The sequence below is a fragment of the Trachurus japonicus genome, chromosome 16 (assembly GCF_045865225.1).
Source record: "Trachurus japonicus isolate A0001 chromosome 16, Traja_1.0".
NCBI lineage: Eukaryota > Metazoa > Chordata > Actinopteri > Carangiformes > Carangidae > Trachurus > Trachurus japonicus.
Window position 1 is genome coordinate 33173090 of NC_140922.1, and position 72089 is coordinate 33245178.

Genomic DNA, 72089 nt, shown 5'->3' on the forward strand with positions numbered 1-72089 from the left:
AGCAAAAGTCCACACTCTGTACAGCCTGTATCAGCGTTGGTCGATTTGGGCAGATCTGGCTGTGGGAGGCTCAATTTGGCAAACGCATTGTGGGGAGCTTTGCGACATGACAATTTGATGTACAATAAGCTGTTTGGTGAATTATCAACTGAGTTCCAGCTAAAGTAAGCTCTCTGTACAGCCTGTGTCAGCGTTGGTCGATTTGGGCAGATCTGGCCGAGAAACGCTCAGTTTGGCAAACGCAGCGTTGGACGCCCATGGGAGCTTGGATACATCACAATTTGAAGTAAAATAAGCTGTTTGGTGAATTTTCAACTGATTTCCAGCAAAAGTCCACACTCTGTACAGCCTGGGTCACCGTTGGTCGATTTGGGCAGATCTGGCCGTGGGAGGCTCAATTTGGCAAACGCAGCGTGGGGAGCTTGGAGACATGACAATTTGAAGTACAATGAGCTGTTTGGTGGATTTTCAACTGATTTCCAGCAAAAGTCCACACTTTGTACAGTCTGTGTCAGCGTTGGTCGATTTGGGCAGATCTGGCCGTGGGAGGCTCAATTTGGCAAACGCAGCGTGGGGAGCTTGGAGACATGACAATTTGTAGTACAACAAGCTGTTTGGTGAATTTTCAACTGATTTCCAGCAAAAGTCCACACTCTGTACAGCCTGTGTCAGCGTTGGTCAATTTGGGCAGATCTGGCCGAGAAACGCTCAGTTTGGCAAACGCAGCGTTGGGCGCCCATGGGAGCTTGGATACATCACAATTTGAAGTAAAATAAGCTGTTTGGTGAATTTTCAACTGATTTCCAGCAAAAGTCCACACTCTGTACAGCCTGTGTCAGCGTTTGTCGATTTGGGCAGATCTGGCCGAGAAACGCTCAGTTTGGAAAACGCAGCATTGGGCGCCCATGCGAGCTTGGATACATCACAATTTGAAGTAAAATAAGCTGTTTGGTGAATTTTCAACTTATTTCCAGCAAAAGTCCACACTTTGTACAGCCTGTGTCAGCGTTGGTCGATTTGGGCAGATCTGGCCGTGGGAGGCTCAATTTGGAAAACGCAGTGTGGGGAGCTTTGCGAAATGACAATTTGATGTACAATAAGCTGTTTGTTGAATTTTCAACTGATTTCCAGCAAAAGTCCACACTCTGTACAGCCTGTGTCAGCGTTGGTCAATTTGGGCAGATCTGGCCGAGAAACGCTCAGTTTGGCAAACGCAGCGTTGGGCGCCCATGGGAGCTTGGATACATCACAATTTGAAGTAAAATAAGCTGTTTGGTGAATTTTCAACTGATTTCCTGCAAAAGTCCACACTCTGTACAGCCTGTGTCAGCTTTGGTCGATTTGGGCAGATCTGGCCATGGGAGGCTCAATTTGGCAAACGCATTGTGGGGAGCTTTGCGACATGACAATTTGATGTACAATAAGCTGTTTGGTGAATTATCAACTGAGTTCCAGCTAAAGTAAGCTCTCTGTACAGCCTGTGTCAGCGTTGGTCGATTTGGGCAGATCTGGCCGAGAAACGCTCAGTTTGGCAAACGCAGCGTTGGACGCCCATGGGAGCTTGGATACATCACAATTTGAAGTAAAATAAGCTGTTTGGTGAATTTTCAACTGATTTCCTGCAAAAGTCCACACTCTGTACAGCCTGTGTCAGCTTTGGTCGATTTGGGCAGATCTGGCCATGGGAGGCTCAATTTGGCAAACGCATCGTGGGGAGCTTGGAGACATGACAATTTGTAGTACAACAAGCTGTTTGGAGAATTTTCAACTGATTTCCAGCAAAAGTTCACACTCTGTACAGCCTGTGTCAGCGTTGGTCGATTTGGGCAGATCTGGCCGAGAAACGCTCAGTTTGGCAAATGCAGCGTTGGGCGCCCATGGGAGCTTGGATACATCACAATTTGAAGTAAAATAAGCTGTTTGGTGAATTTTCAACTGATTTCCAGCAAAAGTCCACACTCTGTACAGCCTGTATCAGCGTTGGTTGATTTGGGCAGATCTGGCCGTGGGAGGCTCAATTTGGCAAACGCAGCATGGGGAGCTTTGCGACATGACAATTTGAAGTACAATAAGGTGGTTTGGTGAATTTTCAACTGATTTCCAGCAAAAGTCCACACTCTGTACAGCAGGGGTGTCAAACTCATTTTAGTTCAGGGGCCACAAACAGCGCAATCTGATCTCAAGTGGGCCAGACCAGTAAAATAATATCATGATACCATATAAATAAAAAGAACATTGAATTGTTCCCTTTGTTTTAGTGCATTATTAAGATGTTTACAGTTAATGAACTATTCTTTTACGAACTAACTTGACATTTCTTGATTAAATGTGCAATTTCAACAATATTATGCCTCTTACAGTATGTCTTCTATGTAATTTTCACACTTGGCAAATTCATCCTTAGGGCCGGATTGAACCCTCTGCCGGGCCGGTTTTGGCCCGCGGGCCGCATGTTTGACACCCCTGCTGTACAGCCTGTGTCAGCGTTGGTCAATTTGGGCAGATCTGGCCGGGAAACGCTCAGTTTGGCAAACGCAGCGTTGGGCGCCCATGGGAGCTTGGATACATCACAATTTGAAGTACAATAAGCTGTTTGGAGAATTTTCAACTGATTTCCAGCAAAAGTCCACACTCTGTACAGTCTGTGTCAGCGTTGGTCGATTTGGGCAGATCTGGCCAAGAAACGCTCAGTTTGGCAAACGCAGCGTTGGAAACCCATGGGAGCTTGGAGACATGACAATTTGAAGTACAACAAGCTGTTTGGTGAATTTTCAACTGATTTCCAGCAAAAGTCCACACTCTGTACAGCCTGTGTCAGCGTTGGGCGATTTGGGCAGATCTGGCCGAGAAACGCTCAGTTTGGCAAACGCAGCGTTGGACGCCCATGGGAGCTTGGATACATCACAATTTGAAGTAAAATAAGCTGTTTGGTGAATTTTCAACTGATTTCCAGCAAAAGTCCACACTCTGTACAGCCTGTATCAGCGTTGGTTGATTTGGGCAGATCTGGCCGTGGGAGGCTCAATTTGGCAAACGCAGCATGGGGAGCTTTGCGACATGACAATTTGAAGTACAATAAGGTGGTTTGGTGAATTTTCAACTGATTTCCAGCAAAAGTCCACACTCTGTACAGCCTGTGTCAGCGTTGGTCAATTTGGGCAGATCTGGCCGGGAAACGCTCAGTTTGGCAAACGCAGCGTTGGGCGCCCATGGGAGCTTGGATACATCACAATTTGAAGTAAAATAAGCTGTTTGGTGAATTTTCAACTGATTTCCAGCAAAAGTCCACACTCTGTACAGCCTGTGTCAGCGTTGGTCGGTTTGGGCAGATCTGGCCGAGAAACGCTCAGTTTGGCAAACGCAGCATTGGGCGCCCATGGGAGCTTGGAGACATGACAATTTGAAGTACAATAAGCTGTTTGGTGAATTTTCAACTGATTTCCAGCAAAAGTCCACACTCTGTACAGCCTGGGTCACCGTTGGTCGATTTGGGCAGATCTGGCCGTGGGAGGCTCAATTTGGCAAACGCAGCGTGGGGAGCTTGGAGACATGACAATTTGAAGTACAATGAGCTGTTTGGTGAATTTTCAACTGATTTCCAGCAAAAGTCCACACTCTGTACGGTCTGTGTCAGCGTTGGTCGATTTGGGCAGATCTGGCCGAGAAACGCTCAGTTTGGCAAACGCAGCGTTGGGCGCCCATGGGAGCTTGGATACATCACAATTTGAAGTACAATAAGCTGTTTGGTGAATTTTCAACTGATTTCCAGCAAAAGTCCACACTCTGTACAGCCTGTGTCAGCGTTGGTCGATTTGGGCAGATCTGGCCGTGGGAGGCTCAATTTGGCAAACGCAGCGTGGGGAGCTTGGAGACATGACAATTTGAAGTACAATGAGCTGTTTGGTGAATTTTCAACTGATTTCCAGCAAAAGTCCACACTCTGTACGGTCTGTGTCAGCGTTGGTCGATTTGGGCAGATCTGGCCGTGGAGGCTCAATTTGGCAAACGCAGCGTGGGGAGCTTGGAGACATGACAATTTGTAGTACAACAAGCTGTTTGGTGAATTTTCAACTGATTTCCAGCAAAAGTCCACACTCTGTACAGCCTGTGTCAGCGTTAGTCAATTTGGGCAGATCTGGCCGAGAAACGCTCAGTTTGGCAAACGCAGCGTTGGGCGCCCATGGGAGCTTGGATACATCACAATTTGAAGTAAAATAAGCTGTTTGGTGAATTTTCAACTGATTTCCAGCAAAAGTCCACACTCTGTACAGCCTGTGTCAGCGTTGGTCGATTTGGGCAGATCTGGCCGAGAAACGCTCAGTTTGGCAAACGCAGCATTGGGCGCCCATGGGAGCTTGGATACATCACAATTTGAAGTTAAATAAGCTGTTTGGTGAATTTTCAACTGATTTCCAGCAAAAGTCCACACTCTGTACAGCCTGTGTCAGCGTTGGTCGATTTGGGCAGATCTGGCCGAGAAACGCTCAGTTTGGAAAACGCAGCATTGGGCGCCCATGGGAGCTTGGATACATCACAATTTGAAGTAAAATAAGCTGTTTGGTGAATTTTCAACTCATTTCCAGCAAAAGTCCACACTTTGTACAGCCTGTGTCAGCGTTGGTCGATTTGGGCAGATCTGGCCGTGGGAGGCTCAATTTGGCAAACGCAGTGTGGGGAGCTTTGCGAAACGACAATTTGATGTACAATAAGCTGTTTGTTGAATTTTCAACTGATTTCCAGCAAAAGTCCACACTCTGTACAGTCTGTGTCAGCGTTGGTCGATTTGGGCAGATCTGGCCGTGGGAGGCTCAATTTTGCAAACGCAGCGTGGGGAGCTTGGAGACATGACAATTTGAAGTACAACTAGAAAATTTCCTCTCGGGAAATTTTGAATGGGCCACGGGAGCTACTGCGGGTTGTGCCATCTCTGTCAACATGGGAATCAAACCCACGATCTTAAGGTCAAGACAGAGCTGATCAGACAGACACATGATCATCTTTCTATAAGCACTGATATGGAGGAGCTGTAACCACATTAGGTTAACTGTGTTTGTGTGTGTGTGTGTGTGTTTGTTTGTGTGTGTGTGTGTGTGTGTGTGTGTGTGTGTGACTGTAATCACATGAAGCTGGCTCTAGAGTCTGTGTGTGTGTGTGTGTGACTGACTTGACACATAGTTAGTTAGTAGCTGCATCCTGTGTCAGTCTGTGTCTCTGTTTATAAACATTTAAACGAGCGCCAGGTGGATTGTTTATGAAGTTAACGAGCTCTGGCCTGTGGATCAAAGAGGTTACCACGGCGATAGGGGCCCCCGCAGGCTGAGACAGACAGAAACGTGGAGAAAAAGAGCCATTTTCTGTCTCTGCACCGGCCTCACATTTAGGCTTAGCATGACAAAACGGTAACTCCTATCAGAACAAAACACAGATCAACGTTGCTCTAAGGACTTACTGAAAATTTCGGTACGATTTGGTGTTTCTACAGTAAATATTTTGGCGACGCTGGCAGTTTTAAAACATCAGGCCGTTTTGCTTCTCTCAGAAAATATTTGTATTGGACTCGATGAGGAGCAGAGACAGACGTGGCCGCACTTAGAGGCTCAGAGTTTAAATTCTGTAAATCTCTCTGATATTTTGAGCAGATTAAGAGATCAAGGATGAGCTCGTCTACAACCGTGGCCGAAATTATGTGTCTAGAGTGTAAATTGTGGCCGTTTGGAGTTTGGATAGAGAAAAAATCTGGAGTTTTTCTGGCATCTCTCCCACTCTAACCGATGATGTCACCCACTCTGACACGAACATTCCGTCCAATACACACCCATTATAATCTCATAATTTCTCCAAAAATGATCATGGTCATTGAACAGGGATTGATCAAAAACTATATGACCTATCAAAACGTGGAGTAATACGACAATACACAAGACTTGTGTCTACTGTTTAAAGTTTAAATGGAGTCTCTAGGTGAAAGTATGCCTGAGCAGTAGACGTTTGTTAAACTCCAATGATTGGTCTTTTTCGGTCTTTTTTTTCCGCCCGTCCCATTGACTTACATGCAAAAATTTTGCATGTAAGTCAGGTGGGAGAGGTGTGTAGAGTGTAAATTGTGGCCGTTTGGAGTTTGGATAGAGAAAAAATCTGGAGTTTTTCTGGCATCTCTCCCACTCTAACCGATGATGTCACCCACTCTGACACGAACATTCCGTGCAATACACACCCAATATAATCTCATAATTTCTCCAAAAATGATCATGGTCATTGATCATGGATTGATCAAAAACTATATGACCTATCAAAACGTGGAGTAATACGCCAATACACAAGACTTGTGTCTACTGTTTAAAGTTTAAATGGAGTCTCTAGGTGAAAGTATGCCTGAGCAGTAGACGTTTGTTAAACTCCAATGATTGGTCTTTTTCGCTTTTTTTTTTTTTCGCCCGTCCCATTGACTTACATGCAAAATTTTGCGTAGTTTTTCGCGACTTGCGTCGCGAAAAATTCGTACACTGTTGAGAAAAGTAATAGCACACCGATCCCGATCAGGACACACATTTTGATATATAATTTGGCCTGCAACTCTTCGAGTTGCAGGACTAGTAGCGAACCGAAAGTTGGCCGGAAGTGGAAAAATAACTAGAAAAAGCATTTCCAAGAATGGAAATGGTGTGACTGCTGATAGCAACTGAACGCTGTTGCAGAATTAGCAAACAGTGCAAGCTGTGATCACCATACAAATGTTTGACCAAGGTCAGAATCGAACCCACACCCTCATAGTCATTAGACTTCCACTCCTGCCTCTAGGCCACAGTGCACACACAGTTGCAGAGACTGTTGTCTGTTAATGATCTGCACACTGTCAACATCAAGAAAGCTTGAGAGTCAAGCTTGAATGACTTAGAATGAAAATGTCTGTGAATTTCAGGCTGAGCACTAACCATATGGCCACAGAGAACCTGAGTTACAATGAGCTTTATACTATGAGGAATCAAAGACTGTCCAATGACAGCTGAATAATTGGAATCAAAAGTCAAGCAATGAAGTGAAAAGACTGAGGCAGGAATCGAACCCATGACCATATGATCACTAAACCTTTACTCTGCCACTCGGCTACAGAGAGCACACTGCTTTCAAGACTGTTGTCATTCATTGTAATGTGATGATGTGCTGCAAACTGGTATGAGTAATCAAGGAGATAACAAACACCTGTAACCAATTGAAGGCGGGGGAGGAGAGCAGAATTCAACATAACATAACAAGAGTTCTTCCCTTGGATTCGAACCAGTGACCTTAGGGTTGGCAGGCAGTTACCCTAACCCCTACACTACAGTGGAGTTGTGAAGAAGAGAGGTTGAGACTTTGATGAATGTGAGATTTTTTGTGAAAAAGTTAAATATTTGAAAAAGTATAAATAGTTAGAAAGAGAAAAGTAATGCCGATAAAGTTCAAAAAAAGCTGCACGTTTTGATATATGAATTGTTGAAATAGCACAAAGTATGAAGGACTAGAAGAAGACCGTAAAAAGGCGGAAGAAAATGGCCAAACAGAAGAACAATAGTGTGACTGCTTCAGCAGTCACACTAACTAGAAAAGGCATTTCCAAGAATGGAAATGGTGTGACTGCTGACAGCAGCTGAACGCTGTTGCAGAATTAGCAAATAGTGCAAGCAGTGATCACCATACAAATGTTTGACCAAGGTCGGACTCGAACCCACAACCTCATGGTCAATAGACTTCCACTCTGCCTCTAGGCCACAGTGCACACACAGTTGCAGAGACTGTTGTCTGTTGATGAGCTGCACTCTGTCTCACTCTGACATCAAGAAAGCTTGAGAGTCAAGCTTGAATGACTTAGAATGAAAATTTCTGTGAATAATTGTTATTGAGGCAAGATTTGAACCAGTAAACTTCAGGTCTCCAGCTCAGCAAGCTAACCACTAGGCTACAGGCAGAGACAGTATGTGACTGGAAAAGAAAACCTTTAATAAGAGGATCACTGGCTCCTGCTTAAAAAAAAAAGGTAAGGAAAGTGCAGAAATTAGCCACACCAAGTAAGACTTAGAATGAAAATTTCTGTGAATTTCAGGCTGAGAGCAGCAGTTTCAACATGAAGCAAGGTATCAGAAGTCAACAGAGGACGACTGGGAAAATAATTCACTATAATTGTTGATGAGGCAAGATTTGAACCAGTAATCGAACCCACAACCTCATGATCACTAAACCTTTACTCTGCCACTTCACCACAGAGAGCACAGACATAAGCATGTTGCCATTGTAATGTGATGATGTGCAGAGAGCTCCCTGGCTGCATTTAAAAAATATTTAAAATTATTATCTAAGTCTCTTTGCATTTTTGACCAGAATTTTAGCCAGAAGACAAGTGTGGCTACAAAACTGGAGAAAATAATTTGTCTAGAGTTTAATTTGCAGAAAAAGTTTAATATTTTAAAAAGTATAAATAGTTAAAAAGAGAAAAGTAACGCCGATAAAGTTCAAAAAAAGCTGCACGTTTTGATATATGAATTGTTGAAATAGCACAACACCTAACACACTAACCATATGGCCACAGAGAACCTGAGTTACAATGAGCTTTATACTATGAGGAATCAAAGACTATCCAATGACAGCTGAATAATTGGAATCAAAAGTCAAGCAATGATGTGAAATGACTGAGGCAGGAATCGAACCCGTGACCATATGATCACTAAACCTTTACTCTGCCACTCGGCTACAGAGAGCACATTGCTTTCAAGACTGTTGTCATTCATTGTAATGTGATGATGTGCTGCAAACTGGTACGAGAAATCAAGGAGATAACAAACACCTGCAACCAATTGAAGGCGGGGGAGGAGAGCAGAATTCAACATAACATAACAAGAGTTCTTCCCTTGGATTCGAACCAGTGACCTTAGGGTTGGCAAGCAGTTACCCTACCCCCAACACTACAGTGGAGTTGTGAAGAAGAGAGGTTGAGACTTTGATGAATGTGAGATTTTTCAATGATGCTTAAAATAAAAAGAAATTAATATAAATTAGCCACACCAAGTAAGAAGAGGACTTTTTTGTGACCTGTGACTATTTTTTGGTGAATTAAAATGAATTAAAAAGCACTTAACAGCAAGTTACAAAGTTGAGCTCCTTCTCCTGCTGATGTGAAAAAAATGCATTGAGCTGAATGAGAGCAGAGAGCTCCCTGGCTGCATTTAAAAAATATTTGAAATTATTATCTAAGTCTCTTTGCATTTTTGACCAGAATTTTAGCCAGAAGACAAGTGTGGCTACAAAACTGGAGAAAATAATTTGTCTAGAGTTTAATTTGTGGCCGTGCTGACAGTTTAGCCAGAAAAACTCTAGAATGTTTTTTTGCCTCTCTACACTCTAGCTCTGCTCGTTAGACGCAATACACACACATTATAAAGCTGAAAAAAATCAGAAAAAGTTAAATATTTGAAAAAGTATAAATAGTTAAAAAGAGAAAAGTAATGCCGATAAAGTTCAAAAGAAGCTGCACGTTTTGATATATGAATTGTTGAAATAGCACAAAGTATGAAGGACTAGAAGAAGACCGTAAAAAGGCGGAAGAAAATGGCCAAACAGAAGAACAATAGTGTGACTGCTTCAGCAGTCACACTAATAACTAGGAAAAAATCCACACAATAACAGTAGTACAGCCCGGGCACTGGTCCCTGCAGCTATTTCATAGCTGTTGGGACCAGTGCCCGGTGCGATTGCCCGTGGCCCTAATAATAACTAGGAAAAAATCCACACAATAACAGTAGTGCCCGGGCTTCGCCTGCAGCTATTTCATAGCTGTAGGGATCAGTGCCCGGTGCGATTGCCCGTGGCCCTAATAAGGTGTTTGGTGAATTTTCAACTGATTTCCAGCAAAAGTCCACACTCTGTACAGTCTGTGTCAGCGTTGGTCGATTTGGGCAGATCTGGCCGTGGGAGGCTCAATTTGGCAAACGCAGCGTGGGGAGCTTGGAGACATGACAATTTGAAGTACAATGAGCTGTTTGGTGAATTTTCAACTGATTTCCAGCAAAAGTCCACACTCTGTACAGTCTGTGTCAGCGTTGGTCGATTTGGGCAGATCTGGCCGTGGGAGGCTCAATTTGGCAAACGCAGCGTGGGGAGCTTGGAGACATGACAATTTGAAGTACAATGAGCTGTTTGGTGAATTTTCAACTGATTTCCAGCAAAAGTCCACACTCTGTACAGTCTGTGTCAGCGTTGGTCGATTTGGGCAGATCTGGCCGTGGGAGGCTCAATTTGGCAAACGCAGCGTGGGGAGCTTGGAGACATGACAATTTGTAGTACAACAAGCTGTTTGGTGAATTTTCAACTGATTTCCAGCAAAAGTCCACACTCTGTACAGCCTGTGTCAGCGTTGGTCGATTTGGGCAGATCTGGCCGAGAAACGCTCAGTTTGGCAAACGCAGCGTTGGGCGCCCATGGGAGCTTGGATACATGACAATTTGAAGTAAAATAAGCTGTTTGGTGAATTTTCAACTGATTTCCAGCAAAAGTCCACACTCTGTACAGTCTGTGTCAGCGTTGGTCGATTTGGGCAGATCTGGCCGAGAAACGCTCAGTTTGGCAAACGCAGCATTGGGCGCCCATGGGAGCTTGGATACATCACAATTTGAAGTAAAATAAGCTGTTTGGTGAATTTTCAACTGATTTCCAGCAAAAGTCCACACTCTGTACAGCCTGTGTCAGCGTTGGTCGATTTGGGCATATCTGGCTGTGGGAGGCTCAATTTGGCAAACGCAGTGTGGGGAGCTTTGCGACATGACAATTTGATGTACAAAAAGCTGTTTGGTGAATTTTCAACTGATTTCCAGCAAAAGTCCACACTCTGTACAGTCTGTGTCAGCGTTGGTCGATTTGGGCAGATCTGGCCGTGGGAGGCTCAATTTGGCAAACGCAGCGTGGGGAGCTTGGAGACATGACAATTTGAAGTACAATAAGCTGTTTGGTGAATTTTCAACTGATTTCCAGCAAAAGTCCGCTCTCTGTACAGCCTGTGTCAGCGATAGTCGATTTGGACAGATCTGGCCGTGGGAGGCTCAATTTGGCAAACGCAGCGTGGGGAGATTGGAGACATGACAATGTGAAGTACAATAAGCTGTTTGGTGAATTTTCAACTGATTTCCAGCAAAAGTCCACACTCTGTACAGCCTGTGTCAGCGTTGGTCGATTTGGGCAGATCTGGATGAGAAACGCTCAGTTTGGCAAACGCAGCGTTGGGCGCCCATGGGAGCTTGGATACATCACAATTTGAAGTAAAATAAGCTGTTTGGTGAATTTTCAACTGATTTCCAGCAGTTTCCAGCAATTTTTCAACTGATTTGTCAGCGTTGGTCGATTTGGGCAGATCTGGCCGTGGAAGGCTCAATTTGGCAAACGCAGCGTGGGGAGCTTGGAGACATGACAATTTGTAGTACAACAAGCTGTTTGGTGAATTTTCAACTGATTTCCAGCAAAAGTCCACACTCTGTACAGCCTGTGTCAGCGTTGGTCGATTTCGGCAGATCTGGCCGAGAAACGCTCAGTTTGGCAAACGCAGCGTTGGGCGCCCATGGGAGCTTGGATACATCACAATTTGAAGTAAAATAAGCTGTTTGGTGAATTTTCAACTGATTTCCAGCAAAAGTCCACACTCTGTACAGTCTGTGTCAGCGTTGGTCGATTTGGGCAGATCTGGCCGTGGGAGGTTCAATTTGGCAAACGCAGCGTGGGGAGCTTGGAGACATGACAATTTGTAGTACAACAAGCTGTTTGGTGAATTTTCAACTGATTTCCAGCAAAAGTCCACACTCTGTACAGCCTGTATCAGCGTTGGTCGATTTGGGCATATCTGGCCGTGGGAGGCTCAATTTGGCAAACGCAGTATGGGGAGCTTTGCGACATGACAATTTGATGTACAAAAAGCTGTTTGGTGAATTTTCAACTGATTTCCTGCAAAAGTCCACACTCTGTACAGCCTGTGTCATCGTTGGTCAATTTGGGCAGATCTGGCCGAGAAACGCTCAGTTTGGCAAACGCAGCGTTGGGCGCCCATGGGAGCTTGGATACATCACAATTTGAAGTAAAATAAGCTGTTTGGTGAATCTTCAACTGATTTCCAGCAAAAGTCCACACTCTGTACAGCCTGTGTCAGCGTTGGTCGATTTGGGCAGATCTGGCCGAGAAACGCTCAGTTTGGCAGACGCAGCGTTGGGCGCCCATGGGAGCTTGGAGACATCACAATTTGAAGTAAAATAAGCTGTTTGGTGAATTTTCAACTTATTTCCAGTAAAAGTCCACACTCTGTACAGCCTGTATCAGCGTTGGTCGATTTGGGCAGATCTGGCTGTGGGAGGCTCAATTTGGCAAACGCATTGTGGGGAGCTTTGCGACATGACAATTTGATGTACAATAAGCTGTTTGGTGAATTATCAACTGAGTTCCAGCAAAAGTAAGCTCTCTGTACAGCCTGTGTCAGCGTTGGTCGATTTGGGCAGATCTGGCCGAGAAACGCTCAGTTTGGCAAACGCAGCGTTGGGCGCCCATGGGAGCTTGGATACATCACAATTTGAAGTAAAATAAGCTGTTTGGTGAATTTTCAACTGATTTACTGCAAAAGTCCACACTCTGTACAGCCTGTGTCAGCGTTGGTCGATCTGGGCAGATCTGGCCGTGGGAGGCTCAATTTGGCAAACGCAGCGTGGGGAGCTTGGAGACATGACAATTTGTAGTACAACAAGCTCTTTGGTGAATTTTCAACTGATTTCCAGCAAAAGTCCACACTCTATACAGTCTGTGTCAGCGTTGGTCGATTTGGGCAGATCTGGCCGTGGGAGGCTCAATTTGGCAAACGCAGCGTGGGGAGCTTGGAGACATGACAATTTGAAGTAAAATAAGCTGTTTGGTGAATTTTCAACTGATTTCCAGCAAAAGTCCACACTCTGTACAGCCTGTGTCAGCGTTGGTCGATTTGGGCAGATCTGGCCGAGAAACGCTCAGTTTGGCAAACGCAGCGTTGGGCGCCCATGGGAACTTGGATACATCACAATTTGAAGTTAAATAAGCTGTTTGGTGAATTTTCAACTGATTTCCAGCAAAAGTCCACACTCTGTACAGCCTGTATCAGCGTTGGTCGATTTGGGCAGATCTGGCCGAGAAACGCTCAGTTTGGAAAACGCAGCATTGGGCGCCCATGGGAGCTTGGATACATCACAATTTGAAGTAAAATAAGCTGTTTGGTGAATTTTCAACTTATTTCCAGCAAAAGTCCACACTCTGTACAGCCTGTGTCAGCGTTGGTCGATTTGGGCAGATCTGGCCGAGAAACGCTCAGTTTGGCAAACGCAGCGTTGGGCGCCCATGGGAGCTTGGAGACATGACAATTTGAAGTACAATAAGCTGTTTGGTGAATTTTCAACTGATTTCCAGCAAAAGTCCACACTCTGTACAGCCTGGGTCACCGTTGGTCGATTTGGGCAGATCTGGCCGTGGGAGGCTCAATTTGGCAAACGCAGCGTGGGGAGCTTGGAGACATGACAATTTGAAGTACAATGAGCTGTTTGGTGAATTTTCAACTGATTTCCAGCAAAAGTCCACACTCTGTACAGTCTGTGTCAGCGTTGGTCGATTTGGGCAGATCTGGCCGTGGAGGCTCAATTTGGCAAACGCAGCGTGGGGAGCTTGGAGACATGACAATTTGTAGTACAACAAGCTGTTTGGTGAATTTTCAACTGATTTCCAGCAAAAGTCCACACTCTGTACAGCCTGTGTCAGCGTTGGTCAATTTGGGCAGATCTGGCCGGGAAACGCTCAGTTTGGCAAACGCAGCGTTGGGCGCCCATGGGAGCTTGGATACATCACAATTTGAAGTAAAATAAGCTGTTTGGTGAATTTTCAACTTATTTCCAGTAAAAGTCCACACTCTGTACAGCCTGTATCAGCGTTGGTCGATTTGGGCAGATCTGGCTGTGGGAGGCTCAATTTGGCAAACGCATTGTGGGGAGCTTTGCGACATGACAATTTGATGTACAATAAGCTGTTTGGTGAATTATCAACTGAGTTCCAGCAAAAGTAAGCTCTCTGTACAGTCTGTGTCAGCGTTGGTCGATTTGGGCAGATCTGGCCGTGGAGGCTCAATTTGGCAAACGCAGCGTGGGGAGCTTGGAGACATGACAATTTGTAGTACAACAAGCTGTTTGGTGAATTTTCAACTGATTTCCAGCAAAAGTCCAGACTCTGTACAGCCTGTGTCAGCGTTGGTCGATTTGGGCAGATCTGGCCGAGAAACGCTCAGTTTGGCAAACGCAGCATTGGGCGCCCATGGGAGCTTGGAGACATCACAATTTGAAGTAAAATAAGCTGTTTGGAGAATTTTCAACTTATTTCCAGTAAAAGTCCACACTCTGTACAGCCTGTATCAGCGTTGGTCGATTTGGGCAGATCTGGCTGTGGGAGGCTCAATTTGGCAAACGCATTGTGGGGAGCTTTGCGACATGACAATTTGATGTACAATAAGCTGTTTGGTGAATTATCAACTGAGTTCCAGCAAAAGTAAGCTCTCTGTACAGCCTGTGTCAGCGTTGGTCGATTTGGGCAGATCTGGCCGTGGGAGGCTCAATTTGGCAAACGCAGCGTGGGGAGCTTGGAGACATGACAATTTGTAGTACAACAAGCTCTTTGGTGAATTTTCAACTGATTTCCAGCAAAAGTCCACACTCTATACAGTCTGTGTCAGCGTTGGTCGATTTGGGCAGATCTGGCCGTGGGAGGCTCAATTTGGCAAACGCAGCGTGGGGAGCTTGGAGACATGACAATTTGAAGTAAAATAAGCTGTTTGGTGAATTTTCAACTGATTTCCAGCAAAAGTCCACACTCTGTACAGCCTGTGTCAGCGTTGGTCGATTTGGGCAGATCTGGCCGAGAAACGCTCAGTTTGGCAAACGCAGCGTTGGGCGCCCATGGGAACTTGGATACATCACAATTTGAAGTTAAATAAGCTGTTTGGTGAATTTTCAACTGATTTCCAGCAAAAGTCCACACTCTGTACAGCCTGTATCAGCGTTGGTCGATTTGGGCAGATCTGGCCGAGAAACGCTCAGTTTGGAAAACGCAGCATTGGGCGCCCATGGGAGCTTGGATACATCACAATTTGAAGTAAAATAAGCTGTTTGGTGAATTTTCAACTTATTTCCAGCAAAAGTCCACACTCTGTACAGCCTGTGTCAGCGTTGGTCGATTTGGGCAGATCTGGCCGAGAAACGCTCAGTTTGGCAAACGCAGCGTTGGGCGCCCATGGGAGCTTGGAGACATGACAATTTGAAGTACAATAAGCTGTTTGGTGAATTTTCAACTGATTTCCAGCAAAAGTCCACACTCTGTACAGCCTGGGTCACCGTTGGTCGATTTGGGCAGATCTGGCCGTGGGAGGCTCAATTTGGCAAACGCAGCGTGGGGAGCTTGGAGACATGACAATTTGAAGTACAATGAGCTGTTTGGTGAATTTTCAACTGATTTCCAGCAAAAGTCCACACTCTGTACAGTCTGTGTCAGCGTTGGTCGATTTGGGCAGATCTGGCCGTGGAGGCTCAATTTGGCAAACGCAGCGTGGGGAGCTTGGAGACATGACAATTTGTAGTACAACAAGCTGTTTGGTGAATTTTCAACTGATTTCCAGCAAAAGTCCACACTCTGTACAGCCTGTGTCAGCGTTGGTCAATTTGGGCAGATCTGGCCGGGAAACGCTCAGTTTGGCAAACGCAGCGTTGGGCGCCCATGGGAGCTTGGATACATCACAATTTGAAGTAAAATAAGCTGTTTGGTGAATTATCAACTGAGTTCCAGCAAAAGTAAGCTCTCTGTACAGTCTGTGTCAGCGTTGGTCGATTTGGGCAGATCTGGCCGTGGAGGCTCAATTTGGCAAACGCAGCGTGGGGAGCTTGGAGACATGACAATTTGTAGTACAACAAGCTGTTTGGTGAATTTTCAACTGATTTCCAGCAAAAGTCCAGACTCTGTACAGCCTGTGTCAGCGTTGGTCGATTTGGGCAGATCTGGCCGAGAAACGCTCAGTTTGGCAAACGCAGCATTGGGCGCCCATGGGAGCTTGGAGACATCACAATTTGAAGTAAAATAAGCTGTTTGGAGAATTTTCAACTTATTTCCAGTAAAAGTCCACACTCTGTACAGCCTGTATCAGCGTTGGTCGATTTGGGCAGATCTGGCTGTGGGAGGCTCAATTTGGCAAACGCATTGTGGGGAGCTTTGCGACATGACAATTTGATGTACAATAAGCTGTTTGGTGAATTATCAACTGAGTTCCAGCAAAAGTAAGCTCTCTGTACAGCCTGTGTCAGCGTTGGTCGATTTGGGCAGATCTGGCCGTGGGAGGCTCAATTTGGCAAACGCAGCGTGGGGAGCTTGGAGACATGACAATTTGTAGTACAACAAGCTCTTTGGTGAATTTTCAACTGATTTCCAGCAAAAGTCCACACTCTATACAGTCTGTGTCAGCGTTGGTCGATTTGGGCAGATCTGGCCGTGGGAGGCTCAATTTGGCAAACGCAGCGTGGAGAGCTTGGAGACATGACAATTTGAAGTACAATAAGCTGTTTGGAGAATTTTCAACTGATTTCCAGCAAAAGTCCACACTCTGTACAGCCTGTGTCAGCGTTGGTCGATTTGGGCAGATCTGGCCGAGAAACGCTCAGTTTGGCAAACGCAGGGTTGGGCGCCCATGGGAGCTTGGAGACATGACAATTTGAAGTACAATAAGCTGTTTGGTGAATTTTCAACTGATTTCCAGCAAAAGTCCACACTCTGTACAGCCTGGGTCACCGTTGGTCGATTTGGGCAGATCTGGCCGTGGGAGGCTCAATTTGGCAAACGCAGCGTGGGGAGCTTGGAGACATGACAATTTGAAGTACAATGAGCTGTTTGGTGAATTTTCAACTGATTTCCAGCAAAAGTCCACACTCTGTACAGTCTGTGTCAGCGTTGGTCGATTTGGGCAGATCTGGCCGTGGAGGCTCAATTTGGCAAACGCAGCGTGGGGAGCTTGGAGACATGACAATTTGTAGTACAACAAGCTGTTTGGTGAATTTTCAACTGATTTCCAGCAAAAGTCCACACTCTGTACAGCCTGTGTCAGCGTTGGTCAATTTGGGCAGATCTGGCCGAGAAACGCTCAGTTTGGCAAACGCAGCATTGGGCGCCCATGGGAGCTTGGAGACATCACAATTTGAAGTAAAATCAGCTGTTTGGAGAATTTTCAACTTATTTCCAGTAAAAGTCCACACTCTGTACAGCCTGTATCAGCGTTGGTCGATTTGGGCAGATCTGGCTGTGGGAGGCTCAATTTGGCAAACGCATTGTGGGGAGCTTTGCGACATGACAATTTGATGTACAATAAGCTGTTTGGTGAATTTTCAACTGAGTTCCAGCAAAAGTAAGCTCTCTGTACAGCCTGTGTCAGCGTTGGTCGATTTGGGCAGATCTGGCCGTGGGAGGCTCAATTTGGCAAACGCAGCGTGGGGAGCTTGGAGACATGACAATTTGTAGTACAACAAGCTCTTTGGTGAATTTTCAACTGATTTCCAGCAAAAGTCCACACTCTATACAGTCTGTGTCAGCGTTGGTCGATTTGGGCAGATCTGGCCGTGGGAGGCTCAATTTGGCAAACGCAGCGTGGGGAGCTTGGAGACATGACAATTTGAAGTACAATAAGCTGTTTGGAGAATTTTCAACTGATTTCCAGCAAAAGTCCACACTCTGTACAGCCTGTGTCAGCGTTGGTCGATTTGGGCAGATCTGGCCGAGAAACGCTCAGTTTGGCAAACGCAGGGTTGGGCGCCCATGGGAGCTTGGAGACATGACAATTTGAAGTACAATAAGCTGTTTGGTGAATTTTCAACTGATTTCCAGCAAAAGTCCACACTCTGTACAGCCTGGGTCACCGTTGGTCGATTTGGGCAGATCTGGCCGTGGGAGGCTCAATTTGGCAAACGCAGCGTGGGGAGCTTGGAGACATGACAATTTGAAGTACAATGAGCTGTTTGGTGAATTTTCAACTGATTTCCAGCAAAAGTCCACACTCTGTACAGTCTGTGTCAGCGTTGGTCGATTTGGGCAGATCTGGCCGTGGAGGCTCAATTTGGCAAACGCAGCGTGGGGAGCTTGGAGACATGACAATTTGTAGTACAACAAGCTGTTTGGTGAATTTTCAACTGATTTCCAGCAAAAGTCCACACTCTGTACAGCCTGTGTCAGCGTTGGTCAATTTGGGCAGATCTGGCCGAGAAACGCTCAGTTTGGCAAACGCAGCGTTGGGCGCCCATGGGAGCTTGGATACATCACAATTTGAAGTAAAATAAGCTGTTTGGTGAATTTTCAACTGATTTCCAGCAAAAGTCCACACTCTGTACAGCCTGTGTCAGCGTTGGTCGATTTGGGCAGATCTGGCCGAGAAACGCTCAGTTTGGCAAACGCAGCATTGGGCGCCCATGGGAGCTTGGATACATCACAATTTGAAGTTAAATAAGCTGTTTGGTGAATTTTCAACTGATTTCCAGCAAAAGTCCACACTCTGTACAGCCTGTGTCAGCGTTGGTCGATTTGGGCAGATCTGGCCGAGAAACGCTCAGTTTGGAAAACGCAGCATTGGGCGCCCATGGGAGCTTGGATACATCACAATTTGAAGTAAAATAAGCTGTTTGGTGAATTTTCAACTTATTTCCAGCAAAAGTCCACACTTTGTACAGCCTGTGTCAGCGTTGGTCGATTTGGGCAGATCTGGCCGTGGGAGGCTCAATTTGGCAAACGCAGTGTGGGGAGCTTTGCGAAACGACAATTTGATGTACAATAAGCTGTTTGTTGAATTTTCAGCTGATTTCCAGCAAAAGTCCACACTCTGTACAGTCTGTGTCAGCGTTGGTCGATTTGGGCAGATCTGGCCGTGGGAGGCTCAATTTGGCAAACGCAGCGTTGGGAGCTTGGAGACATGACAATTTGAAGTACAACTAGAAAATTTCCTCTCGGGAAATTTTGAATGGGCCACGGGAGCTACTGCGGGTTGTGCCATCTCTGTCAACATGGGAATCAAACCCACGATCTTAAGGTCAAGACAGAGCTGATCAGACAGACACATGATCATCTTTCTATAAGCACTGATATGGAGGAGCTGTAACCACATTAGGTTAACTGTGTTTGTGTGTGTGTGTGTGTGTGTGTTTGTTTGTGTGTGTGTGTGTGTGTGTGTGTGTGTGTGACTGTAATCACATGAAGCTGGCTCTAGAGTCTGTGTGTGTGTGTGTGTGTGTGTGTGTGTGTGTGTGTGTGTGTGTGTGTGTGTGTGTGACTGACTTGACACATAGTTAGTTAGTAGCTGCATCCTGTGTCAGTCTGTGTCTCTGTTTATAAACATTTAAACGAGCGCCAGGTGGATTGTTTATGAAGTTAACGAACTCTGGCCTGTGGATCAAAGAGGTTACCACGGCGATAGGGGCCCCCGCAGGCTGAGACAGACAGAAACGTGGAGAAAAAGAGCCATTTTCTGCCTCTGCACCGGTCTCACATTTAGGCTAATCACATGAAGTTACCTGTGTGTGTGTGTGTGTGTGTGTGTGTGTGTGTGTGTGTGTGTGTGTAACTGTAATCACATGAAGCTGGTTCTAGAGTCTGTGTGTGTGTGTGACTATGAGCTGCATCCTGTGTCAGTCTGATTTAGCTGTGTGTGTGTTTATAAACATTTAAACGAGCACCAGGTGAATTGTTTATGAAGTTAACGAGCCCTGGCCTGAGGATCAAAGAGGTTACCACGGCGATAGGGGCCCCCGCAGGCTGAGACAGACAGAAACGTGGAGAAAAAGAGCCATTTTCTGCCTCTGCACCGGTCTCACATTTAGGCTTAGGGTGAGAAAACGGTAACTCCTATCAGAACAAAACACAGATCACATTGCTCTAAGGACTTCCTGAAAATTTTGGTACGATTTGGTGTTTCTACAGTAAATATTTTGGCGACGCTGGCAGTTTTAAAACATCAGGCCGTTCTGCTTCTCTCAGAAAATATTTGTATTGGACTCAATGAGGAGCAGAGACAGACGTGGCCGCACTTAGAGGCTCAGAGTTTAAATTCTGTAAGTCTCTCTGATATTTTGAGCAGATTAAGAGATCAAGGATGAGCTCGTCTACAACCGTGGCCGAAATTATGTGTGTAGAGTGAAAATTGTGGCCGTTTGGAGTTTGGATAGAGAAAAAATCTGGAGTTTTTCTGGCATCTCTCCCACTCTAACCGATGATGTCACCCACTCTGACACGAACATTCCGTCCAATACACACCCATTATAATCTCATAATTTCTCCAAAAATGATCATGGTCATTGAACAGGGATTGATCAAAAACTATATGACCTATCAAAACGTGGAGTAATACGACAATACACAAGACTTGTGTCTACTGTTTAAAGTTTAAATGGAGTCTCTAGGTGAAAGTATGCCTGAGCAGTAGACGTTTGTTAAACTCCAATGATTGGTCTTTTTCGGTCTTTTTTTTCCGCCCGTCCCATTGACTTACATGCAAAAATTTTGCGCAGTTTTTCGCGACGTACGTTGCGAAAAATTCGTACACTGTTGAGAAAAGTAATAGCACACCGATCCCGATCAAGACGCACGTTTTGATATATAATATGTCGTAAGTAGCAAATCGAAAAAGCGTCCGGAAGATGAAAAATAACTAGAAAATTTCCTCTCGGGAAATTTTGAATGGGCCACGGTAGCTACTGCGGGTTGTGCCATTTCTGTCAACATGGGAATCAAACCCACGATCTTAAGGTCAAGACAGAGCTGATCAGACAGACACATGATCATCTTTCTATAAGCACTGATATGGAGGAGCTGTAACCACATCAGGTTGTGTGTGTGTGTGTGTGTGTGTGCGTGTGTGTGAGTGTGTGTGCGTGTGTGTGTGTGTGACTGTAATCACATGGTGTGTGTGTGACTGTAATCACATGGTGTGTGCGTGACTGTAATCACATGGTGTGTGTGTGTGTGTGTGTGTGTGACTGTAATCACATGGTGTGTGTGTGTGTGTGTGACTGTAATCACATGGTGTGTGTGTGTGTGTGACTGTAATCACATGGTGTGTGTGTGTGTGTCTGTAATCACATGGTGTGTGTGTGTGTGTGTGTGCGTGCGTGTGTGTGTGTGTGTGTGTGTGAGACTGTAATCACATGCTGTGTGTGTGTGTGTGTGTGTGTGTGAGACTGTAATCACATGGTGTGTGTGTGTGTGTGTGTGAGACTGTAATCACATGGTGTGTGTGTGTGTGTGTGTGTGTGTGTGTGTGTGTGTGTGTGTGTGTGTGTGAGACTGTAATCACATGGTGTGTGTGTGTGTGTGTGTGTGTGTGTGACTGTAATCACATGAAGCTGGCTCTAGAGTCTGTGTGTGTGTGTGTGTGACTGACTTGACACATAGTTAGTTAGTAGCTGCATCCTGTGTCAGTCTGATTTAGCTGTGTCTCTGTTTATAAACATTTAAACGAGCGCCAGGTGGATTGTTTATGAAGTTAACGAGCTCTGGCCTGAGGATCAAAGAGGTTACCACGGCGATAGGGGCCCCCGCAGGCTGAGACAGACAGAAACGTGGAGAAAAAGAGCCATTTTCTGTCTCTGCACCGGCCTCACATTTAGGCTTAGCATGACAAAACGGTAACTCCTATCAGAACAAAACACAGATCAACGTTGCTCTAAGGACTTACTGAAAATTTCGGTACGATTTGGTGTTTCTACAGTAAATATTTTGGCGACACTGGCAGTTTTAAAACATCAGGCCGTTTTGCTTCTCTCAGAAAATATTTGTATTGGACTCAATGAGGAGCAGAGACAGACGTGGCCGCACTTAGAGGCTCAGAGTTTAAATTCTGTAAGTCTCTCTGATATTTTGAGCAGATTAAGAGATCAAGGATGAGCTCGTCTACAACCGTGGCCGAAATTATGTGTCTAGAGTGTAAATTGTGGCCGTTTGGAGTTTGGATAGAGAAAAAATCTGGAGTTTTTCTGGCATCTCTCCCACTCTAACCGATGATGTCACCCACTCTGACACGAACATTCCGTGCAATACACACCCAATATAATCTCATAATTTCTCCAAAAATGATCATGGTCATTGATCATGGATTGATCAAAAACTATATGACCTATCAAAACGTGGAGTAATACGCCAATACACAAGACTTGTGTCTACTGTTTAAAGTTTAAATGGAGTCTCTAGGTGAAAGTATGCCTGAGCAGTAGACGTTTGTTAAACTCCAATGATTGGTCTTTTTCGCTCTTTTTTTTTCCGCCCGTCCCATTGACTTACATGCAAAATTTTGCGTAGTTTTTCGCGACTTACGTCGCGAAAAATTCGTACACTGTTGAGAAAAGTAATAGCACACCGATCCCGATCAGGACACACATTTTGATATATAATTTGGCCTGCAACTCTTCGAGTTGCAGGACTAGTAGCGAACCGAAAGTTGGCCGGAAGTGGAAAAATAACTAGAAAAAGCATTTCCAAGAATGGAAATGGTGTGACTGCTGACAGCAACTGAACGCTGTTGCAGAATTAGCAAATAGTGCAAGCTGTGATCACCATACAAACGTTTGACCAAGGTCAGAATCGAACCCACATCCTCATGGTCATTAGACTTCCACTCTGCCTCTAGGCCACAGTGCACACACAGTTGCAGAGACTGTTGTCTGTTAATGATCTGCACACTGTCAACATCAAGAAAGCTTGAGAGTCAAGCTTGAATGACTTAGAATGAAAATGTCTGTGAATTTCAGGCTGAGCACTAACCATATGGCCACAGAGAACCTGAGTTACAATGAGCTTTATACTATGAGGAATCAAAGACTGTCCAATGACAGCTGAATAATTGGAATCAAAAGTCAAGCAATGAAGTGAAAAGACTGAGGCAGGAATCGAACCCTTGACCATATGATCACTAAACCTTTACTCTGCCACTCGGCTACAGAGAGCACACTGCTTTCAAAACTGTTGTCATTCATTGTAATGTGATGATGTGCTGCAAACTGGTATGAGTAATCAAGGAGATAACAAACACCTGTAACCAATTGAAGGCGGGGGAGGAGAGCAGAATTCAACATAACATAACAAGAGTTCTTCCCTTGGATTCGAACCAGTGACCTTAGGGTTGGCAAACATCCACCCTAACCCCTACACTACAGTGGAGTTGTGAAGAAGAGAGGTTGAGACTTTGATGAATGTGAGATTTTTTGTGAAAAAGTTAAATATTTGAAAAAGTATAAATAGTTAAAAAGAGAAAAGTAATGCCGATAAAGTTCAAAAAAAGCTGCACGTTTTGATATATGAATTGTTGAAATAGCACAAAGTATGAAGGACTAGAAGAAGACCGTAAAAAGGCGGAAGAAAATGGCCAAACAGAAGAACAATAGTGTGACTGCTTCAGCAGTCACACTAACTAGAAAAAGCATTTCCAAGAATGGAAATGATGTGACTGCTGATAGCAACTGAACGCTGTTGCAGAATTAGCAAATAGTGCAAGCAGTGATCACCATACAAATGTTTGACCAAGGTCGGAATCGAACCCACAACCTCATGGTCATTAGACTTCCACTCTGCCTCTAGGCCACGGTGCACACACAGTTGCAGAGACTGTTGTCTGTTAATGATCTGCACACTGTCAACATCAAGAAAGCTTGAGAGTCAAGCTTGAATGACTTAGAATGAAAATTTCTGTGAATTTCAGGCTGAGAGCAGCAGTTTCAACATGAAGCAAGTTATCAGAAGTCAACAGAGGACGACTGGGAAAATAATTCACTATAATTGTTGTTGAGGCAAGATTTGAACCAGCAACCTTCAGGTCTCCACACCAGCAAGCTAACCACTAGGCTACAGACAGAGACAGTATGTGAGTGGCAAAGAAAACCTTTGATAAGAGGATCACTGGCTTCTGCTTAAAGAAAAAGGTAAGGAATCGAACCCAAGACCTCATGATCAATAAACCTTTACTCTGCCACTTCGCCACAGAGAGCACAGACATAAGCATGTTTCAGACAGAGTTGTGGAGAATTCTCAGCATTGGGCTGAATGAGAGCAGAGAGCTCCCTGGCTGCATTTAAAAAATATTTAAAATTATTATCTAAGTCTCTTTGCATTTTTTACCAGAATTTTAGCCAGAAGACAAGTGTGGCTACAAAACTGGAGAAAATAATTTGTCTAGAGTTTAATTTGCAGAAAAAGTTAAATATTTGAAAAAGTATAAATAGTTAAAAAGAGAAAAGTAATGCCGATAAAGTTCAAAAAAAGCTGCACGTTTTGATATATGAATTGTTGAAATAGCACAACACCTAACACACTAACCATATGGCCACAGAGAACCTGAGTTACAATGAGCTTTATACCATGAGGAATCAAAGACTGTCCAATGACAGCTGAATAATTGGAATCAAAAGTCAAGCAATGAAGTGAAAAGACTGAGGCAGGAATCGAACCCATGACCATATGATCACTAAACCTTTACTCTGCCACTCGGCTACAGAGAGCACACTGCTTTCAAGACTGTTGTCATTCATTGTAATGTGATGATGTGCTGCAAACTGGTATGAGTAATCAAGGAGATAACAAACACCTGTAACCAATTGAAGGCGGGGGAGGAGAGCAGAATTCAACATAACATAACAAGAATTCTTCCCTTGGATTCGAACCAGTGACCTTAGGGTTGGCAAGCAGTTACCCTAACCCCTACACTACAGTGGAGTTGTGAAGCAGAGAGGTTGAGACTTTGATGAATGTGAGATTTTTCAATGATGCTTAAAATAAAAATAAATGAGTATACATTAGCCACACCAAGTAAGGAGAGGACTTTTTTGTGACCTGTGACTATTTTTTGGTGAATTAAAATGAATTAAAAAGCACTTAACAGCAAGTTACAAAGTTGAGCTCCTTCTCCTGCTGATGTGAAAAAAATGCATTGAGCTGAATGGGAGCAGAGAGCTCCCTGGCTGCATTTAAAAAATATTTAAAATTATTATCTAAGTCTCTTTGCATTTTTGACCAGAATTTTAGCCAGAAGACAAGTGTGGCTACAAAACTGGAGAAAATAATTTGTCTAGAGTTTAATTTGTGGCCGTGCTGACAGTTTAGCCAGAAAAACTCTAGAATGTTTTTTTGCCTCTATCCACTCTGACACCACTCTGGCTCTGCTCGTTAGACGCAACACACACACATTATAAAGCTGAAAAAAATCAGAAAAGGTTAAATATTTGAAAAAGTATAAATAGTTAAAAAGAGAAAAGTAATGCCGATAAAGTTCAAAAAAAGCTGCACGTTTTGATAAATGAATTGTTGAAATAGCACAAAGTATGAAGGACTAGAAGAAGACCGTAAAAAGGCGGAAGAAAATGGCCAAACAGAAGAACAATAGTGTGACTGCTTCAGCAGTCACACTAACTAGAAAAAGCATTTCCAAGAATGGAAATGGTGTGACTGCTGATAGCAACTGAACGCTGTTGCAGAATTAGCAAATAGCGCAAGCAGTGATCACCATACAAATGTTTGACCAAGGTCGGAATCGAACCCACAACCTCATGGTCATTAGACTTCCACTCTGCCTCTAGGCCACAGTGTACACACAGTTGCAGAGACTGTTGTCTGTTAATGATCTTCACACTGTCAACATCAAGAAAGCTTGAGAGTCAAGCTTGAATGACTTAGAATGAAAATTTCTGTGAATTTCAGGCTGAGAGCAGCAGTTTCAACATGAAGCAAGTTATCAGAAGTCAACAGAGGACAACTGGGAAAATAATTCACTATAATTGTTGTTGAGGCAAGATTTGAACCAGCAACCTTCAGGTCTCCAGACCAGCAAGCTATCCACTAGGCTACAGACAGAGACAGTATGTGAGGGGTAAAGAAAACCTTTTATAAGAGGATCACTGGCTCCTGCTTAGAAAAAAAAGGTAAGGAAAGTGCAGAAATTAGCCACACCAAGTAAGACTTAGAATGAAAATTTCTGTGAATTTCAGGCTGAGAGCAGCAGTTTCAACATGAAGCAAGTTATCAGAAGTCAACAGAGGACGACTGGGAAAATAATTCACTATAATTGTTGATGAGGCAAGATTTGAACCAGTAATCGAACCCACAACCTCATGATCACTAAACCTTCACTCTGCCACTTCACCACAGAGAGCACAGACATAAGCATGTTGCCATTGTAATGTGATGATGTGCAGAGAGCTCCATGGCTGCATTTAAAAAATATTTAAAATTATTATCTAAGTCTCTTTGCATTTTTGACCAGAATTTTAGCCAGAAGACAAGTGTGGCTACAAAACTGGAGAAAATAATTTGTCTAGAGTTTAATTTGCAGAAAAAGTTTAATATTTTAAAAAGTATAAATAGTTAAAAAGAGAAAAGTAACGCCGATAAAGTTCAAAAAAAGCTGCACGTTTTGATATATGAATTGTTGAAATAGCACAACACCTAACACACTAACCATATGGCCACAGAGAACCTGAGTTACAATGAGCTTTATACTATGAGGAATCAAAGACTGTCCAATGACAGCTGAATAATTGGAATCAAAAGTCAAGCAATGATGTGAAATGACTGAGGCAGGAATCGAACCCGTGACCATATGATCACTAAGCCTTTACTCTGCCACTCGGCTACAGAGAGCACACTGCTTTCAAGACTGTTGTCATTCATTGTAATGTGATGATGTGCTGCAAACTGGTACGAGTAATCAAGGAGATAACAAACACCTGTAACCAATTGAAGGCGGGGGAGGAGAGCAGAATTCAACATAACATAACAAGAATTCTTCCCTTGGATTCGAACCAGTGACCTTGGGGTTGGCAAACAGTTACCCTACCCCCTACACTACAGTGGAGTTGTCAAGAATAGAGGTTGAGACTTTGATGAATGTGAGATTTTTCAATGATGCTTAAAACAAAAAGAAATTGGTATAGATTAGCCACACCAAGTAAGAAGAGGACTTTTTTGTGACCTGTGACTATTTTTTGGTGAATTAAAATGAATTAAAAAGCACTTAACAGCAAGTTACAAAGTTGAGCTCCTTCTCCTGCTGATGTGAAAAAAATGCATTGAGCTGAATGAGAGCAGAGAGCTCCCTGGCTGCATTTAAAAAATATTTAAAATTATTATCTAAGTCTCTTTGCATTTTTGACCAGAATTTTAGCCAGAAGACAAGTGTGGCTACAAAACTGGAGAAAATAATTTGTCTAGAGTTTAATTTGTGGCCGTGCTGACAGTTTAGCCAGAAAAACTCTAGAATGTTTTTTTGCCTCTCTACACTCTAGCTCTGCTCGTTAGACGCAATACACACACATTATAAAGCTGAAAAAAAATCAGAAAAAGTTAAATATTTGAAAAAGTATAAATAGTTAAAAAGAGAAAAGTAATGCCGATAAAGTTCAAAAGAAGCTGCACGTTTTGATATATGAATTGTTGAAATAGCACAAAGTATGAAGGACTAGAAGAAGACCGTAAAAAGGCGGAAGAAAATGGCCAAACAGAAGAACAATAGTGTGACTGCTTCAGCAGTCACTCTAATAACTAGGAAAAAATCCACACAATAACAGTAGTACAGCCCGGGCACTGGTCCCTGCAGCTATTTCATAGCTGTTGGGACCAGTGCCCGGTGCGATTGCCCGTGGCCCTAATAATAACTAGGAAAAAATCCACACAATAACAGTAGTGCCCGGGCTTCGCCTGCAGCTATTTCATAGCTGTAGGGATCAGTGCCCGGTGCGATTGCCCGTGGCCCTAATAAGGTGTTTGGTGAATTTTCAACTGATTTCCAGCAAAAGTCCACACTCTGTACAGTCTGTGTCAGAGTTGGTCGATTTGGGCAGATCTGGCCGTGGGAGGCTCAATTTGGCAAACGCAGCGTGGGGAGCTTGGAGACATGACAATTTGTAGTACAACAAGCTCTTTAGTGAATTTTCAACTGATTTCCAGCAAAAGTCCACACTCTGTACAGTCTGTGTCAGCGTTGGTGGATTTGGGCAGATCTGGGCGAGAAACGCTCAGTTTGGCAAACGCAGCGTTGGGCGCCCATGGGAGCTTGGAGACATGACAATTTGAAGTACAACTAGAAAAAGCATTTCCAAGAATGGAAATGGTGTGACTGCTGACAGCAACTGAACGCTGTTGCAGAATTAGCAAATAGTGCAAGCAGTGATCACCATACAAATGTTTGACCAAGGTCGGAATCGAACCCACAACCTCATAGTCATTAGACTTCCACTCTGCCTCTAGGCCACAGTGCACACACAGCTGCAGAGACTGTTGTCTGTTGATGATCTGCACACTGTCAACATCAAGAAAGCTTGAGAGTCAAGCTTGAATGACTTAGAATGAAAATTTCTGTGAATTTCAGGCTGAGAGCAGCAGTTTCAACATGAAGCAAGTTATCAGAAGTCAACAGAGGACAACTGGGAAAATAATTCACTATAATTGTTGTTGAGGCAAGATTTGAACCAGCAACCTTCAGGTCTCCAGACCAGCAAGCTAACCACTAGGCTACAGACAGAGACAGTATGTGAGGGGTAAAGAAAACCTTTGATAAGAGGATCACTGGCTTCTGCTTAAAAAAAAAAGTAAGGAATCGAACCCATGACCTCATGATCAATAAACCTTTACTCTGCCACTTCGCCACAGAGAGCACAGACATAAGCATGTTGCCATTGTAATGTGATGATGTGCTGCAAACGGTGGCAGAAGCAATTAATGCGTCTCTTAACAAACACCTGTAACCAACTGGACTACAGACAGAGTTGTGGAGAACTCTCAGCATTAGGCTGAATGAGAGCAGAGAGCTCCCTGGCTGCATTTAAAAAATATTTAAAATTATTATCTAAGTCTCTTTGCATTTTTGACCAGAATTTTAGCCAGAAGACAAGTGTGGCTACAAAACTGGAGAAAATAATTTGTCTAGAGTTTAATTTGCAGAAAAAGTTAAATATTTTAAAAAGTATAAATAGTTAAAAAGAGAAAAGTAATGCCGATAAAGTTCAAAAAAAGCTGCACGTTTTGATATATGAATTGTTGAAATAGCACAACACCTAACACACTAACCATATGGCCACAGAGAACCTGAGTTACAATGAGCTTTATACTATGAGGAATCAAAGACTGTCCAATGACAGCTGAATAATTGGAATCAAAAGTCAAGCAATGATATGAAATGACTGAGGCAGGAATCGAACCCATGACCATATGATCACTAAAGCTTTACTCTGCCACTCGGCTACAGAGAGCACACTGCTTTCAAGACTGTTGTCATTCATTGTAATGTGATGATGTGCTGCAAACTGGTACGAGTAATCAAGGAGATAACAAACACCTGTAACCAATTGAAGGCGGGGGAGGAGAGCAGAATTCAACATAACATAACAAGAGTTCTTCCCTTGGATTCGAACCAGTGACCTTAGGGTTGGCAAGCAGTTACCCTAACCCCTACACTACAGTGGAGTTGTGAAGAAGAGAGGTTGAGACTTTGATGAATGTGAGATTTTTCAATGATGTTTAAAATAAAGAGTAATTAGTATAAATTAGCCACACCAAGTAAGAAGAGGACTTTTTTGTGACCTGTGACTATTTTTTGGTGAATTAAAATGAATTAAAAAGCACTTAACGGCAAGTTACAAAGTTGAGCTCCTTCTCCTGCTGATGTGAAAAAAATGCATTGAGCTGAATGGGAGCAGAGAGCTCCCTGGCTGCATTTAAAAAATATTTTAAATTATTATCTAAGTCTCTTTGCATTTTTGACCAGAATTTTAGCCAGAAGACAAGTGTGGCTACAAAACTGGAGAAAATCATTTGTCTAGAGTTTAATTTGTGGCCGTGCTGACAGTTTAGCCAGAAAAACTCTAGAATGTTTTTTTGCCTCTCTCCACTCTGACACCACTCTGGCTCTGCTCGTTAGACGCAACACACACACACATTATAAAGCTGAAAAAAATCAGAAAAAGTTAAATATTTGAAAAAGTATAAATAGTTAAAAAGAGAAAAGTAATGCCGATAAAGTTCAAAAAAAGCTGCACGTTTTGATATATGAATTGTTGAAATAGCACAAAGTATGAAGGACTAGAAGAAGACCGTAAAAAGGCGGAAGAAAATGGCCAAACAGAAGAACAATAGTGTGACTGCTTCAGCAGTCACACTAATAAGCTGTTTGGTGAATTTTCAACTGATTTCCAGCAAAAGTCCACACTCTGTACAGCCTGTGTCACCGTTGGTCGATTTGGGCAGATCTGGCCGTGGGAGGCTCAATTTGGCAAACGCAGCGTGGGGAGCTTGGAGACATGACAATTTGAAGTACAATGAGCTGTTTGGTGAATTTTCAACTGATTTCCAGCAAAAGTCCACACTCTGTACAGTCTGTGTCAGCGTTGGTCGATTTGGGCAGATCTGGCCGTGGGAGGCTCAATTTGGCAAACGCAGCGTGGGGAGCTTGGAGACATGACAATTTGTAGTACAACAAGCTGTTTGGTGAATTTTCAACTGATTTCCAGCAAAAGTCCACACTCTGTACAGCCTGTGTCAGCGTTGGTCGATTTGGGCAGATCTGGCCGAGAAACGCTCAGTTTGGCAAACGCAGCGTTGGGCGCCCATGGGAGCTTGGATACATCCCAATTTGAAGTAAAATAAGCTGTTTGGTGAATTTTCAACTGATTTCCAGCAAAAGTCCACACTCTGTACAGTCTGTGTCAGCGTTGGTCGATTTGGGCAGATCTGGCCGTGGGAGGCTCAATTTGGCAAACGCAGCGTGGGGAGCTTGGAGACATGACAATTTGTAGTACAACAAGCTGTTTGGTGAATTTTCAACTGATTTCCAGCAAAAGTCCACACTCTGTACAGCCTGTGTCAGCGTTGGTCGATTTGGGCAGATCTGGCCGTGGGAGGCTCAATTTGGCAAACGCAGCGTGGGGAGCTTGGAGACATGACAATTTGTAGTACAACAAGCTGTTTGGTGAATTTTCAACTGATTTCCTGCAAAAGTCCACACTCTGTACAGCCTGTGTCAGCGCTGGTCAATTTGGGCAGATCTGGCCGGGAAACGCTCAGTTTGGCAAACGCAGCGTTGGGCGCCCATGGGAGCTTGGATACATCACAATTTGAAGTAAAATAAGCTGTTTGGTGAATTTTCAACTGATTTCCAGCAAAAGTCCACACTCTGTACAGCCTGTGTCAGCGTTGGTGGATTTGGGCAAATCTGGCCGTGGGAGGCTCAATTTGGCAAACGCAGTGTGGGGAGCTTTGCGACATGACAATTTGATGTACAATAAGCTGTTTGGTGAATTTTCAACTGATTTCCAGCAAAAGTCCGCTCTCTGTACAGCCTGTGTCAGCGTTGGTCAATTTGGACAGATCTGGCCGAGAAACGCTCAGTTTGGCAAAGGCAGCGTTGGGTGCCCATGGGAGCTTGGATACATCACAATTTGAAGTAAAATAAGCTGTTTGGCGAATTTTCAACTGATTTCCAGCAAAAGTCCACACTCTGTCCAGCCTGTGTCAGCGTTGGTCGATTTGGGCAGATCTGGCCGTGGGAGGCTCAATTTGGCAAACGCAGTGTGGGGAGCTTTGCGACATGACAATTTGATGTACAATAAGCTGTTTGGTGAATTTTCAACTGATTTCCAGCAAAAGTCCGCTCTCTGTACAGCCTGTGTCAGCGTTGGTCAATTTGGACAGATCTGGCCGAGAAACGCTCAGTTTGGAAAAGGCAGCGTTGGGTGCCCATGGGAGCTTGGATACATCACAATTTGAAGTAAAATAAGCTGTTTGGTGAATTTTCAACTGATTTCCAGCAAAAGTCCACGCTCTGTACAGCCTGTGTCAGCGTTGGTCGATTTGGGCAGATCTGGCCGTGGGAGGCTCAATTTGGCAAACGCACCGTGGGGAGATTGGAGACATGACCATTTGAAGTACACTAAGGTCTTTGGTGAATTTTCGATTTGGTCAGATGTGGCCGAGAAACGCTCAGTTTGGCAAACGCAGTGTTGGAAACCCATGGGAGCTTCGAGACATGACAATTTGTAGTACAACAAGCTGTTTGGTGAAATTTCAACTGATTTCCAGCAAAAGTCCACACTCTGTACAGCCTGTGTCAGCGTTGGTCGATTTGGGCAGATCTGGCCGAAAAACGCTCAGTTTGGCAAACGCAGCATTGGGCGCCCATGGGAGCTTGGATACATCACAATTTGAAGTAAAATAAGCTGTTTGGTGAATTTTCAACTGATTTCCAGCAAAAGTCCACACTCTGTACAGCCTGTGTCAGCGTTGGTCGATTTGGGCAGATCTGGCCGAGAAACGCTCAGTTTGGCAGACGCAGCGTTGGGCGCCCATGGGAGCTTGGAGACATGACAATTTGAAGTAAAATAAGCTGTTTGGTGAATTTTCAACTGATTTCCAGCAAAAGTCCACACTCTGTACAGTCTGTGTCAGAGTTGGTCGATTTGGGCAGATCTGGCCGAGAAACGCTCTGTTTGGCAAAGGCAGCGTTGGGAGCTTGGAGACATGACAATTTGAAGTACAACAAGCTGTTTGGTGAAATTTCAACTGATTTCCAGCAAAAGCCCACACTCTGTACAGCCTGTGTCAGCGTTGGTCGATTTGGGCAGATCTGGCCGTGGGAGGCTCAATTTGGCAAACGCAGCGTGGGGAGATTGGAGACATGACAATTTGAAGTACAATAAGCTGTTTGGAGAATTTTCAACTGATTTCCAGCAAAAGTCCACACTATGTACAGCCTGTGTCAGAGTTGGTCGATTTGGGCAGATCTGGCCGAAAAACGCTCAGTTTGGCAAACGCAGCATTGGGCGCCCATGGGAGCTTGGATACATCACAATTTGAAGTAAAATAAGCTGTTTGGTGAATTTTCAACTGATTTCCAGCAAAAGTCCACACTCTGTACAGCCTGTGTCAGCGTTGGTCGATTTGGGCAGATCTGGCCGAGAAACGCTCAGTTTGGCAAACGCAGCGTTGGGCGCCCATGGCAGCTTGGAGACATGACAATTTGAAGTAAAATAAGCTGTTTGGTGAATTTTCAACTGATTTCCAGCAAAAGTCCACACTCTGTACAGTCTGTGTCAGAGTTGGTCGATTTGGGCAGATCTGGCCGAGAAACGCTCAGTTTGGCAAAGGCAGCGTTGGCAGCTTGGAGACATGACAATTTGAAGTACAATAAGCTGTTTGGAGAATTTTCAACTGATTTCCAGCAAAAGTCCACACTCTGTACAGCCTCTGTCAGCGTTGGTCGATTTGGGCAGATATGGCCGAGAAACGCTCAGTTTGGCAAACGCAGCATTGGGCGCCCATGGGAGCTTGGATACATCACAATTTGAAGTAAAATAAGCTGTTTGGTGAATTTTCAACTTTTTTCCAGCAAAAGTCCACACTCTGTACAGCTTGTGTCAGCGTTGGTCGATTTGGGCAGATCAGGCCGTGGGAGGCTCAATTTGGCAAACGCAGCGTGGGGAGATTGGAGACATGAGAATTTCAAGTACAATAAGCTGTTTGGAGAATTTTCAACTGATTTCCAGCAAAAGTCCACACTATGTACAGCCTGTGTCAGAGTTGGTCGATTTAGGCAGATCTGGCCGAAAAACGCTCAGTTTGGCAAACGCAGCATTGGGCGCCCATGGGAGCTTGGAGACATGACAATTTGAAGTAAAATAAGCTGTTTGGTGAAAAGTCCACACTCTGTACAGCCTGTGTCAGCGTTGGTCGATTTGGGCAGATCAGGCCGTGAGAGGCTCAATTTGGCAAACGCAGTGTGGGGAGCTTTGCGACATGACAACTTGATGTACAATAAGCTGTTTGGTGAATTTTCAACTGATTTCCAGCAAAAGTCCGCTCTCTGTAAAGCCTGTGTCAGCGTTGTTCGATTTGGTCAGATCTGGCCGAGAAACGCTCAGTTTGGCAAACGCAGTGTTGGAAACCCATGGGAGCTTCGAGACATGACAATTTGTAGTACAACAAGCTGTTTGGTGAAATTTCAACTGATTTCCAGCAAAAGTCCACACTATGTACAGCCTGTGTCAGCGTTGGTCGATTTGGGCAGATCTGGCCGTGGGAGGCTTAATTTGGCAAACGCACCGTGGGGAGATTGGAGACATGACCATTTGAAGTACACTAAGGTCTTTGGTGAATTTTCAACTGATTTCCAGCAAAAGTCCGCTCTCTGTAAAGCCTGTGTCAGCGTTGTTCGATTTGGTCAGATGTGGCCGAGAAACGCTCAGTTTGGCAAACGCAGTGTTGGAAACCCATGGGAGCTTCGAGACACCACAATTTGAAGTAAAATAAGCTGTTTGGTGAATTTTCAACTGATTTCCAGCAAAAGTCCACACTCTGTACAGCCTGTGTCAGCGTTGGTCGATTTGGGCAGATCTGGCCGAGAAACGCTCAGTTTGGCAAACGCAGCGTTGGGCGCCCATGGGAGCTTTGCGACATGACAATTTGAAGTACAATAAGCTGTTTGGTGAATTGTGAACTGATTTCCAGCAAAAGTCCACACTCTGTACAGCCTGTGTCAGCGTTGGTCGATTTGGGCAGATCTGGCCGAGAAACGCTCAGTTTGGCAAACGCAGCATTGGGCGCCCATGGGAGCTTGGATACATCACAATTTGAAGTAAAATAAGCTGTTTGGTGAATTTTCAACTTATTTTCAGCAAAAGTCCACACTCTGTAAAGCCTGTGTCAGCGTTGGTCGATTTGGGCAGATCTGGCCGTGGGAGGCGCAATTTGGCAAACGCAGCGTGAGGAGCTTGGAGACATCGCAATTTGAAGTAAAATAAGCTGTTTGGTGAATTTTCAACTGATTTCCAGCAAAAGTCCACACTCTGTACAGTCTGTGTCAGCGTTGGTCGATTTGGGCAGATCTGGCCGTGGGATGCTCAATTTGGCAAACGCAGCGTGGGGAGCTTGGAGACATGACAATTTGAAGTACAATGAGCTGTTTGGTGAATTTTCAACTGATTTCCAGCAAAAGTCCACACTCTGTACAGTTTGTGTCAGAGTTGGTCGATTTGGGCAGATCTGGCCGAGAAACGCTCAGTTTGGCAAAGGCAGCGTTGGGAGCTTGGAGGCATGACAATTTGAAGTACAATAAGCTGTTTGGAGAATTTTCAACTGATTTCCAGCAAAAGTCCACACTCTGTACAGCCTGTGTCAGAGTTGGTCGATTTGGGCAGATCTGGCCGAGAAACGCTCAGTTTGGCAAAGGCAGCGTTGGGAGCTTGGAGGCATGACAATTTGAAGTACAATAAGCTGTTTGGAGAATTTTCAACTGATTTCCAGCAAAAGTCCACACTCTGTACAGCCTGTGTCAGCGTTGGTCGATTTGGGCAGATCTGGCCGAGAAACGCTCAGTTTGGCAAACGCAGCGTTGGGCGCCCATGGGAGCTTGGAGACATGACAATTTGAAGTACAATAAGCTGTTTGGTGAATTTTCAACTGATTTCCAGCAAAAGTCCACACTCTGTACAGCCTGTGTCAGCGTTGGTCGATTTGGGCAGATCTGGCCGAGAAACGCTCAGTTTGGCAAACGCAGCATTGGGCGCCCATGGGAGCTTGGATACATCACAATTTGAAGTAAAATAAGCTGTTTGGTGAATTTTCAACTTATTTCCAGCAAAAGTCCACACTTTGTACAGCCTGTGTCAGCGTTGGTCGATTTGGACAGATCTGGCCGAGAAACGCTCAATTTGGCAAAAGCAGCGTTGGGCGCCCATGGGAGCTTGGATACATCACAATTTGAAGTACAATAAGGTGTTTGGTGAATTTTCATCTGATTTCCAGCAAAAGTCCACACTCTGTACAGTTTGTGTCAGAGTTGGTCGATTTGGGCAGATCTGGCCGAGAAACGCTCAGTTTGGCAAAGGCAGCGTTGGGAGCTTGGAGGCATGACAATTTGAAGTACAATAAGCTGTTTGGAGAATTTTCAACTGATTTCCAGCAAAAGTCCACACTCTGTACAGCCTGTGTCAGCGTTGGTCGATTTGGGCAGATCTGGCCGAGAAACGCTCAGTTTGGCAAACGCAGCGTTGGGCGCCCATGGGAGCTTGGAGACATGACAATTTGAAGTACAATAAGCTGTTTGGTGAATTTTCAACTGATTTCCAGCAAAAGTCCACACTCTGTACAGCCTGTGTCAGCGTTGGTCGATTTGGGCAGATCTGGCAGAGAAACGCTCAGTTTGGCAAACGCAGCATTGGGCGCCCATGGGAGCTTGGATACATCACAATTTGAAGTAAAATAAGCTGTTTGGTGAATTTTCAACTTATTTCCAGCAAAAGTCCACACTTTGTACAGCCTGTGTCAGCGTTGGTCGATTTGGACAGATCTGGCCGAGAAACGCTCAATTTGGCAAAAGCAGCGTTGGGCGCCCATGGGAGCTTGGATACATCACAATTTGAAGTACAATAAGGTGTTTGGTGAATTTTCATCTGATTTCCAGCAAAAGTCCACACTCTGTACAGTCTGTGTCAGAGTTGGTCGATTTGGGCAGATCTGGCCGTGGGAGGCTCAATTTGGCAAACGCAGCGTGGGGAGCTTGGAGACATCACAATTTGAAGTAAAATAAGCTGTTTGGTGAATTTTCAACTGATTTCCAGCAAAAGTCCACACTCTGTACAGCCTGTGTCAGCGTTGGTCGATTTGGGCAGATCTGGCCGAGAAACGCTCAGTTTGGCAAACGCAGCGTTGGGCGCCCATGGGAGCTTTGCGACATGACAATTTGAAGTACAATAAGCTGTTTGGTGAATTGTGAACTTATTTCCAGCAAAAGTCCACACTCTGTACAGCCTGTGTCAGCGTTGGTCGATTTGGGCAGATCTGGCCGAGAAACGCTCAGTTTGGCAAACGCAGCATTGGGCGCCCATGGGAGCTTGGATACATCACAATTTGAAGTACAATAAGGTGTTTGGTGAATTTTCATCTGATTTCCAGCAAAAGTCCACACTCTGTACAGTCTGTGTCAGAGTTGGTCGATTTGGGCAGATCTGGCCGTGGGAGGCTCAATTTGGCAAACGCAGCGTGGGGAGCTTGGAGACATCACAATTTGAAGTAAAATAAGCTGTTTGGTGAATTTTCAACTGATTTCCAGCAAAAGTCCACACTCTGTACAGCCTGTGTCAGCGTTGGTCGATTTGGGCAGATCTGGCCGAGAAACGCTCAGTTTGGCAAACGCAGCGTTGGGCGCCCATGGGAGCTTTGCGACATGACAATTTGAAGTACAATAAGCTGTTTGGTGAATTTTCAACTGATTTCCAGCAAAAGTCCACACTCTGTACAGCCTGTGTCAGCGTTGGTCGATTTGGGCAGATCTGGCCGAGAAACGCTCAGTTTGGCAAACGCAGCATTGGGCGCCCATGGGAGCTTGGATACATCACAATTTGAAGTAAAATAAGCTGTTTGGTGAATTTTCAACTTATTTTCAGCAAAAGTCCACACTTTGTACAGCCTGTGTCAGCGTTGGTCGATTTGGGCAGATCTGGCCGTGGGAGGCTCAATTTGGCAAACGCAGTGTGGGGAGCTTTGCGACATGACAATTTGATGTACAATAAGCTGTTTGGTGAATTTTCAACTGATTTCCAGCAAAAGTCCACACTCTGTACAGCCTGTGTCAGCGTTGGTCGATTTGGGCAGATCTGGCCGAGAAACGCTCAGTTTGGCAAACGCAGCGTTGGGCGCCCATGGGAGCTTGGATACATCACAATTTGAAGGAAAATAAGCTGTTTGGTGAATTTTCAACTGATTTCCAGCAAAAGTCCGCTCTCTGTACAGTCTGTGTCAGCGTTGGTCGATTTGGGCAGATCTGGCCGTGGGAGGCTCAATTTGGCAAACGCAGCGTGGGGAGCTTGGAGACATCACAATTTGAAGTAAAATAAGCTGTTTGGTGAATTTTCAACTGATTTCCAGCAAAAGTCCACACTCTGTACAGCCTGTGTCAGCGTTGGTCGATTTGGGCAGATCTGGCCGAGAAACGCTCAGTTTGGCAAACGCAGCGTTGGCATCCCATGGGAGCTTGGAGACATGACAATTTGAAGTACAATAAGCTGTTTGGTGAATTTTCAACTGATTTCCAGCAAAAGTCCACACTCTGTACAGCCTGTGTCAGCGTTGGTCGATTTGGGCAGATCTGGCCGAGAAACGCTCAGTTTGGCAAACGCAGCGTTGGGCGCCCATGGGAGCTTGGAGACATGACAATTTGAAGTACAATAAGCTGTTTGGTGAATTTTCAACTGATTTCCAGCAAAAGTCCACACTCTGTACAGCCTGTGTCAGCGTTGGTCGATTTGGGCAGATCTGGCCGAGAAACGCTCAGTTTGGCAAACGCAGCATTGGGCGCCCATGGGAGCTTGGATACATCACAATTTGAAGTAAAATAAGCTGTTTGGTGAATTTTCAACTTATTTTCAGCAAAAGTCCACACTCTGTAAAGCCTGTGTCAGCGTTGGTCGATTTGGGCAGATCTGGCCGTGGGAGGCGCAATTTGGCAAACGCAGCGTGAGGAGCTTGGAGACATCGCAATTTGAAGTAAAATAAGCTGTTTGGTGAATTTTCAACTGATTTCCAGCAAAAGTCCACACTCTGTACAGTCTGTGTCAGCGTTGGTCGATTTGGGCAGATCTGGCCGTGGGATGCTCAATTTGGCAAACGCAGCGTGGGGAGCTTGGAGACATGACAATTTGAAGTACAATGAGCTGTTTGGTGAATTTTCAACTGATTTCCAGCAAAAGTCCACACTCTGTACAGTTTGTGTCAGAGTTGGTCGATTTGGGCAGATCTGGCCGAGAAACGCTCAGTTTGGCAAAGGCAGCGTTGGGAGCTTGGAGGCATGACAATTTGAAGTACAATAAGCTGTTTGGAGAATTTTCAACTGATTTCCAGCAAAAGTCCACACTCTGTACAGTTTGTGTCAGAGTTGGTCGATTTGGGCAGATCTGGCCGAGAAACGCTCAGTTTGGCAAAGGCAGCGTTGGGAGCTTGGAGACATGACAATTTGAAGTACAATAAGCTGTTTGGTGAATTTTCAACTGATTTCCAGCAAAAGTCCACACTCTGTACAGCCTGTGTCAGCGTTGGTCGATTTGGGCAGATCTGGCCGAGAAACGCTCAGTTTGGCAAACGCAGCGTTGGGCGCCCATGGGAGCTTGGAGACATGACAATTTGAAGTACAATAAGCTGTTTGGTGAATTTTCAACTGATTTCCAGCAAAAGTCCACACTCTGTACAGCCTGTGTCAGCGTTGGTCGATTTGGGCAGATCTGGCCGAGAAACGCTCAGTTTGGCAAACGCAGCATTGGGCGCCCATGGAGCTTGGATACATCACAATTTGAAGTAAAATAAGCTGTTTGGTGAATTTTCAACTTATTTCCAGCAAAAGTCCACACTTTGTACAGCCTGTGTCAGCGTTGGTCGATTTGGACAGATCTGGCCGAGAAACGCTCAGTTTGGCAAACGCAGCGTTGGGCGCCCATGACAATTTGAAGTACAACAAGCTGTTTGGTGAATTTTCAAATGATTTCCAGCAAAAGTCCACACTCTGTACAGTTTGTGTCAGCGTTGGTGGATTTGGGCAGATCTGGCCGAGAAACGCTCAATTTGGCAAACGCAGCGTGGGGAGCTTGGAGACATGACAATTTGAAGTACAATAAGCTGTTTGGTGAATTTTCAACTGATTTCCAGCAAAAGTCCACACTCTGTACAGCCTGTGTCAGCGTTGGTCGATTTGGGCAGATCTGGCCGAGAAACGCTCAGTTTGGCAAACGCAGCGTTGGGCGCCCATGGGAGCTTGGAGACATGACAATTTGAAGTACAATAAGCTGTTTGGTGAATTTTCAACTGATTTCCAGCAAAAGTCCACACTCTGTACAGCCTGTGTCAGCGTTGGTCGATTTGGGCAGATCTGGCCGAGAAACGCTCAGTTTGGCAAACGCAGCGTTGGGCGCCCATGGGAGCTTGGATACATCACAATTTGAAGTAAAATAAGCTGTTTGGTGAATTTTCAACTTATTTCCAGCAAAAGTCCACACTCTGTACAGCCTGTGTCAGCGTTGGTCGATTTGGGCAGATCTGGCCGAGAAACGCTCAATTTGGCAAAAGCAGCGTTGGGCGCCCATGGGAGCTTGGATACATCACAATTTGAAGTACAATAAGCTGTTTGGTGAATTTTCAACTGATTTCCAGCAAAAGTCCACACTCTGTACAGTCTGTGTCAGCGTTGGTCGATTTGGGCAGATCTGGCCGTGGGAGGCTCAATTTGGCAAACGCAGCGTGGGGAGCTTGGAGACATCACAATTTGAAGTACAATAAGCTGTTTGGTGAATTTTCAACTGATTTCCAGCAAAAGTCCACACTCTGTACAGCCTGTGTCAGCGTTGGTCGATTTGGGCAGATCTGGCCGAGAAACGCTCAGTTTGGCAAACGCAGCGTTGGGCGCCCATGGGAGCTTTGCGACATGACAATTTGAAGTACAATAAGCTGTTTGGTGAATTTTCAACTTATTTCCAGCAAAAGTCCACACTCTGTACAGCCTGTGTCAGCGTTGGTCGATTTGGGCAGATCTGGCCGAGAAACGCTCAGTTTGGCAAACGCAGCATTGGGCGCCCATGGGAGCTTGGATACATCACAATTTGAAGTACAATAAGCTGTTTGGTGAATTTTCAACTGATTTCCAGCAAAAGTCCACACTCTGTACAGCCTGTGTCAGCGTTGGTCGATTTGGGCAGATCTGGCCGTGGGAGGCTCAATTTGGCAAACGCAGCGTGGGGAGCTTGGAGACATCACAATTTGAAGTAAAATAAGCTGTTTGGTGAATTTTCAACTGATTTCCAGCAAAAGTCCACACTCTGTACAGCCTGTGTCAGCGTTGGTCGATTTGGGCAGATCTGGCCGAGAAACGCTCAATTTGGCAAACGCAGCGTTGGGCGCCCATGGGAGCTTGGAGACATGACAATTTGAAGTACAATAAGCTGTTTGGTGAATTTTCAACTGATTTCCAGCAAAAGTCCACACTCTGTACAGCCTGTGTCAGCGTTGGTCGATTTGGGCAGATCTGGCCGAGAAACGCTCAGTTTGGCAAACGCAGCGTTGGGCGCCCATGGGAGCTTGGATACATCACAATTTGAAGTAAAATAAGCTGTTTGGTGAATTTTCAACTTATTTCCAGCAAAAGTCCACACTTTGTACAGCCTGTGTCAGCGTTGGTCGATTTGGGCAGATCTGGCCGTGGGAGGCTCAATTTGGCAAACGCAGCGTGGGGAGCTTGGAGACATGACAATTTGAAGTACAATAAGCTGTTTGGAGAATTTTCAACTGATTTCCAGCAAAAGTCCACACTCTGTACAGCCTGTGTCAGCGTTGGTCGATTTGGGCAGATCTGGCCGAGAAACGCTCAGTTTGGCAAACGCAGCATTGGGCGCCCATGGGAGCTTGGATACATCACAATTTGAAGTAAAATAAGCTGTTTGGTGAATTTTCAACTGATTCCCAGCAAAAGTCCACACTCTGTACAGTCTGTGTCAGCGTTGGTCAATTTGGGCAGATCTGGCCGTGGGAGGCTCAATTTGGCAAACGCAGCGTGGGGAGCTTGGAGACATGACAGTTTGAAGTACAATAAGCTGTTTGGTGAATTTTCAACTGATTTCCAGCAAAAGTCCACACTCTGTACAGCCTGTGTCAGCGTTGGTCGATTTGGGCAGATCTGGCCGAGAAACGCTCAGTTTGGCAAACGCAGCGTTGGGCGCCCATGGGAGCTTGGAGACATGACAATTTGAAGTACAATAAGCTGTTTGGTGAATTTTCAACTGATTTCCAGCAAAAGTCCACACTCTGTACAGCCTGTGTCAGCGTTGGTCGATTTGGGCAGATCTGGCCGAGAAACGCTCAATTTGGCAAACGCAGCATTGGCGCCCATGGGAGCTTGGAGACATGACAATTTGAAGTACAATAAGCTGTTTGGTGAATTTTCAACTGATTTCCAGCAAAAGTCCACACTCTGTACAGCCTGTGTCAGCGTTGGTCGATTTGGGCAGATCTGGCCGAGAAACGCTCAGTTTGGCAAACGCAGCGTTGGGCGCCCATGGGAGCTTGGATACATCACAATTTGAAGTAAAATAAGCTGTTTGGTGAATTTTCAACTTATTTCCAGCAAAAGTCCACACTCTGTACAGCCTGTGTCAGCGTTGGTCGATTTGGGCAGATCTGGCCGAGAAACGCTCAATTTGGCAAACGCAGCGTTGGAAAGGGAGCTTCGAGACATGACAATTTGTAGTACAACAAGCTGTTTGGTGAAATTTCAACTGATTTCCAGCAAAAGTCCACACTCTGTACAGCCTGTGTCAGCGTTGGTCGATTTGGGCAGATCTGGCCGAGAAACGCTCAGTTTGGCAAACGCAGCGTTGGAAACCCATGGGAGCTTGGAGACATGACAATTTGAAGTACAACAAGCTGTTTGGTGAATTTTCAACTTATTTCCAGCAAAAGTCCACACTCTGTACAGCCTGTGTCAGCGTTGGTCGATTTGGGCAGATCTGGCCGTGGGAGGCTCAATTTGGCAAACGCAGCGTGGGGAGCTTGGAGACATGACAATTTGAAGTACAATAAGCTGTTTGGTGAATTTTCAACTGATTTCCAGCAAAAGTCCACACTCTGTACAGTCTGTGTCAGAGTTGGTCGATTTGGGCAGATCTGGCCGTGGGAGGCTCAATTTGGCAAACGCAGCGTGGGGAGCTTGGAGACATCACAATTTGAAGTAAAATAAGCTGTTTGGTGAATTTTCAACTGATTTCCAGCAAAAGTCCACACTCTGTACAGCCTGTGTCAGCGTTGGTCGATTTGGGCAGATCTGGCCGAGAAACGCTCAGTTTGGCAAACGCAGCGTTGGGCGCCCATGGGAGCTTGGAGACATGACAATTTGAAGTACAATAAGCTGTTTGGTGAATTTTCAACTGATTTCCAGCAAAAGTCCACACTCTGTACAGCCTGTGTCAGCGTTGGTCGATTTGGGCAGATCTGGCCGAGAAACGCTCAGTTTGGCAAACGCAGCATTGGCGCCCATGGGAGCTTGGATACATCACAATTTGAAGTAAAATAAGCTGTTTGGTGAATTTTCAACTTATTTCCAGCAAAAGTCCACACTCTGTACAGCCTGTGTCAGCGTTGGTCGATTTGGGCAGATCTGGCCGTGGGAGGCTCAATTTGGCAAACGCAGCGTGGGGAGCTTGGAGACATGACAATTTGAAGTACAATAAGCTGTTTGGTGAATTTTCAACTGATTTCCAGCAAAAGTCCACACTCTGTACAGCCTGTGTCAGCGTTGGTCGATTTGGGCAGATCTGGCCGAGAAACGCTCAGTTTGGCAAACGCAGCGTTGGGCGCCCATGGGAGCTTGGATACATCACAATTTGAAGTAAAATAAGCTGTTTGGTGAATTTTCAACTGATTTCCAGCAAAAGTCCACACTCTGTACAGCTTGTGTCAGCGTTGGTCGATTTGGGCAGATCTGGCCGTGGGAGGCTCAATTTGGCAAACGCAGCGTGGGGAGCTTGGAGACATGACAATTTGAAGTAAAATAAGCTGTTTGGTGAATTTTCAACTGATTTCCAGCAAAAGTCCACACTCTGTACAGCCTGTGTCAGCGTTGGTCGATTTGGGCAGATCTGGCCGAGAAACGCTCAGTTTGGCAAACGCAGCGTTGGGCGCCCATGGGAGCTTGGAGACATGACAATTTGAAGTACAATAAGCTGTTTGGTGAATTTTCAACTGATTTCCAGCAAAAGTCCACACTCTGTACAGCCTGTGTCAGCGTTGGTCGATTTGGGCAGATCTGGCCGTGGGAGGCTCAATTTGGCAAACGCAGCGTGGGGAGCTTGGAGACATGACAATTTGAAGTAAAATAAGCTGTTTGGTGAATTTTCAACTGATTTCCAGCAAAAGTCCACACTCTGTAAAGCCTGTGTCAGCGTTGGTCGATTTGGGCAGATCTGGCCGAGAAACGCTCAGTTTGGCAAACGCAGCGTTGGGCGCCCATGGGAGCTTGGATACATCACAATTTGAAGTAAAATAAGCTGTTTGGTGAATTTTCAACTAATTTCCAGCAAAAGTCCACACTCTGTACAGCCTGTGTCAGCGTTGGTCGATTTGGGCAGATCTGGCCGTGGGAGGCTCAATTTGGCAAACGCAGCGTGAGGAGCTTGGAGACATGACAATTTGTAGTACAACAAGCTGTTTGGTGAATTTTCAACTGATTTCCAGCAAAAGTCCACACTCTGTACAGCCTGTGTCAGCGTTGGTCGATTTGGGCAGATCTGGCCGAGAAACGCTCAGTTTGGCAAACGCAGCGTTGGAAACCCATGGGAGCTTGGAGACATGACAATTTGAAGTACAACAAGCTGTTTCGTGAAATTTCAATTTATTTCCAGCAAAAGTCCACACTCTGTACAGCCTGTGTCAGCGTTGGTCGATTTGGGCAGATCTGGCCGTGGGAGGCTCAATTTGGCAAACGCAGCGTGGGGAGCTTGGAGACATGACAATTTGAAGTACAATAAGCTGTTTGGTGAATTTTCAACTGATTTCCAGCAAAAGTCCACACTCTGTACAGCCTGTGTCAGCGTTGGTCGATTTGGGCAGATCTGGCCGAGGGAGGCTCAATTTGGCAAACGCAGCGTGGGGAGCTTGGAGACATGACAATTTGAAGTAAAATAAGCTGTTTGGTGAATTTTCAACTGATTTCCAGCAAAAGTCCACACTCTGTACAGCCTGTGTCAGCGTTGGTCGATTTGGGCAGATCTGGCCGAGAAACGCTCAGTTTGGCAAACGCAGCGTTGGGCGCCCCTTGGAGACATGACAATTTGAAGTACAATAAGCTGTTTGGTGAATTTTCAACTGATTTCCAGCAAAAGTCCACACTCTGTACAGCCTGTGTCAGCGTTGGTCGATTTGGGCAGATCTGGCAGAGAAACGCTCAGTTTGGCAAACGCAGCATTGGGCGCCCATGGGAGCTTGGATACATCACAATTTGAAGTAAAATAAGCTGTTTGGTGAATTTTCAACTTATTTCCAGCAAAAGTCCACACTCTGTACAGCCTGTGTCAGCGTTGGTCGATTTGGGCAGATCTGGCCGAGAAACGCTCAGTTTGGCAAACGCAGCGTTGGGCGCCCATGGGAGCTTGGATACATCACAATTTGAAGTACAATAAGCTGTTTGGTGAATTTTCAACTGATTTCCAGCAAAAGTCCACACTCTGTACAGTCTGTGTCAGCGTTGGTCGATTTGGGCAGATCTGGCCGTGGGAGGCTCAATTTGGCAAACGCAGCGTGGGGAGCTTGGAGACATCACAATTTGAAGTAAAATAAGCTGTTTGGTGAATTTTCAACTGATTTCCAGCAAAAGTCCACACTCTGTACAGCCTGTGTCAGCGTTGGTCGATTTGGGCAGATCTGGCCGAGAAACGCTCAGTTTGGCAAACGCAGCGTTTGGCGCCCATGGGAGCTTGGATACATCACAATTTGAAGTAAAATAAGCTGTTTGGTGAATTTTCAACTGATTTCCAGCAAAAGTCCACACTCTGTACAGCCTGTGTCAGCGTTGGTCGATTTGGGCAGATCTGGCCGAGAAACGCTCAGTTTGGCAAACGCAGCATTGGGCGCCCATGGGAGCTTGGATACATCACAATTTGAAGTAAAATAAGCTGTTTGGTGAATTTTCAACTGATTTCCAGCAAAAGTCCACACTCTGTACAGCCTGTGTCAGCGTTGGTCGATTTGGGCAGATCTGGCCGAGAAACGCTCAGTTTGGCAAACGCAGCGTTTGGCGCCCATGGGAGCTTGGAGACATGACAATTTGAAGTACAATAAGCTGTTTGGTGAATTTTCAACTGATTTCCAGCAAAAGTCCACACTCTGTACAGCCTGTGTCAGCGTTGGTCGATTTGGGCAGATCTGGCCGAGAAACGCTCAGTTTGGCAAACGCAGCGTTGGGCGCCCATGGGAGCTTGGATACATCACAATTTGAAGTAAAATAAGCTGTTTGGTGAATTTTCAACTGATTTCCAGCAAAAGTCCACACTCTGTACAGCCTGTGTCAGCGTTGGTCGATTTGGGCAGATCTGGCCGAGAAACGCTCAGTTTGGCAAACGCAGCGTTGGGGATACATCACAATTTGAAGTAAAATAAGCTGTTTGGTGAATTTTCAACTGATTTCCAGCAAAAGTCCACACTCTGTAAAGCCTGTGTCAGCGTTGGTCGATTTGGGCAGATCTGGCCGTGGGAGGCTCAATTTGGCAAACGCAGTGTGGGGAGCTTTGCGACATGACAATTTGATGTACAATAAGCTGTTTGGTGAATTTTCAACTGATTTCCAGCAAAAGTCCACACTCTGTACAGCCTGTGTCAGCGTTGGTCGATTTGGGCAGATCTGGCCGAGAAACGCTCAGTTTGGCAAACGCAGCGTTGGAAACCAATGGAGACATGACAATTTGAAGTACAACAAGCTGTTTGGTGAAATTTCAACTGATTTCCAGCAAAAGTCCACACTCTGTACAGCCTGTGTCAGCGTTGGTCGATTTGGGCAGATCTGGCCGAGAAACGCTCAGTTTGGCAAACGCAGTGATGGAAACCCATGGGAGCTTCGAGACATGACAATTTGAAGTACAACAAGCTGTTTCGTGAAATTTCAATTTATTTCCAGCAAAAGTCCACACTCTGTACAGCCTGTGTCAGCGTTGGTCGATTTGGGCAGATCTGGCCGTGGGAGGCTCAATTTGGCAAACGCAGCGTGGGGAGCTTGGAGACATGACAATTTGAAGTACAATAAGCTGTTTGGTGAATTTTCAACTGATTTCCAGCAAAAGTCCACACTCTGTACAGCCTGTGTCAGCGTTGGTCGATTTGGGCAGATCTGGCCGAGAAACCCTCAATTTGGCAAAAGCAGCGTTGGGCGCCCATGGGAGCTTGGATACATCACAATTTGAAGTACAATAAGCTGTTTGGTGAATTTTCAACTGATTTCCAGCAAAAGTCCACACTCTGTACAGTCTGTGTCAGCGTTGGTCGATTTGGGCAGATCTGGCCGTGGGAGGCTCAATTTGGCAAACGCAGCGTGGGGAGCTTGGAGACATGACAATTTGAAGTACAATAAGCTGTTTGGTGAATTTTCAACTGATTTCCAGCAAAAGTCCACACTCTGTACAGCCTGTGTCAGCGTTGGTCGATTTGGGCAGATCTGGCCGAGAAACGCTCAGTTTGGCAAACGCAGCGTTGGGCGCCCATGGGAGCTTTGCGACATGACAATTTGAAGTAAAATAAGCTGTTTGGTGAATTTTCAACTGATTTCCAGCAAAAGTCCACACTCTGTACAGCCTGTGTCAGCGTTGGTCGATTTGGGCAGATCTGGCCGAGAAACGCTCAGTTTGGCAAACGCAGCGTTGGGCGCCCATGGGAGCTTGGATACATCACAATTTGAAGTACAATAAGCTGTTTGGTGAATTTTCAACTGATTTCCAGCAAAAGTCCACACTCTGTACAGCCTGTGTCAGCGTTGGTCGATTTGGGCAGATCTGGCCGTGGGAGGCTCAATTTGGCAAACGCAGCGTGGAGCTTGGAGACATCACAATTTGAAGTAAAATAAGCTGTTTGGTGAATTTTCAACTGATTTCCAGCAAAAGTCCACACTCTGTACAGCCTGTGTCAGCGTTGGTCGATTTGGGCAGATCTGGCCGTGGGATGCTCAATTTGGCAAACGCAGCGTTGGGCGCCCATGGGAGCTTGGAGACATGACAATTTGAAGTACAATAAGCTGTTTGGTGAATTTTCAACTGATTTCCAGCAAAAGTCCACACTCTGTACAGCCTGTGTCAGCGTTGGTCGATTTGGGCAGATCTGGCCGAGAAACGCTCAGTTTGGCAAACGCAGCGTTGGGCGCCCATGGGAGCTTGGATACATCACAATTTGAAGTAAAATAAGCTGTTTGGTGAATTTTCAACTTATTTCCAGCAAAAGTCCACACTTTGTACAGCCTGTGTCAGCGTTGGTCGATTTGGGCAGATCTGGCCGTGGGAGGCTCAATTTGGCAAACGCAGCGTGGGGAGCTTGGAGACATGACAATTTGAAGTACAATAAGCTGTTTGGTGAATTTTCAACTGATTTCCAGCAAAAGTCCACACTCTGTACAGCCTGTGTCAGCGTTGGTCGATTTGGGCAGATCTGGCCGAGAAACGCTCAGTTTGGCAAACGCAGCGTTGGAAACCCATGGGAGCTTGGATACATCACAATTTGAAGTAAAATAAGCTGTTTGGTGAATTTTCAACTGATTTCCAGCAAAAGTCCACACTCTGTACAGTCTGTGTCAGAGTTGGTCGATTTGGGCAGATCTGGCCGTGGGAGGCTCAATTTGGCAAACGCAGCGTGGGGAGCTTGGAGACATGACAATTTGAAGTAAAATAAGCTGTTTGGTGAATTTTCAACTGATTTCCAGCAAAAGTCCACACTCTGTACAGCCTGTGTCAGCGTTGGTCGATTTGGGCAGATCTGGCCGAGAAACGCTCAGTTTGGCAAACGCAGCGTTGGGCGCCCATGGGAGCTTGGAGACATGACAATTTGAAGTACAATAAGCTGTTTGGTGAATTTTCAACTGATTTCCAGCAAAAGTCCACACTCTGTACAGCCTGTGTCAGCGTTGGTCGATTTGGGCAGATCTGGCCGAGAAACGCTCAGTTTGGCAAACGCAGCATTGGGCGCCCATGGGAGCTTGGATACATCACAATTTGAAGTAAAATAAGCTGTTTGGCGAATTTTCAACTGATTTCCAGCAAAAGTCCACACTCTGTAAAGCCTGTGTCAGCGTTGGTCGATTTGGGCAGATCTGGCCGAGAAACGCTCAGTTTGGCAAACGCAGCGTTGGGCGCCCATGGGAGCTTGGATACATCACAATTTGAAGTAAAATAAGCTGTTTGGTGAATTTTCAACTAATTTCCAGCAAAAGTCCACACTCTGTAAAGCCTGTGTCAGCGTTGTTCGATTTGGTCAGATCTGGCCGAGAAACGCTCAGTTTGGCAAACGCAGTGTGGGAGCTTCGAGACATGACAATTTGTAGTACAACAAGCTGTTTGGTGAAATTTCAACTGATTTCCAGCAAAAGTCCACACTCTGTACAGCCTGTGTCAGCGTTGGTCGATTTGGGCAGATCTGGCCGTGGGAGGCTCAATTTGGCAAACGCAGCGTGGGGAGCTTGGAGACATGACAATTTGAAGTACAATAAGCTGTTTGGTGAATTTTCAACTGATTTCCAGCAAAAGTCCACACTCTGTACAGTCTGTGTCAGCGTTGGTCGATTTGGGCAGATCTGGCCGTGGGAGGCTCAATTTGGCAAACGCAGCGTGGGGAGCTTGGAGACATCACAATTTGAAGTAAAATAAGCTGTTTGGTGAATTTTCAACTGATTTCCAGCAAAAGTCCACACTCTGTACAGCCTGTGTCAGCGTTGGTCGATTTGGGCAGATCTGGCCGAGAAACGCTCAGTTTGGCAAACGCAGCGTTGGGCGCCCATGGGAGCTTGGAGACATGACAATTTGAAGTACAATAAGCTGTTTGGTGAATTTTCAACTGATTTCCAGCAAAAGTCCACACTCTGTACAGCCTGTGTCAGCGTTGGTCGATTTGGGCAGATCTGGCCGTGAAACGCTCAGTTTGGCAAACGCAGCGTTGGGCGCCCATGGGAGCTTGGATACATCACAATTTGAAGTAAAATAAGCTGTTTGGTGAATTTTCAACTTATTTCCAGCAAAAGTCCACACTTTGTACAGCCTGTGTCAGCGTTGGTCGATTTGGGCAGATCTGGCCGAGAAACGCTCAGTTTGGCAAACGCAGCGTTGGGCGCCCATGGGAGCTTGGATACATCACAATTTGAAGTACAATAAGCTGTTTGGTGAATTTTCAACTGATTTCCAGCAAAAGTCCACACTCTGTACAGTCTGTGTCAGCGTTGGTCGATTTGGGCAGATCTGGCCGTGGGAGGCTCAATTTGGCAAACGCAGCGTGGGGAGCTTGGAGACATCACAATTTGAAGTAAAATAAGCTGTTTGGTGAATTTTCAACTGATTTCCAGCAAAAGTCCACACTCTGTACAGCCTGTGTCAGCGTTGGTCGATTTGGGCAGATCTGGCCGAGAAACGCTCAGTTTGGCAAACGCAGCATTGGGCGCCCATGGGAGCTTGGATACATCACAATTTGAAGTAAAATAAGCTGTTTGGTGAATTTTCAACTTATTTCCAGCAAAAGTCCACACTTTGTACAGCCTGTGTCAGCGTTGGTCGATTTGGGCAGATCTGGCCGTGGGAGGCTCAATTTGGCAAACGCAGCGTGGGGAGCTTGGAGACATGACAATTTGAAGTACAATAAGCTGTTTGGTGAATTTTCAACTGATTTCCAGCAAAAGTCCACACTCTGTACAGCCTGTGTCAGCGTTGGTCGATTTGGGCAGATCTGGCCGAGAAACGCTCAGTTTGGCAAACGCAGCGTTGGGCGCCCATGGGAGCTTGGAGACATGACAATTTGTAGTACAACAAGCTGTTTGGTGAATTTTCAACTGATTTCCAGCAAAAGTCCACACTCTGTACAGCCTGTGTCAGCGTTGGTCGATTTGGGCAGATCTGGCCGAGAAACGCTCAGTTTGGCAAACGCAGCGTTGGGAGCTTGGAGACATGACAATTTGAAGTACAACAAGCTGTTTGGTGAATTTTCAACTGATTTCCAGCAAAAGTCCACACTCTGTACAGCCTGTGTCAGCGTTGGTCGATTTGGGCAGATCTGGCCGTGGGAGGCTCAATTTGGCAAACGCAGCGTGGGGGAGCTTGGAGACATGACAATTTGAAGTACAATAAGCTGTTTGGTGAATTTTCAACTGATTTCCAGCAAAAGTCCACACTCTGTACAGCCTGTGTCAGCGTTGGTCGATTTGGGCAGATCTGGCCGAGAAACGCTCAGTTTGGCAAACGCAGCGTTTGGCGCCCATGGGAGCTTGGAGACATGACAATTTGAAGTACAATAAGCTGTTTGGTGAATTTTCAACTGATTTCCAGCAAAATCCACACTCTGTACAGCCTGTGTCAGCGTTGGTCGATTTGGGCAGATCTGGCCGAGAAACGCTCAGTTTGGCAAACGCAGCATTGGGCGCCCATGGGAGCTTGGATACATCACAATTTGAAGTAAAATAAGCTGTTTGGTGAATTTTCAACTTATTTCCAGCAAAAGTCCACACTCTGTACAGCCTGTGTCAGCGTTGGTCGATTTGGGCAGATCTGGCCGTGGGAGGCTCAATTTGGCAAACGCAGCGTGGGGAGCTTGGAGACATGACAATTTGAAGTACAATAAGCTGTTTGGTGAATTTTCAACTGATTTCCAGCAAAAGTCCACACTCTGTACAGCCTGTGTCAGCGTTGGTCGATTTGGGCAGATCTGGCCGAGAAACGCTCAGTTTGGCAAACGCAGCGTGGGCGCCCATGGGAGCTTGGATACATCACAATTTGAAGTACAATAAGCTGTTTGGTGAATTTTCAACTGATTTCCAGCAAAAGTCCACACTCTGTACAGTCTGTGTCAGCGTTGGTCGATTTGGGCAGATCTGGCCGTGGGAGGCTCAATTTGGCAAACGCAGCGTGGGGAGCTTGGAGACATCACAATTTGAAGTACAATAAGCTGTTTGGTGAATTTTCAACTGATTTCCAGCAAAAGTCCACACTCTGTACAGCCTGTGTCAGCGTTGGTCGATTTGGGCAGATCTGGCCGAGAAACGCTCAGTTTGGCAAACGCAGCGTTGGGCGCCCATGGGAGCTTGGATACATCACAATTTGAAGTAAAATAAGCTGTTTGGTGAATTTTCAACTGATTTCCAGCAAAAGTCCACACTCTGTACAGCCTGTGTCAGCGTTGGTCGATTTGGGCAGATCTGGCCGTGGGAGGCTCAATTTGGCAAACGCAGCGTGGGGAGCTTGGCGACATGACAATTTGAAGTACAATAAACTGTTTGGTGAATTTTCAACTGATTTCCAGCAAAAGTCCACACTCTGTACAGCCTGTGTCAGCGTTGGTCGATTTGGGCAGATCTGGCCGAGAAACGCTCAGTTTGGCAAACGCAGCGTTGGAAACCCATGAGCTTGGAGACATGACAATTTGAAGTACAACAAGCTGTTTGGTGAATTTTCAACTGATTTCCAGCAAAAGTCCACACTCTGTACAGCCTGTGTCAGCGTTGGTCGATTTGGGCAGATCTGGCCGAGAAACGCTCAGTTTGGCAAACGCAGCGTTGGAAACCCATGGGAGCTTGGAGACATGACAATTTGAAGTACAACAAGCTGTTTGGTGAATTTTCAACTGATTTCCAGCAAAAGTCCACACTCTGTACAGCCTGTGTCAGCGTTGGTCGATTTGGGCAGATCTGGCCGTGGGAGGCTCAATTTGGCAAACGCAGCGTGGGGAGCTTGGAGACATGACAATTTGAAGTACAATAAGCTGTTTGGTGAATTTTCAACTGATTTCCAGCAAAAGTCCACACTCTGTACAGCCTGTGTCAGCGTTGGTCGATTTGGGCAGATCTGGCCGTGGGAGGCTCAATTTGGCAAACGCAGCGTGGGGAGCTTGGAGACATGACAATTTGAAGTACAATAAGCTGTTTGGTGAATTTTCAACTGATTTCCAGCAAAAGTCCACACTCTGTACAGCCTGTGTCAGCGTTGGTCGATTTGGGCAGATCTGGCCGAGAAACGCTCAGTTTGGCAAACGCAGCGTTGGGCGCCCATGGGAGCTTGGAGACATGACAATTTGAAGTACAATAAGCTGTTTGGTGAATTTTCAACTGATTTCCAGCAAAAGTCCACACTCTGTACAGCCTGTGTCAGCGTTGGTCGATTTGGGCAGATCTGGCCGTGGGACGCTCAGTTTGGCAAACGCAGCGTTGGGAGCTTGGATACATCACAATTTGAAGTAAAATAAGCTGTTTGGTGAATTTTCAACTGATTTCCAGCAAAAGTCCACACTCTGTACAGCCTGTGTCAGCGTTGGTCGATTTGGGCAGATCTGGCCGAGAAACGCTCAGTTTGGCAAACGCAGCGTTGGGCGCCCATGGGAGCTTGGATACATCACAATTTGAAGTAAAATAAGCTGTTTGGTGAATTTTCAACTGATTTCCAGCAAAAGTCCACACTCTGTACAGCCTGTGTCAGCGTTGGTCGATTTGGGCAGATCTGGCCGTGGGAGGCTCAATTTGGCAAACGCAGCGTGGGGAGCTTGGAGACATGACAATTTGAAGTAAAATAAGCTGTTTGGTGAATTTTCAACTGATTTCCAGCAAAAGTCCACACTCTGTACAGCCTGTGTCAGCGTTGGTCGATTTGGGCAGATCTGGCCGAGAAACGCTCAGTTTGGCAAACGCAGCGTTGGGCGCCCATGGGAGCTTGGATACATCACAATTTGAAGTAAAATAAGCTGTTTGGTGAATTTTCAACTTATTTCCAGCAAAAGTCCACACTTTGTACAGCCTGTGTCAGCGTTGGTCGATTTGGGCAGATCTGGCCGTGTGAGGCTCAATTTGGCAAACGCAGCGTGGGGAGCTTGGAGACATGACAATTTGAAGTACAATAAGCTGTTTGGTGAATTTTCAACTGATTTCCAGCAAAAGTCCACACTCTGTACAGCCTGTGTCAGCGTTGGTCGATTTGGGCAGATCTGGCCGAGAAACGCTCAGTTTGGCAAACGCAGCGTTGGAAACCCATGGGAGCTTGGAGACATGACAATTTGAAGTACAACAAGCTGTTTGGTGAAATTTCAACTGATTTCCAGCAAAAGTCCACACTCTGTACAGCCTGTGTCAGCGTTGGTCGATTTGGGCAGATCTGGCCGAGAAACGTTCAGTTTGGCAAACGCAGTGATGGAAACCCATGGGAGCTTCGAGACATGACAATTTGAAGTACAACAAGCTGTTTCGTGAAATTTCAATTTATTTCCAGCAAAAGTCCACACTCTGTACAGCCTGTGTCAGCGTTGGTCGATTTGGGCAGATCTGGCCGTGGGAGGCTCAATTTGGCAAACGCAGCGTGGGGAGCTTGGAGACATGACAATTTGAAGTACAATAAGCTGTTTGGTGAATTTTCAACTGATTTCCAGCAAAAGTCCACACTCTGTACAGCCTGTGTCAGCGTTGGTCGATTTGGGCAGATCTGGCCGAGAAACGCTCAGTTTGGCAAACGCAGCGTTTGGCGCCCATGGGAGCTTGGAGACATGACAATTTGAAGTACAATAAGCTGTTTGGTGAATTTTCAACTGATTTCCAGCAAAAGTCCACACTCTGTACAGCCTGTGTCAGCGTTGGTCGATTTGGGCAGATCTGGCCGAGAAACGCTCAGTTTGGCAAACGCAGCATGGGCGCCCATGGGAGCTTGGATACATCACAATTTGAAGTAAAATAAGCTGTTTGGTGAATTTTCAACTTATTTCCAGCAAAAGTCCACACTCTGTACAGCCTGTGTCAGCGTTGGTCGATTTGGGCAGATCTGGCCGTGGGAGGCTCAATTTGGCAAACGCAGCGTGGGGAGCTTGGAGACATGACAATTTGAAGTACAATAAGCTGTTTGGTGAATTTTCAACTGATTTCCAGCAAAAGTCCACACTCTGTACAGTCTGTGTCAGCGTTGGTCGATTTGGGCAGATCTGGCCGTGGGAGGCTCAATTTGGCAAACGCAGCGTGGGGAGCTTGGAGACATCACAATTTGAAGTAAAATAAGCTGTTTGGTGAATTTTCAACTGATTTCCAGCAAAAGTCCACACTCTGTACAGCCTGTGTCAGCGTTGGTCGATTTGGGCAGATCTGGCCGAGAAACGCTCAGTTTGGCAAACGCAGCGTTGGGCGCCCATGGGAGCTTGGAGACATGACAATTTGAAGTACAATAAGCTGTTTGGTGAATTTTCAACTGATTTCCAGCAAAAGTCCACACTCTGTACAGCCTGTGTCAGCGTTGGTCGATTTGGGCAGATCTGGCCGAGAAACGCTCAGTTTGGCAAACGCAGCGTTGGGCGCCCATGGGAGCTTGGATACATCACAATTTGAAGTAAAATAAGCTGTTTGGTGAATTTTCAACTGATTTCCAGCAAAAGTCCACACTTTGTACAGCCTGTGTCAGCGTTGGTCGATTTGGGCAGATCTGGCCGAGAAACGCTCAATTTGGCAAACGCAGCGTGGGGAGCTTGGAGACATGACAATTTGAAGTACAATAAGCTGTTTGGTGAATTTTCAACTGATTTCCAGCAAAAGTCCACACTCTGTACAGCCTGTGTCAGCGTTGGTCGATTTGGGCAGATCTGGCCGTGGGAGGCTCAATTTGGCAAACGCAGCGTGGGGAGCTTGGAGACATCACAATTTGAAGTAAAATAAGCTGTTTGGTGAATTTTCAACTGATTTCCAGCAAAAGTCCACACTCTGTACAGCCTGTGTCAGCGTTGGTCGATTTGGGCAGATCTGGCCGAGAAACGCTCAGTTTGGCAAACGCAGCGTTGGGGAGCTTGGAGACATGACAATTTGAAGTACAATAAGCTGTTTGGTGAATTTTCAACTGATTTCCAGCAAAAGTCCACACTCTGTACAGCCTGTGTCAGCGTTGGTCGATTTGGGCAGATCTGGCCGAGAAACGCTCAATTTGGCAAACGCAGCGTTGGGCGCCCATGGAGCTTGGATACATCACAATTTGAAGTAAAATAAGCTGTTTGGTGAATTTTCAACTGATTTCCAGCAAAAGTCCACACTCTGTACAGCCTGTGTCAGCGTTGGTCGATTTGGGCAGATCTGGCCGTGGGAGGCTCAATTTGGCAAACGCAGCGTGGGGAGCTTGGAGACATGACAATTTGAAGTACAATAAGCTGTTTGGTGAATTTTCAACTGATTTCCAGCAAAAGTCCACACTCTGTACAGCCTGTGTCAGCGTTGGTCGATTTGGGCAGATCTGGCCGAGAAACGCTCAGTTTGGCAAACGCAGCGTTGGGCGCCCATGGGAGCTTGGATACATCACAATTTGAAGTAAAATAAGCTGTTTGGTGAATTTTCAACTGATTTCCAGCAAAAGTCCACACTCTGTACAGCCTGTGTCAGCGTTGGTCGATTTGGGCAGATCTGGCCGTGGGAGGCTCAATTTGGCAAACGCAGCGTGAGGAGCTTGGAGACATCACAATTTGAAGTAAAATAAGCTGTTTGGTGAATTTTCAACTGATTTCCAGCAAAAGTCCACACTCTGTACAGTCTGTGTCAGCGTTGGTCGATTTGGGCAGATCTGGCCGTGGGATGCTCAATTTGGCAAACACAGCGTTGGGAGTTTGGAGGCATGACAATTTGAAGTACAATAAGGTTTTTGGAGAATTTTCAACTGATTTCCAGCAAAAGTCCACACTCTGTACAGCCTGTGTCAGCGTTGGTCGATTTGGGCAGATCTGGCCGAGAAACGCTCAGTTTGGCAAACGCAGCGTTGGGCGCTATGGAGCTTGGAGACATGACAATTTGAAGTACAATAAGCTGTTTGGTGAATTTTCAACTGATTTCCAGCAAAAGTCCACACTCTGTACAGCCTGTGTCAGCGTTGGTCGATTTGGGCAGATCTGGCCGTGGGAGGCTCAATTTGGCAAACGCAGCGTGGGGAGCTTGGAGACATGACAATTTGAAGTAAAATAAGCTGTTTGGTGAATTTTCAACTGATTTCCAGCAAAAGTCCACACTCTGTACAGCCTGTGTCAGCGTTGGTCGATTTGGGCAGATCTGGCCGAGAAACGCTCAGTTTGGCAAACGCAGCGTTGGGCGCACATGGGAGCTTGGATACATCACAATTTGAAGTACAATAAGCTGTTTGGTGAATTTTCAACTGATTTCCAGCAAAAGTCCACACTCTGTACAGCCTGTGTCAGCGTTGGTCGATTTGGGCAGATCTGGCCGTGGGAGGCTCAATTTGGCAAACGCAGCGTGGGGAGCTTGGAGACATGACAATTTGAAGTAAAATAAGCTGTTTGGTGAATTTTCAACTGATTTCCAGCAAAAGTCCACACTCTGTACAGCCTGTGTCAGCGTTGGTCGATTTGGGCAGATCTGGCCGAGAAACGCTCAGTTTGGCAAACGCAGCGTTGGGCGCCCATGGGAGCTTGGATACATGACAATTTGAAGTACAATAAGCTGTTTGGTGAATTTTCAACTGATTTCCAGCAAAAGTCCACACTCTGTACAGCCTGTGTCAGCGTTGGTCGATTTGGGCAGATCTGGCCGAGAAACGCTCAGTTTGGCAAACGCAGCATTGGGCGCCCATGGGAGCTTGGAGACATGACAATTTGAAGTAAAATAAGCTGTTTGGTGAATTTTCAACTGATTTCCAGCAAAAGTCCACACTCTGTACAGCCTGTGTCAGCGTTGGTCGATTTGGGCAGATCTGGCCGAGAAACGCTCAGTTTGGCAAACGCAGCGTTGGGCGCCCATGGGAGCTTGGATACATCACAATTTGAAGTAAAATAAGCTGTTTGGTGAATTTTCAACTGATTTCCAGCAAAAGTCCACACTCTGTACAGCCTGTGTCAGCGTTGGTCGATTTGGGCAGATCTGGCCGTGGGAGGCTCAATTTGGCAAACGCAGCGTGGGGAGCTTGGAGACATGACAATTTGAAGTACAATAAGCTGTTTGGTGAATTTTCAACTGATTTCCAGCAAAAGTCCACACTCTGTACAGCCTGTGTCAGCGTTGGTCGATTTGGGCAGATCTGGCCGAGAAACGCTCAGTTTGGCAAACGCAGCGCCATGGGAGCTTGGAGACATGACAATTTGAAGTACAATAAGCTGTTTGGTGAATTTTCAACTGATTTCCAGCAAAAGTCCACACTCTGTACAGCCTGTGTCAGCGTTGGTCGATTTGGGCAGATCTGGCCGAGAAACGCTCAGTTTGGCAAACGCAGCGTGGAAACCCATGGGAGCTTGGAGACATGACAATTTGAAGTACAATAAGCTGTTTGGTGAATTTTCAACTGATTTCCAGCAAAAGTCCACACTCTGTACAGCCTGTGTCAGCGTTGGTCGATTTGGGCAGATCTGGCCGTGGGAGGCTCAATTTGGCAAACGCAGCGTGGGAGCTTGGAGACATGACAATTTGAAGTACAATAAGCTGTTTGGTGAATTTTCAACTGATTTCCAGCAAAAGTCCACACTCTGTACAGCCTGTGTCAGCGTTGGTCGATTTGGGCAGATCTGGCCGTGGGAGGCTCAATTTGGCAAACGCAGCGTGGGGAGCTTGGAGACATGACAATTTGAAGTACAATAAGCTGTTTGGTGAATTTTCAACTGATTTCCAGCAAAAGTCCACACTCTGTACAGCCTGTGTCAGCGTTGGTCGATTTGGGCAGATCTGGCCGAGAAACGCTCAGTTTGGCAAACGCAGCGTTGGCGCCCATGGGAGCTTGGATACATCACAATTTGAAGTAAAATAAGCTGTTTGGTGAATTTTCAACTGATTTCCAGCAAAAGTCCACACTCTGTACAGCCTGTGTCAGCGTTGGTCGATTTGGGCAGATCTGGCCGTGGGAGGCTCAATTTGGCAAACGCAGCGTGGGGAGCTTGGAGACATGACAATTTGAAGTAAAATAAGCTGTTTGGTGAATTTTCAACTGATTTCCAGCAAAAGTCCACACTCTGTACAGCCTGTGTCAGCGTTGGTCGATTTGGGCAGATCTGGCCGTGGGAGGCTCAATTTGGCAAACGCAGCGTGGGGAGCTTGGAGACATGACAATTTGAAGTACAATAAGCTGTTTGGTGAATTTTCAACTGATTTCCAGCAAAAGTCCACACTCTGTACAGCCTGTGTCAGCGTTGGTCGATTTGGGCAGATCTGGCCGAGAAACGCTCAGTTTGGCAAACGCAGCGTTGGAAACCCATGGGAGCTTGGAGACATGACAATTTGAAGTACAACAAGCTGTTTGGTGAATTTTCAACTGATTTCCAGCAAAAGTCCACACTCTGTACAGCCTGTGTCAGCGTTGGTCGATTTGGGCAGATCTGGCCGAGAAACGCTCAGTTTGGCAAACGCAGCGTTGGAAACCCGGAGCATGGAGACATGACAATTTGAAGTACAATAAGCTGTTTGGTGAATTTTCAACTGATTTCCAGCAAAAGTCCACACTCTGTACAGCCTGTGTCAGCGTTGGTCGATTTGGGCAGATCTGGCCGTGGGAGGCTCAATTTGGCAAACGCAGCGTGGGGAGCTTGGAGACATGACAATTTGAAGTACAATAAGCTGTTTGGTGAATTTTCAACTGATTTCCAGCAAAAGTCCACACTCTGTACAGCCTGTGTCAGCGTTGGTCGATTTGGGCAGATCTGGCCGTGGGAGGCTCAATTTGGCAAACGCAGCGTGGGGAGCTTGGAGACATCACAATTTGAAGTACAATAAGCTGTTTGGTGAATTTTCAACTGATTTCCAGCAAAAGTCCACACTCTGTACAGCCTGTGTCAGCGTTGGTCGATTTGGGCAGATCTGGCCGAGGGAGGCTAAGTTTGGCAAACGCAGCATGGCCCATGGGAGCTTGGAGACATGACAATTTGAAGTACAATAAGCTGTTTGGTGAATTTTCAACTGATTTCCAGCAAAAGTCCACACTCTGTACAGCCTGTGTCAGCGTTGGTCGATTTGGGCAGATCTGGCCGAGAAACGCTCAATTTGGCAAACGCAGCATTGGGCGCGGGAGCTTGGATACATCACAATTTGAAGTACAATAAGCTGTTTGGTGAATTTTCAACTGATTTCCAGCAAAAGTCCACACTCTGTACAGTCTGTGTCAGCGTTGGTCGATTTGGGCAGATCTGGCCGTGGGAGGCTCAATTTGGCAAACGCAGCGTGGGGAGCTTGGAGACATGACAATTTGAAGTACAATAAGCTGTTTGGTGAATTTTCAACTGATTTCCAGCAAAAGTCCACACTCTGTACAGCCTGTGTCAGCGTTGGTCGATTTGGGCAGATCTGGCCGAGAAACGCTCAGTTTGGCAAACGCAGCGTTGGCGCCCATGGGAGCTTGGAGACATGACAATTTGAAGTACAATAAGCTGTTTGGTGAATTTTCAACTGATTTCCAGCAAAAGTCCACACTCTGTACAGCCTGTGTCAGCGTTGGTCGATTTGGGCAGATCTGGCCGAGAACGCTCAGTTTGGCAAACGCAGCGTTGGGCCATTGGAGCTTGGATACATCACAATTTGAAGTACAATAAGCTGTTTGGTGAATTTTCAACTGATTTCCAGCAAAAGTCCACACTCTGTACAGCTTGTGTCAGCGTTGGTCGATTTGGGCAGATCTGGCCGTGGGAGGCTCAATTTGGCAAACGCAGCGTGGGGAGCTTGGAGACATGACAATTTGAAGTACAATAAGCTGTTTGGTGAATTTTCAACTGATTTCCAGCAAAAGTCCACACTCTGTACAGCCTGTGTCAGCGTTGGTCGATTTGGGCAGATCTGGCCGAGAAACGCTCAGTTTGGCAAACGCAGCGTTGGGCGCCCATGGGAGCTTGGATACATCACAATTTGAAGTAAAATAAGCTGTTTGGTGAATTTTCAACTGATTTCCAGCAAAAGTCCACACTCTGTACAGCCTGTGTCAGCGTTGGTCGATTTGGGCAGATCTGGCCGTGGGAGGCTCAATTTGGCAAACGCAGCGTGGGGAGCTTGGAGACATGACAATTTGAAGTACAATAAGCTGTTTGGTGAATTTTCAACTGATTTCCAGCAAAAGTCCACACTCTGTACAGCCTGTGTCAGCGTTGGTCGATTTGGGCAGATCTGGCCGTGGGAGGCTCAATTTGGCAAACGCAGCGTGGGGAGCTTGGAGACATGACAATTTGAAGTACAATAAGCTGTTTGGTGAATTTTCAACTGATTTCCAGCAAAAGTCCACACTCTGTACAGCCTGTGTCAGCGTTGGTCGATTTGGGCAGATCTGGCCGAGAAACGCTCAGTTTGGCAAACGCAGCGTGGAAACCCATGGGAGCTTGGAGACATGACAATTTGAAGTACAATAAGCTGTTTGGTGAATTTTCAACTGATTTCCAGCAAAAGTCCACACTCTGTACAGCCTGTGTCAGCGTTGGTCGATTTGGGCAGATCTGGCCGAGAAACGCTCAGTTTGGCAAACGCAGCGTTAGGAGCTTGGAGACATGACAATTTGTAGTACAACAAGCTGTTTGGTGAATTTTCAACTTATTTCCAGCAAAAGTCCACACTCTGTACAGCCTGTGTCAGCGTTGGTCGATTTGGGCAGATCTGGCCGTGGGAGGCTCAATTTGGCAAACGCAGCGTGGGGAGCTTGGAGACATGACAATTTGAAGTACAATAAGCTGTTTGGTGAATTTTCAACTGATTTCCAGCAAAAGTCCACACTCTGTACAGCCTGTGTCAGCGTTGGTCGATTTGGGCAGATCTGGCCGTGGGAGGCTCAATTTGGCAAACGCAGCGTGGGGAGCTTGGAGACATCACAATTTGAAGTAAAATAAGCTGTTTGGTGAATTTTCAACTGATTTCCAGCAAAAGTCCACACTCTGTACAGCCTGTGTCAGCGTTGGTCGATTTGGGCAGATCTGGCCGAGAAACGCTCAGTTTGGCAAACGCAGCGTGAGGAGCTTGGAGACATGACAATTTGTAGTACAACAAGCTGTTTGGTGAATTTTCAACTGATTTCCAGCAAAAGTCCACACTCTGTACAGCCTGTGTCAGCGTTGGTCGATTTGGGCAGATCTGGCCGAGAAACGCTCAGTTTGGCAAACGCAGCGTTGGGCGCCCATGGGAGCTTGGATACATCACAATTTGAAGTAAAATAAGCTGTTTGGTGAATTTTCAACTTATTTCCAGCAAAAGTCCACACTTTGTACAGCCTGTGTCAGCGTTGGTCGATTTGGGCAGATCTGGCCGTGGGAGGCTCAATTTGGCAAACGCAGCGTGGGGAGCTTGGAGACATGACAATTTGAAGTACAATAAGCTGTTTGGTGAATTTTCAACTGATTTCCAGCAAAAGTCCACACTCTGTACAGCCTGTGTCAGCGTTGGTCGATTTGGGCAGATCTGGCCGAGAAACGCTCAGTTTGGCAAACGCAGCGTGGGGAGCTTGGAGACATGACAATTTGAAGTACAATAAGCTGTTTGGTGAATTTTCAACTGATATCCAGCAAAAGTCCACACTTTGTACGGCCTGTGTCAGCGTTGGTCGTTTTGGAAAGATCTGGCCATGAGAACGCTCAGTTTGGCAAACGCAGCGTTGGGGGAGCTTGGAGACATCACAATTTGAAGTACAATAAGCTGTTTGGTGAATTTTCAACTGATTTCCAGCAAAAGTCCACACTCTGTACAGTCTGTGTCAGCGTTGGTCGATTTGGGCAGATCTGGCCGTGGGAGGCTCAATTTGGCAAACGCAGCGTGGGGAGCTTGGAGACATCACAATTTGAAGTAAAATAAGCTGTTTGGTGAATTTTCAACTGATTTCCAGCAAAAGTCCACACTCTGTACAGCCTGTGTCAGCGTTGGTCGATTTGGGCAGATCTGGCCGAGAAACGCTCAGTTTGGCAAACGCAGCGTTGGGCGCCCATGGGAGCTTGGAGACATGACAATTTGAAGTACAATAAGCTGTTTGGTGAATTTTCAACTGATTTCCAGCAAAAGTCCACACTCTGTACAGCCTGTGTCAGCGTTGGTCGATTTGGGCAGATCTGGCCGTGGGAGGCTCAATTTGGCAAACGCAGCGTGGGGAGCTTGGAGACATGACAATTTGAAGTACAATAAGCTGTTTGGTGAATTTTCAACTGATTTCCAGCAAAAGTCCACACTCTGTACAGCCTGTGTCAGCGTTGGTCGATTTGGGCAGATCTGGCCGTGGGAGGCTCAATTTGGCAAACGCAGCGTGGGGAGCTTGGAGACATGACAATTTGAAGTACAATAAGCTGTTTGGTGAATTTTCAACTGATTTCCAGCAAAAGTCCACACTCTGTACAGCCTGTGTCAGCGTTGGTCGATTTGGGCAGATCTGGCCGAGAAACGCTCAGTTTGGCAAACGCAGCGTTGGGCGCCAATGGGAGCTTGGAGACATGACAATTTGAAGTACAACAAGCTGTTTGGTGAATTTTCAACTGATTTCCAGCAAAAGTCCACACTCTGTACAGCCTGTGTCAGCGTTGGTCGATTTGGGCAGATCTGGCCGAGAAACGCTCAGTTTGGCAAACGCAGCGTTGGGCGCCCATGGGAGCTTGGATACATCACAATTTGAAGTAAAATAAGCTGTTTGGTGAATTTTCAACTGATTTCCAGCAAAAGTCCACACTCTGTACAGCCTGTGTCAGCGTTGGTCGATTTGGGCAGATCTGGCCGTGGAGGCTCAATTTGGCAAACGCAGCGTGGGGAGCTTGGAGACATGACAATTTGAAGTACAATAAGCTGTTTGGTGAATTTTCAACTGATTTCCAGCAAAAGTCCACACTCTGTACAGCCTGTGTCAGCGTTGGTCGATTTGGGCAGATCTGGCCGAGAAACGCTCAGTTTGGCAAACGCAGCGTTGGGCGCCCATGGGAGCTTGGATACATCACAATTTGAAGTACAATAAGCTGTTTGGTGAATTTTCAACTGATTTCCAGCAAAAGTCCACACTCTGTACAGCCTGTGTCAGCGTTGGTCGATTTGGGCAGATCTGGCCGTGGGAGGCTCAATTTGGCAAACGCAGCGTGGGGAGCTTGGAGACATCACAATTTGAAGTAAAATAAGCTGTTTGGTGAATTTTCAACTGATTTCCAGCAAAAGTCCACACTCTGTACAGCCTGTGTCAGCGTTGGTCGATTTGGGCAGATCTGGCCGAGAAACGCTCAGTTTGGCAAACGCAGCGTTGGGCGCCCATGGGAGCTTGGATACATGACAATTTGAAGTACAATAAGCTGTTTGGTGAATTTTCAACTGATTTCCAGCAAAAGTCCACACTCTGTACAGCCTGTGTCAGCGTTGGTCGATTTGGGCAGATCTGGCCGTGGGAGGCTCAATTTGGCAAACGCAGCGTGGGGAGCTTGGAGACATGACAATTTGAAGTACAATAAGCTGTTTGGTGAATTTTCAACTGATTTCCAGCAAAAGTCCACACTCTGTACAGCCTGTGTCAGCGTTGGTCGATTTGGGCAGATCTGGCCGAGAAACGCTCAATTTGGCAAACGCAGCGTGGGGAGCTTGGAGACATCACAATTTGAAGTAAAATAAGCTGTTTGGTGAATTTTCAACTGATTTCCAGCAAAAGTCCACACTTTGTACAGCCTGTGTCAGCGTTGGTCGATTTGGGCAGATCTGGCCGAGAAACGCTCAGTTTGGCAAACGCAGCGTTGGGCGCCCATGGGAGCTTGGATACATCACAATTTGAAGTAAAATAAGCTGTTTGGTGAATTTTCAACTGATTTCCAGCAAAAGTCCACACTCTGTACAGCCTGTGTCAGCGTTGGTCGATTTGGGCAGATCTGGCCGTGGGAGGCTCAATTTGGCAAACGCAGCGTGGGGAGCTTGGAGACATCACAATTTGAAGTACAACAAGCTGTTTGGTGAATTTTCAACTGATTTCCAGCAAAAGTCCACACTCTGTACAGCCTGTGTCAGCGTTGGTCGATTTGGGCAGATCTGGCCGAGAAACGCTCAGTTTGGCAAACGCAGTGTGGGGAGCTTGGAGACATGACAATTTGAAGTACAATAAGCTGTTTGGTGAATTTTCAACTGATTTCCAGCAAAAGTCCACACTCTGTACAGTCTGTGTCAGCGTTGGTCGATTTGGGCAGATCTGGCCGTGGGAGGCTCAATTTGGCAAACGCAGCGTGGGGAGCTTGGAGACATCACAATTTGAAGTACAATAAGCTGTTTGGTGAATTTTCAACTGATTTCCAGCAAAAGTCCACACTCTGTACAGCCTGTGTCAGCGTTGGTCGATTTGGGCAGATCTGGCCGTGAGACGCAAAATTTGGCAAACGCAGCGTGGGGAGCTTGGAGACATGACAATTTGAAGTACAATAAGCTGTTTGGTGAATTTTCAACTGATTTCCAGCAAAAGTCCACACTTTGTACAGCCTGTGTCAGCGTTGGTCGATTTGGGCAGATCTGGCCGAGAAACGCTCAGTTTGGCAAACGCAGCGTTGGCGCCCATGGGAGCTTGGAGACATGACAATTTGAAGTACAATAAGCTGTTTGGTGAATTTTCAACTGATTTCCAGCAAAAGTCCACACTCTGTACAGCCTGTGTCAGCGTTGGTCGATTTGGGCAGATCTGGCCGAGAAACGCTCAGTTTGGCAAACGCAGCGTTGGCGCCCATGGGAGCTTGGATACATCACAATTTGAAGTAAAATAAGCTGTTTGGTGAATTTTCAACTGATTTCCAGCAAAAGTCCACACTTTGTACAGCCTGTGTCAGCGTTGGTCGATTTGGGCAGATCTGGCCGTGGGAGGCTCAATTTGGCAAACGCAGCGTGGGGAGCTTGGAGACATGACAATTTGAAGTACAATAAGCTGTTTGGTGAATTTTCAACTGATTTCCAGCAAAAGTCCACACTCTGTACAGCCTGTGTCAGCGTTGGTCGATTTGGGCAGATCTGGCCGAGAAACGCTCAGTTTGGCAAACGCAGCGTTGGGCGCCATGGGAGCTTGGATACATGACAATTTGAAGTACAATAAGCTGTTTGGTGAATTTTCAACTTATTTCCAGCAAAAGTCCACACTCTGTACAGCCTGTGTCAGCGTTGGTCGATTTGGGCAGATCTGGCCGTGAAACGCTCAATTTGGCAAACGCAGCGTGGGGAGCTTGTAGACATTACAATTTGAAGTACAATAAGGTGTTTGGTGAATTTTCAACTGATTTCCAGCAAAAGTCCACACTCTGTACAGTCTGTGTCAGAGTTGGTCGATTTGGGCAGATCTGGCCGTGGGAGGCTCAATTTGGCAAACGCAGCGTGGGGAGCTTGGAGACATGACAATTTGAAGTACAACAAGCTGTTTGGTGAATTTTCAACTGATTTCCAGCAAAAGTCCACACTCTGTACAGCCTGTGTCAGCGTTGGTCGATTTGGGCAAATCTGGCCGAGAAACGCTCAGTTTGGCAAACGCAGCGTTGGCGCCCATGGGAGCTTGGAGACATGACAATTTGAAGTACAATAAGCTGTTTGGTGAATTTTCAACTGATTTCCAGCAAAAGTCCACACTCTGTACAGCCTGTGTCAGCGTTGGTCGATTTGGGCAGATCTGGCCGAGAAAGGCTCACTTTGGCAAACGCAGCGTGGGGAGCTTGGATACATCACAATTTGAAGTACAATAAGCTGTTTGGTGAATTTTCAACTGATTTCCAGCAAAAGTCCACACTCTGTACAGCCTGTGTCAGCGTTGGTCGATTTGGGCAGATCTGGCCGAGAAACGCTCAGTTTGGCAAACGCAGCGTTGGAAACCATGGGAGCTTGGAGACATGACAATTTGAAGTACAATAAGCTGTTTGGTGAATTTTCAACTGATTTCCAGCAAAAGTCCACACTCTGTACAGCCTGTGTCAGCGTTGGTCGATTTGGGCAGATCTGGCCGAGAAACGCTCAGTTTGGCAAACGCAGCGTTGGAAACCCATGGGAGCTTGGAGACATGACAATTTGAAGTACAACAAGCTGTTTGGTGAATTTTCAACTGATTTCCAGCAAAAGTCCACACTCTGTACAGCCTGTGTCAGCGTTGGTCGATTTGGGCAGATCTGGCCGTGGGAGGCTCAATTTGGCAAACGCAGCGTGGGGAGCTTGGAGACATGACAATTTGAAGTACAATAAGCTGTTTGGTGAATTTTCAACTGATTTCCAGCAAAAGTCCACACTCTGTACAGCCTGTGTCAGCGTTGGTCGATTTGGGCAGATCTGGCCGTGGGAGGCTCAATTTGGCAAACGCAGCGTGGGGAGCTTGGAGACATGACAATTTGAAGTACAATAAGCTGTTTGGTGAATTTTCAACTGATTTCCAGCAAAAGTCCACACTCTGTACAGCCTGTGTCAGCGTTGGTCGATTTGGGCAGATCTGGCCGAGAAACGCTCAGTTTGGCAAACGCAGCGTTGGTAGCCCATGGGAGCTTGGATACATGACAATTTGAAGTAAAATAAGCTGTTTGGTGAATTTTTCAACTTATTTCCAGCAAAAGTCCACACTTTGTACAGCCTGTGTCAGCGTTGGTCGATTTGGACAGATCTGGCCGTGGAACCTCAGTTTGGCAAACGCAGCGTTGGGGGGAGCTTGGAGACATGACAATTTGAAGTACAATAAGCTGTTTGGTGAATTTTCAACTGATTTCCAGCAAAAGTCCACACTCTGTACAGCCTGTGTCAGCGTTGGTCGATTTGGGCAGATCTGGCCGAGAAACGCTCAGTTTGGCAAACGCAGCGTTGGGCGCCCATGGAGCTTGGATACATCACAATTTGAAGTAAAATAAGCTGTTTGGTGAATTTTCAACTTATTTCCAGCAAAAGTCCACACTTTGTACAGCCTGTGTCAGCGTTGGTCGATTTGGGCAGATCTGGCCGTGGGAGGCTCAATTTGGCAAACGCAGCGTGGGGAGCTTGGAGACATGACAATTTGAAGTACAATAAGCTGTTTGGTGAATTTTCAACTGATTTCCAGCAAAAGTCCACACTCTGTACAGCCTGTGTCAGCGTTGGTCGATTTGGGCAGATCTGGCCGAGAAACGCTCAGTTTGGCAAACGCAGCGTTGGGCGCCCATGGGAGCTTGGAGACATGACAATTTGAAGTACAATAAGCTGTTTGGTGAATTTTCAACTGATTTCCAGCAAAAGTCCACACTCTGTACAGCCTGTGTCAGCGTTGGTCGATTTGGGCAGATCTGGCCGAGAAACGCTCAGTTTGGCAAACGCAGCGTTGGGCGCCCATGGGAGCTTGGATACATCACAATTTGAAGTAAAATAAGCTGTTTGGTGAATTTTCAACTAATTTCCAGCAAAAGTCCACACTCTGTACAGCCTGTGTCAGCGTTGGTCGATTTGGGCAGATCTGGCCGTGGGAGGCTCAATTTGGCAAACGCAGCGTGGGGAGCTTGGAGACATGACAATTTGAAGTACAATAAGCTGTTTGGAGAATTTTCAACTGATTTCCAGCAAACTCCACACTCTGTACAGTCTGTGTCAGCGTTGGTCGATTTGGGCAGATCTGGCCGAGAAACGCTCAGTTTGGCAAACGCAGCGTTGGAAACCCATGGGAGCTTGGAGACATGACAATTTGAAGTACAACAAGCTGTTTGGTGAATTTTCAACTGATTTCCAGCAAAAGTCCACACTCTGTACAGCCTGTGTCAGCGTTGGTCGATTTGGGCAGATCTGGCCGAGAAACGCTCAGTTTGGCAAACGCAGCGTTGGAAACCCATGGGAGCTTGGAGACATGACAATTTGAAGTAAAATAAGCTGTTTGGTGAATTTTCAACTGATTTCCAGCAAAAGTCCACACTCTGTACAGCCTGTGTCAGCGTTGGTCGATTTGGGCAGATCTGGCCGTGGGAGGCTCAATTTGGCAAACGCAGCGTGGGGAGCTTGGAGACATGACAATTTGAAGTACAATAAGCTGTTTGGAGAATTTTCAACTGATTTCCAGCAAACTCCACACTCTGTACAGCCTGTGTCAGCGTTGGTCGATTTGGGCAGATCTGGCCGAGAAACGCTCAGTTTGGCAAACGCAGCATTGGGCGCCCATGGGAGCTTGGATACATCACAATTTGAAGTAAAATAAGCTGTTTGGTGAATTTTCAACTGATTTCCAGCAAAAGTCCACACTCTGTACAGCTGCAGCGTTGGTCGATTTGGGCAGATCTGACCGTGAGAGGCTATATTTGGCAAACGCAGCGTGGGGAGCTTGGAGACATCACAATTTGAAGTAAAATAAGCTGTTTGGTGAATTTTCAACTGATTTCCAGCAAAAGTCCACACTCTGTACAGCCTGTGTCAGCGTTGGTCGATTTGGGCAGATCTGGCCGAGAAACGCTCAGTTTGGCAAACGCAGCGTTGGCGCCCATGGGAGCCTGGAGACATGACAATTTGAAGTACAATAAGCTGTTTGGTGAATTTTCAACTGATTTCCAGCAAAAGTCCACACTCTGTACAGCCTGTGTCAGCGTTGGTCGATTTGGGCAGATCTGGCCGTGAAACGCTCAGTTTGGCAAACGCAGCATTGGGCGCCCATGGGAGCTTGGATACATCACAATTTGAAGTAAAATAAGCTGTTTGGTGAATTTTCAACTGATTTCCAGCAAAAGTCCACACTCTGTACAGCCTGTGTCAGCGTTGGTCGATTTGGGCAGATCTGGCCGTGGGAGGCTCAATTTGGCAAACGCAGCGTGGGGAGCTTGGAGACATGACAATTTGAAGTACAATAAGCTGTTTGGTGAATTTTCAACTGATTTCCAGCAAAAGTCCACACTCTGTACAGCCTGTGTCAGCGTTGGTCGATTTGGGCAGATCTGGCCGAGAAACGCTCAGTTTGGCAAACGCAGCGTGGGGAGCTTGGAGACATGACAATTTGAAGTACAATAAGCTGTTTGGTGAATTTTCAACTGATTTCCAACAAAAGTCCCTTCTGTACAGCCTGTGTCATCGTTGGTCGATTTAGGCAGATCTGGCCGAGAAAGGCTCAGTTTGGCAAACGCAGCGGGCGCCCATGGGAGCGTGGAGACATGACAATTTGTAGTACAACAAGCTGTTTGGTGAATTTTCAACTTATTTCCAGCAAAAGTCCACACTTTGTACAGCCTGTGTAAGCGTTGGTCTTTTTGGGCAGATCTGGCCGTGGGGGCTCAATTTGGCAAACGCAGCGTGGGGAGCTTGGAGACATGACAATTTGAAGTACAATAAGCTGTTTGGTGAATTTTCAACTGATTTCCAGCAAAAGTCCACACTCTGTACAGCCTGTGTCAGCGTTGGTCGATTTGGGCAGATCTGGCCGTGGGAGGCTCAATTTGGCAAACGCAGCATGGGGAGCTTGGCGACATGACAATTTGAAGTACAATAAGGTGTTTAGTGAATTTTCATCTGATTTCCAGCAAAAGTCCACACTCTGTACAGTCTGTGTCAGCGTTGTTCGATTTGGTCAGATCTGGCCGAGAAACGCTCAGTTTGGCAAACGCAGCGTTGGGCGCCCATGGGAGCTTCGAGACATGACAATTTGTAGTACAACAAGCTGTTTGGTGAAATTTCAACTGATTTCCAGCAAAAGTCCACACTCTGTACAGCCTGTGTCAGCGTTGGTCGATTTGGGCAGATCTGGCCGAGAAACGCTCAGTTTGGCAAACGCAGTGATGGAAACCCATGGGAGCTTCGAGACATGACAATTTGAAGTACAACAAGCTGTTTGGTGAAATTTCAATTTATTTCCAGCAAAAGTCCACACTCTGTACAGCCTGTGTCAGCGTTGGTCGATTTGGGCAGATCTGGCCGTGGGAGGCTCAATTTGGCAAACGCAGCGTGGGGAGCTTGGAGACATGACAATTTGAAGTACAATAAGCTGTTTGGTGAATTTTCAACTGATTTCCAGCAAAAGTCCACACTCTGTAAAGCCTGTGTCAGCGTTGGTCGATTTGGGCAGATCTGGCCGTGGGAGGCTCAATTTGGCAAACGCAGTGTGGGGAGCTTTGCGACATGACAATTTGATGTACAATAAGCTGTTAGGTGAATTTTCAACTGATTTCCAGCAAAAGTCCGCTCTCTGTAAAGCCTGTGTCAGCGTTGTTCGATTTGGTCAGATCTGGCCGAGAAACGCTCAGTTTGGCAAACGCAGTGTTGGAAACCCATGGGAGCTTCGAGACATGACAATTTGTAGTACAACAAGCTGTTTGGTGAAATTTCAACTGATTTCCAGCAAAAGTCCACACTCTGTACAGCCTGTGTCAGCGTTGGTCGATTTGGGCAGATCTGGCCGAGAAACGCTCAGTTTGGCAAACGCAGTGATGGAAACCCATGGGAGCTTCGAGACATGACAATTTGAAGTACAACAAGCTGTTTGGTGAAATTTCAATTTATTTCCAGCAAAAGTCCACACTCTGTACAGCCTGTGTCAGCGTTGGTCGATTTGGGCAGATCTGGCCGTGGGAGGCTCAATTTGGCAAACGCAGCGTGGGGAGCTTGGAGACATGACAATTTGAAGTACAATAAGCTGTTTGGTGAATTTTCAACTGATTTCCAGCAAAAGTCCACACTCTGTACAGTCTGTGTCAGAGTTGGTCGATTTGGGCAGATATGGCCGTGGGAGGCTCAATTTGGCAAACGCAGTGTGGGGAGCTTTGCGACACGACAATTTGATGTACAATAAGCTGTTTGGTGAATTTTCAACTGATTTCCAGCAAAAGTCCACACTCTGTACAGTCTGTGTCAGAGTTGGTCGATTTGGGCAGATATGGCCGTGGGAGGCTCAATTTGGCAAACACAGTGTGGGGAGCTTTGCGACACGACAATTTGATGTACAATAAGCTGTTTGGTGAATTTTCATCTGATTTCCAGCAAAAGTCCACACTCTGTACAGTCTGTGTCAGAGTTGGTCGATTTGGGCAGATCTGGCCGTGGGAGGCTCAATTTGGCAAACGCAGCGTGGAGCTTGGAGACATCACAATTTGAAGTAAAATAAGCTGTTTGGTGAATTTTCAACTGATTTCCAGCAAAAGTCCACACTCTGTACAGCCTGTGTCAGCGTTGGTCGATTTGGGCAGATCTGGCTGAGAAACGCTCAGTTTGGCAAACGCAGCGTTGGGCGCCCATGGGAGCTTGGAGACATGACAATTTGAAGTACAATAAGCTGTTTGGTGAATTTTCAACTGATTTCCAGCAAAAGTCCACACTCTGTACAGCCTGTGTCAGCGTTGGTCGATTTGGGCAGATCTGGCCGAGAAACGCTCAGTTTGGCAAACGCAGCATTGGGCGCCCATGGGAGCTTGGATACATCACAATTTGAAGTAAAATAAGCTGTTTGGTGAATTTT